At 42.6% G+C, this 72,089-nt stretch overlaps 3 protein-coding genes across 3 annotated transcripts in view; all 3 read left to right on the forward strand.

The window, feature by feature from the left end:
- Nucleotides 1-375, forward strand: part of smyd5 (SMYD family member 5) — an 8,040-nt gene extending 7,665 nt beyond the window's left edge. The window contains exon 13 of the mRNA XM_084459470.1: nucleotides 1-375. This exon is cut by the window's left edge and continues 629 nt beyond it. The gene's annotated coding sequence lies outside the window, so the exon portion shown is untranslated.
- A 17,862-nt stretch (nucleotides 376-18,237) lies between these two features.
- gfra4b (GDNF family receptor alpha 4b) lies at nucleotides 18,238-53,095 on the forward strand (the record flags this gene model as incomplete). Its single annotated transcript, XM_084459582.1, has 9 exons — nucleotides 18,238-18,280; nucleotides 37,562-37,837; nucleotides 38,338-38,418; nucleotides 38,857-39,202; nucleotides 40,218-40,331; nucleotides 41,178-41,308; nucleotides 43,752-43,891; nucleotides 51,653-51,964; nucleotides 53,015-53,095. 9 exons carry the CDS (start codon nucleotides 18,238-18,240, stop codon nucleotides 53,093-53,095), a joined length of 1,524 nt encoding a protein of 507 aa, XP_084315708.1.
- Nucleotides 53,096-69,767: 16,672 nt separating this feature from the next.
- LOC311326647 (solute carrier family 4 member 11-like) overlaps nucleotides 69,768-72,089 on the forward strand; it is a gene marked incomplete at both ends in the record, with an annotated part of 15,434 nt that continues 13,112 nt past the window's right edge. Inside the window, one exon of the mRNA XM_084459583.1 lies at nucleotides 69,768-69,804. Within this exon, the coding sequence (XP_084315709.1) occupies nucleotides 69,768-69,804 (37 nt within the window). The remainder of the gene's footprint in view (nucleotides 69,805-72,089) is intronic.

Raw genomic sequence — 72,089 nt, forward strand, 5'->3', positions numbered from 1 at the left:
AAAACATTTTTATTTTCATATGATAATGACAATTATGTAAGGTTAAGCCTAGACATCATACAGACTTATAACCTCCTTGAGCAGAGGACCGTTTTTGTCTGTAGCCGTTCAACCTTCATTTAGGAGAGCATTTCTTCTGCCACTTTTCCACACGAGTGAAATTGCTGCTACTGCCCACATATGAATCAATACAGGAGGAATGACTATAATCACCACTGCCGATGTTTTGTTGTTACTCGACAAACATGGTAAACCTCAATTAACTCAGTTGGCGTTCAGAGCACCAGTGAATGAAAGCATTGCTTTTGAAGTCACTCAAAGGCAGTCTGCAGTATTGGAGCAGCAGCAAAATATGAGGATCCCAGCAATTGTATTTTTTACCACTCTGGAATAAACCATTTAAAATGGAAAAGTTGGTTATTTTTTTGTCTCATTCCCTGAATCTTGGTTCCAAGTAAGTTGTATATATTTCATTTCGCTTTGGCTGTGGGCTATTTGTACAAAATGTGGATAAGAACAACCAATGGACAACAAGCAATAAAACAGCCTAGCCTATGTAGACTACATCTTGCATGGTGCATCATGTGTCATGTTGATGTGCGATCCAAAGAGAGTATTTGACACCCCCCCCCCCCCCACACACACACAGTTTCAGTGGCCACCAATGTGCCAAGACAGAAAGAAATCGATGTGTGACAGGTTGATGATGATTACTTTTTTTTAAATCTTTTTTTTTTTTTTTTACTATTATTGTGCACAATATGCTCTGCAAGAGACAGTTCCTCTTGTAACGCCATGAAGGCTGCCCATCGTTCATTAAAAATATGCCTTTCCTCTTATTTTCCCTTTGGAATTGGTTTAATTACTCTTAAGTCAAATGCAAATTTTCTCTGGATGCCCAAGTGAGATGAAACGGTACACATTATTACCATGTGAGGATGCACAGCTGGGACGCTGCATCGTGGGAGGCTAGACCTCTGGACTCATCCTTCTGTGAAATCCGTCTAAAGCGGCCATCATCTGAGCTTGAGCCAGCACCGCCGCAGAACCTCGGAAGCTCTGGAATGTAGGCTTTGGCGGAATAGTCCACTGGTCCACTGTAGGGGTCGAGCATAGGCACTCACCCATACAACACAACACTGTTCCCTCAAGTGGAGAAAGTGTGGAGGTCAAGGAACCCGCCCCAGGAGAGAGGGGCCATATTCAGAGCCTCATTCGGGAGGAAGGAGCATGGAAGGGGCAGGATGTGGGGTGATGGAGAGAGGAGAAGGCTGGAGAGTGGAAGGGGAGGGGTGTGTAAATGAAGGACAATTGTAACTGCAGAGAAAGAGTCATTTATTCTGTCTGAGCAAGGCCAACACACAATCTATATATTTCAATAATGGGAGGTGAGAAGAAAATAGTGCACATAGTCATAGTTGCCAAGCTGTACAGATGGAGGGGAAATAGTAAAATTAGCATCTCATGCTTTAAAACATGCAATCAGATAAAAGCTTGTCAGACTTAAATATATAGGCTTGGTGTTCACACTGTGATTCATAATATGACCCCTGCTTATCTGATAAAATATTCATCAGCTAACTCTGGACCTGTAGCCTGTAACAATAGGACACATTTACAAATTAGATGGATGTGCACTGCTGATATTGAGAATGTTACTGGTAGGCTATGCTGATTATCTCTATAAAGAGAGAAATGGTGTCTGTCTGATGGCGTATGCCTGTATCCCGATTACCTCCACAACCTGGCCACTGAATGAAGTTGATATGAGGCTGTATTGCTCAGGACCCAAGGATGTGCATGTGTTGTGTGAAGCTGGGAAAATGTAAGCTTTGGCAAACTTAAACATAATGATGTCGTCATACCTGTAGTATATACTGTAAGTTAGTGCCGTGCACTAGCAGGGATCAACACTGCGACCACATTGGTCGCATTTGCAACCTTTGTGGGGGTAATGGCATATAAAATGTGAATGGGTCGCATTGATGCTAGTAAAGAATTGTCTATAATTCAATTATAAAAATAGATGGCAAAAACACTTTTTAATTATTATTATTTTTTTTAAATTAATTTAATTTTAACAGGCAAAGGCCTTTTTAAAAAGGTAGGTTTTTAGGCCTACTTTAAAAGTGTCCAGGCTCTGAGCTGCCCTTAGCTGGGTGGGGAGGCAGAAGGCTCGATCCCCCATGGTGCACAGCCTGGTGCTGGGGGCCCAGAGGAGCGGATCTGAGGATACGGGTGGAGGATTGTGGAGTCATCGGTTCTTGTAGATAGGGAGGTGCGTGTCCGTTGATGCATTTGTGGGTGTGCAGCAGGATTTTGTAGTTGATCCGGGATGAGACAGGGAGCCAGTGCAGTGAATGTAGAATAGGGGTTATGTGCTCAGATTTACGGACTCTCATCAGGACCCTGGAAGTAATGTATTGCAGCTTCAGGATGCTCTTGCCAGGAATCCCGATGAAGAGCCTGTTGCAGTAGTCCAGTCTTGAGGATATAAAGGCATGGACGAGCTTCTCTGCATTTGGCAGGGTTAGGGACGGAGTTTGGAGATGTTTCGAAAGTGATAGAACAAGGTCTTGCACAGGTGTTTTCCATGGTCATTGAAGGTCAGGTGTGGGTCAAAACGAATGCCCAAGTTTGTGACTGAGGGGGAGAGGGGGATGGCCTGGCCATCAAAGGTGATTTGGGATATGGGTGAGGACTGAGTCTGGTGCGGGGTGCTGACGAGAAGTGCCTCGGTTTTGCTGCTGTTCAACTGGAGGAATTTGCTGTTCATCCATGCCTTTATCTCCTCACCCTGAGCAAAGCTGTTTCGGTGCTGTGAGCTGAGCGAAAGCCAGACGGAAATGTTTCAAACAGGTTGTTACGTTTCAGGTGATCCTGGAGTTGAGATGACCTGGGTCAACTTCCAAGGACCCGCCAACTGGAGACACCTGATGAAGGCGGTGGCATTGAGGCAGCTATAATTGAAAACTACACTCAGTATCACTGCACATGCAAGCTCAAGTACAACAGCACACAATTACAAAGGGCAGAAAAGCAGACATGCAAGACAGAAGAGGAGAGTCATGATAATCCAGCTACAGGCAAATGTACAAGGTTACACTACCGCCCACAGAGCACTCCGTTCTCCGTTCCCTATGCTGCATAATGCTGCATGTGCAGCCTCTCTTAAAGGTACAGGCACCCTTTTATAACTAATGTGGTAGCACAGAACTCAGCCAAAGTGGAATAGAGACACATGATCTTCACTGGTGGGGGCCGGTGGGTAGCCTGGAGAGGAGTACACCGTCCCTGACTGGCTATGACCAAAATATGACCATTTGACAGCAGCGATCATAGGCACGTCGTTGCAGAATGTGTAGTGCAGCTGCAATTACTTGGTGCGCCCTCCTTGTTCTACTTACATGGCTAGCTTTTAAGAAAGAATGGACTGTTCCGGATGTTGCGATATCCACCTGTACCAGTGCTTGAACCTAGCCACTTCCACGGAGCCAATCAGGTTCTCTCCATGAACAGTGGAAGCAGTGCTGTTGGGCATATGGTGCGACCAGAATTTAATGGCTGTTGGCTGGCATGGAATGCAGCCCAAGATGTGTTTTCGAAACTCTCTGTCCCAGCTGTGTCTTTCACAAATCTAAGACATTTAAACCACTCATATACACAACAACAACAACAACAAACCAGCTCAAGAATTACTTGCAGCAAACAAGTGGGTTTTAAATTTGGCCTTGAAAGTCTCTAGAGTGGTTGCAGACTTGATGTTAAGAGGGAGATTACTCCACAGTTTCGGCCCCATCATTTCAAATGCACAGTATTGACTGCCAATACTAGAGATTTCTATCTGTAACCCATATTGTAATAATATACAGTCACTGTAGGTGATTGAAGCAGACACAACATGATTGACAATAGTGTGGAAAATGGAAGCCAATTCGTGACCAAAAAGAATCAGTGGTCTTGAAATGCAGTACCATATAGAAACCATCCACAATCTATACTAGCGCCATCCAAATCGGTTACTGCAATGGATACCATGACTGCCTTGAGAGGCTGAGGCTGAGTGATAGGCGTGTACTTCAGCTGAGAGCAGCCAACCTGAAGAAGGGCGGTTGCACTGTGGCTCACCCTGCAGGAAAACAAACATGATGGAACGAAATATCACTTAAGGAACAGATCTACCGCAGCATGAAAGAGCTGTTCTTTACAACACATACTGTAAGATTGAACGCTCTAAAATTTCTGTGGTATAGGTTTCTCCAAAAGCATTTCCCTGGACAAGTCAAAATGGTTGAAATTTGTCAAGAGGACTTGTGCTATGAAGTTGAAAGGAATATTTTTTGTCCTGTGGAAACATTGGGGGCTGCCCAATTGCCTCACATTAATTTTCATGGAAAAACACTTTGACATGAAATAGCTTCATATGTAAATGCCATTGAGCCCTCTGAGCCAGTGGAACAGAAATTGAGGGATTGAGTTGTGAATCATCCAAATTGACGTGGCATGCCACAATTAATGTGATTTTTGAAAGGCTTGAAGTTACAGTATGTTGAATATACACGTAATACATACAGCAATGCATGAATGGCAAAATCAATGTGAAAAGTATGAAGAAACTAGAGCAAAGAGTGCACTCATGTATGATGTATGGCTTATTGCTAGAAGATGGAGACAATGACTACTGGACTGGTAAACTAACATGCTGACAGAGGACATCTCTACCTCCGCCCCAGCGACAGTGCAGGGCGAGAGGTAATGCTATGTTTTTGGTGGTGTCTGTACTGTACGTCCATTCATACGTCTGTACATCTGTTAGTAGAATTACGCAAAAACTACTGTACCGGTTTTCATGAAATTTGGTGAAAGGGTGTAGCATGAGTCAACCTAGAACCCATTTTGGAGCGTATCCAAATTTTGGGGCGGGTCAAGGCGCCCAAACGCGGCCGGCCATTTAGCAACATTCATTTTTTGGACCAGGATTACGCAAAAACTCCCAGACCAATTTTCATGAAACTTGCTGGAGGGATGTAGCATGGGCCAATTTAGAACCCATTACATTTTGGAGTGGATCCGAATCACAGGGAAGGTCCATGAGCCATTTCCTGGTTTGTTTATTTGTTAGCAGGATTACGCATAAACTACCAGACCTATTTTCCTTAAACTTGGTGGAGGGGTGTAGCATGGGCCAACTTAGAGCTCATTATAGTTTGGAGCGGATTCCAATCACAGGGCTGGTCAACGAGCTGCCCAAACACAGACGGCCATTCACCCCCATTCATTTATTAGAGCAGGTTTACACTAAAACTACCAGACTGATTTTCATGAAACTCATTGGAGAGGTGTAGCATAGCCCGATTTAGAACCCATCCAATTTTGGTACGCACAGAGTCATGAAATGCATTCATGGGTGGATGTCTGTGCTCTCTTAGTACAATTACTAGTTTTCTGTTTAATTCAAGCCTCTGAGCGAGTCAAGGATATTATAGAAAATGAAAACTAGGTGTGAAAAAACATTTTTAGTTAACTGAAATAAAAATAAAAACTAGATTTTACAAATAAACGATAACTAACTAAAACTGCATTGTGTGTTTACAAAACTAACTAAAATAAACTAAAATTATAGAGAAAATGTCTTTAGTTTTTCATTTCATACATAAGCCTAGTATTTTGGGTGTTTCTGAAATCTATCCTCCATGTTCTTTAGCTGTGCCCCTGCGCAGGAGTAACCTGACGTGGTCCAGATGGTTTGTTTCACACGGAGTGAAACAACATGAGCTCACAAGATCAGGATGGTCTCACGAGGCTAGCACAGAAGAATAAAAAAAATTAAACTAATACTGAAACTAATAAAAACTAAACTAAAACTAAGCATTTTCAAAAAATAAAAAATAAACTAAACTAGCAAACCTGCTTTAAAACTAATCAAAACTAAACTGAAATTGATAACAAAAAGTTAAAACGATATAAAAATAAAAACTAATGAAAAAAGCTAAACTATTATAACCTTGGAGCAAGTACACTTAAAACTGAACTAATACCAGGCATGATATTGTTGCAAAATAACGAGGATTTCTTTTTTGTGGGTACTGCTCAAATGCTGGATGTCCTTGATTCTTACACTGGCAGTCAAGTGTATGTTTCTTACTGGGTTATTTGGGACCTTCGGAACATTTTCTTCATCCAATCCAACTAAAACCATCATACTTTTTGTGAAAGAAGCGAAACACTGGTGATTTTTGTCTCTAAGGCCAGGCCAGGCAGTTGGAAGTCCCATTGAGACCTAATGTGGTCTGACATGGAGTGCAAATGAGGCTTTGAAACACTCAGGCTATTCAGCTTTATCTCTTGCTATCTAGATTTTAAATTCTCTTCTGTGGGACATTCAGACTGTCTTTGTCAGAGGAGGTCAATGCTTTCTTTTGGGTTGTGGCATTTTAAAGTCTTGGAGGGACAGTATGCAATTATGTCCAGCTAATGCTAGTAGTCAGAATATTTAGCACACTTGCAAGATAGTGCAGCCAGACAAGACATTTTTCAATAGCAAGAGCTTTTCTCACATCCTGGGGTGAGATGGACTGTTCATCATAAAAAAGGTCAGATTCCTGAAGCAATTACATCAACATTATTTTTGGATTCAAACAAAACAGGCTACTTTAACTGTGCAGGCCAATGCTGTTAATTGCGGCAGGATTCAGAAATTTGTAGTTGGAATGATCATCTTTGATAGAGATGAACACCATTGTACCCCTAGTTGGATGGATCAGTGAAACCTCTGGGATTTGAATATTGTTTTGTTTTCCTGATAACGCATTATTATCAGAATATGTTTTAATCAAGAAACATTTGGTTGATAAAAAATGATTTTAATGAGTCACTCTCAGCACAGGGTCTAAAATCATATTTCAGGGCTTGATTACATTGTCTCAATGGACACAAATACTGGTCAAACAATGAGGCATATTGCCTGGTAAGAAAACAAAAACAACAACAACTACAGTACTTATTTCAATACCCATTTATGAACTCATTACAGAGAGACTTCAGAAAAACAATAGCCACTTGATTAAAAGTACCACTGTCATACAACATTATGTGAACTTTTGCTTTTTAATTGATTTTTTACCTCCGCCAAGGGCAAAGCCCCGCAGGGCGGAAGGTAATGTTTTCGCCCCTGTCTGTCTGTCTGTGTGTGTGTCTGTGTGTGTGTGTGTGTGTCTGTCTGCATGCGGACAGGATTAAACAAAAACTACCAGCCCGATATGCATGAAACTCGGTGGAGGGGTGCAGCATGGGCTAAGGAACTCACCATTAAATTTTGACCATGATTCATGCATAGGTGGCTCTACAGTACGCATATTACTGTAACTTCAGTGTAGTGGGGGATTTAGGTTTCAGTTTCCTCATAGGTTTCAGGTTCTTGGCGCCACTTGCAATACCGAGCCTGGCCACTACACCAAAAACTGGCTGTTCCTGGCAATGGGGGCTTGCTTCATGCGCTACTGAGCAACTTTCATTGGATTGAATGGGCCGCCTTCTTTTCATGCCTTATCCACTTCTTATAATACATCCATGGTCCAGCCATGTTCAGTTATGCTCGCGTCAACAGGCTGGTGTCTATTTACTTTTTCAGCTCGATCCAGAAGGTAGAACGCTAGAGCCCGCCTACCATAATTTTTCCGTTCGGCAGATGGAAGATGATGCTGCCGCAGTGTTATTATTTAAATCAGAAATATTTAAATTTCGCCGGGCGCCTGACGAGAACTGGCTGCAGTGTAGAGAGCGACAAACATGCTGCTAAAGCTATTGCTGATTATGGTGTTTTATGCACACAATACCACTTAGTGTGTTGTTATCAACTTGTTTGCTAACAAAGGCTAGAGCTAATAGTTAGCTGTTGATAATGAGATCAGCTGTTGCAACTGGAACGCTCACCTCGGGAGTGACCATTGCCAGTTCCCACTCGCACCCGAGACAAATGGAATGCACCATAATGTTATATTTCTCATTCGTGTGGATAGTTGAAGTGATGCATTCTTTAGGCTACCTCAATAGAGTCCGCTAAATTACCATGTTTAATGCTTTATGTATACTATCTGGTAGTGTGATGATTTCTGTATAGCCAAGATCCAACCCAGCATGGGCAAGTTAGCGTAAAGGCAATACTGCCAAGCAACACAGAGTCACCTGTTATGAGACTAGTGTCTCAACTTGCATTTAAACGATAATGTAAACTTCAAGCATTCAAAGTAAACTGCAGACACTTTCAGGTGGATGAAAATAAAGTGTCTGCACATTAAAATGATTGACTTCATAGAAAACTATATCTCGCCTATAGATTTTACATGTCATTGGCTGTATAACTCCCATCTCAAATGTACATCTTGTAAACTACGGTCTGCAGACTGAACCAGCCCACTCCTCCCTCCACTACTGCTCTGCTTGGCTGTTAATTAATGTGAATGGGAAGTCTTCACAAAACTTTTGAGAGGAAAGATATCAAGCAGAAAGAGGAAACTACAGGTGGTGCTAAAGTAACCAATTAAAAAAGCCAGTAGGAGAGCACAGCACATGAGAGGTGGTGGTGTGAGGTGGGAGGAAAGGTAGGGGAAAGGTAGGAGGGGGGGGGGGGACGGGGGGGGTGGACGGGGGGGGGGAAATGGAAGGGGGAGAGAGCAGTTGGGGGGGGGGGCGGAGATCTGCACTCTGAGTGCAAGCCCCTCTAGTGTTGCATTTGCTCTGAGTATGTCACTGATTAATTGCACACAATACCAACTGAATGTTCTGACTATGGTAAGTCACCTTAATTAGTGTAGCTCTTTGTGCTGTGAATACAGTAGGTCCTAGTTACAAGAAGTAATAAATGTAAAATATTTCTTTCATTGTCTCCATGGCACTGAAAGATTACAGATGACCTTTTATTGATGCCATAACTTCTTCCTTTCAATAAATTAGAACTAGTATACAGTACACAAGGTTGTTGACTTCAGATGACTTCTTGATTAATTCATGAATGACGGTATTCAGAAAATCGGACAATTTCCAGTGACCAACAAGAAAATAACCAGTATGCATTACAGTTAAACCTGTAAAAAACAGTCTGCCTGTGTTTGTGTGTCGTATTCACTTTTCAAATCTTCTCGTTCTGCCCAGCCACCATTTTGGAGGTCCCATGAGAGTTCTGTTTTCCTGTCATTCTCTAATGGACTCATATGCCCTTAAGAGGCTTTCACACCCCTGGGAAGATGTATGCCGTCCTTTTTTGTATTTAAAAGAAACGGATCCTTCATCTGTAAATATTCACCGTCGGGTCCCAGATGAAATGGCCTGTTTGTGAAACTGAGCAGCACCCGCCCTCATCAGTATATAGCCTCCAGGCAGGCTCTGACCACCACAAGGGAGGGGGGAGCACATACTATTAAAACTAATGCTTTGTGCTGTGTGTGTTATTTGAGGACCTCACAATTTCCATTTATTACACTTAAAAGGAGCACACATGTAGCCCCTGGTTTCACAAGGACCCCCTGATTTGCTTTTGCTGTCAAAGCAACACAAGGACAGTATTATTCAACTATTGGGTTACATTACAGTATGTTACAGATGCACTCTGTTCACAAATCATCTCGTTCCAATTAGCATTACATTTCAGTGAACCGATTTAATAATAAAGAGCTATGTTCATTCACAAACTGTCATATTGTTGATGGAAACTTTGACCTAATATGAAAAATAGACATTGAATTAATTAAAAATAAAAAAGTGCACTGTGGCTCTGTCATACAGGTAGGTAACATAATACATTTGCACAGAGAAGCATGTAATTTATTGGATAAGATAGTTATCTCTCAGCTCAGGAAATTGCTACTACTCAGCAGCATGGTGATTACCACAACCAAACAAGCATAGGATAAAGCGCCCCTTAGTGACAGATGCTTGTCTTTAATGCACCAGGAGTGTTTTAGACACATTGTGGGTTTGTGTGAGAGATTATTTGGTTGCTCTGTGCTGTGTGAAATCCAGAGCTGAGCCAGGCACTCTTTCCAAACCACAGAAAGCATATGGGTTCTGGTGAAATACACCTTCTCCCTTTCCTCAGAGAGAGAGAGAGAGTGTGTGTGTGTGTGTGTGTGTGTGTGTGTGTGTGTAAAACACTGCCATCCCTCCTCCTGCCTCTCAGCTGTAGTTCATCAACGATGGCATGGTCCACTGGTTAAGGAAATGATGACCAGAGGGTTGCTGTTTCAAATCCCAGGAGAGTGGAGTGGTCATTGTGTCCTCAAGCAAGGCACTTTACTGGAATTAAATCCCTTAGCTCTATGAATAGCACTCTCTACTATTTCCCAAAGGTGAATTCTACTGAACCATATGGTGTTTGGAATAAGCTTCGGTTTTATAGAGGCAGGCCCCAGGTGAACCATAATTTGTGAGGATTGTGTAAATTCCAAAATAGATGTGAAATTGCTTGAAACTAAATGTCCTTTAACGGATATGTCTTATCCTAGCTCAATCATTTACGGGGGGGGGGTGTTTCAGAGTTTTTGCCACATTTGCTCCATTACAATGTGACAGCTTTAACTACTCCAGAGAAAACGGACACAAAGACCTCTCTCATGGAGAAGGCGGAATGTTTGTGCGACCGGACCGGAGTCTTGGGACAAGTGGAGGGAAATCCACCAGACCTTCAAAGAAACGGAACAGCAGGGGGCTTTGGCAGGCTGGTAGTTTGGACAGCTTGCAATCCCCATAAAACACACCGACATGCATACATATACCCACCCGCATATCGAAGGTACAGACACTGATTTTTAAACCCGCATCACACACACACACACACACATGCACACACACACACACACACACACACACACACACACACACACACACACACACACACACACACACACACACACACACACACACACACACACACACAGGAAGCAACTGAATTATAGATGCAGAAACAGGAAATTCCTCCCCTTTACCCTCTGTCACTCAGACTGTGACCTGGTACATAATCAATTAGCTGAGCTGAAGGCAATCAGCAGGCAGCCCTGACAGCTAGATGAATGTATTCCTAATTCATGAGGGGATCTCCAACCACTCCCTGCATAGTGGGTGGTCAGAGGTGCAAACCGCCCGAACCATTTAATGCTTTGCAAAATCAAATAGCATTATTGTGAATTCAGTTTCCATCCGAGCAGATTATTACAGTTGCTCAACTATGTGAATGAACCAAATGTTGTTGAGTGGAAATGGCTCTGAAAATCATACATGTATCTGCAAATCCTCCACATGCTGTCCAAACCCCCCCCCCCCCACTCCCCCCCGCCCCCCACCACCACCATGTCTAAACTGTGCACACTTCCTGTTGGGCGAACCTGACACCCATTTGTGGATCCAGCCATTCAGTTTGTATCAGTCCCATCAATGCTGCGTCTGTGTGCGTGTCCCCCGGAGGATCTGTGGGAAGGAATCCTTCCGCCGCAGAGCCAGTGGATCTAGAGTCCTCCCATTCACTCTCTCCCAAGAGTAGCCTAAGAGGGAGACATTTCCCATGGATGTGAATGAGAAAGAAGTGTCCCTACAGTACAGTACTGTATGTACAGGGCCATAGTACCCACCGTGAACAATGTTCAAAAACCCTGGTGGCTCTGCACTCTAATACACTTGAATAAGCACTCTGACACTCAACTTTGACACACAACTTCTAAGGGGGAAGCCACGCCCTGATGACCCCTTTCCCTTTTCAAACAATATGTTGTGGTTTTTTCTCCATTTCACTAGGAGCGCTTATTTACTCCGAAGTCTACTGGTTTCCTTTGATCATATTTCACTGACTGACTAGTACAGTAAATCACAATGAGGCAATGTGTATTTTAGACAGGGCCACTGTAGGACTCTCAACACTGTACAGAAATATATGGTAAAAACAGATGACAAAGCAAATCAACACACATTATGAAATTACAACTGAAAACCTTTTCTTGATTATTCAATTATTAATCAAGCAAGCTAATGAGTTTGTTTATTAAGAGGGAAACACACAGACGCCTAAGTATGATGCTCAATTTGCTACAGCACTAATGAATCATAATACATTTGTGGTAAGATTTGGCATTAAATATGTATGTGGGACAAGGCTAAGAAGCATGTTTGAGTGTGCAAAAGGGGAAGCACATTTCTTTGCCACTGGCAGAACTGTGAGAACAACTCAGTTGAAACCGATCTGCCACATAAAACAGTGCAAACCTTCCATGTTCTCAACAACATAATGAGAAAAATGTTCTCCTACGCTAATGGGTATTTCAGAATTTAACAATCATTTTTGATTGTGCCACTATTCTCTAAGCCTTTCCTTTACTGATTGAGGCGAAGGTGCATGGAACCCAGACAGGTTGAATTCAGTCATTAATGCCATAATCATAATCTTTACTTTCGACAAGACTAACAATTGGACTTTACTTTCAACCCTTTGAGCACTTGCACAGTAGGGTACTGAAGTATTGTGTTACTGTACATTAATAGAAGAACCCGTTTCCAAGCAAAGTATCTCTGTGTCTATGGTTTTATGTCTCGCTGATACTGCACAGGTGCATGAGGTGAATCCCAACACTGTAGTTTCACTTCAGATAAGAACACGTGATGCCTTATGTCTGTACTAAATAATGTGAAGAATAAGCCAATGGGATATTTTGTTTGTGGCAGTAATGGCTCATGAATTAACAAACCACACAAACAATTGGACCCTTGGGAAATATGCAAACAAGAATTAGCTTTGAAACAAGTTGAGCAGATACATAGTAAAATCTTTCCTTCTTTGCACAAAACAAACCAATCTTATATTACAGTGATGCTGTGCTTTACTAGATGCTTTGAGAGATGGGGACCAGTAGCTGCAGCAGTTCTTTATTAAACGAGAGGGGGTGACACCTCCAGCAAATTGGCTTATTATTTATGCCTTATTATTTATAATGTTCTTTGTGTGAGAAGTTTTACAATGACGGCTCTTCGGAGGGCTGCTGCAGAGTTGAGACCGCACCCAAACTCTTAACACCATTGTTATACTCTCAGCTCTCTCTGCTGTCTCTGCAGAAGAGAATTCTGTGTCCCTGCAAATTGTCTTGGATACCTTACTTACCACACGTATATGACCAATATTCTACTGATGGACACTGTGGTGGTTGGTAGGCCAATGAGGGGTTGGTGGTGAGGGGGGAGAAAAGCTCCAACAAATTCCATTAAATCTTTATCACTCTTTCTATTTGTGTTTGGGAGTTAATACTTTAGCCTACTGTTTACCATTTTAGCTTTAGAAAGGGAGAGGGAGAGAGAGAGGGAGGGAGAGAGAGGGAGAGAGAAAGGGAGAGAGAGAGAGGGAGGGGGGGGGGGGAGGGGGTAGCAGGGGCGTCATGCAACCCAAAAAACGCGGGGGCACGAGATACTGAAGCAAGGCGTTATGAGCGCGCGTGCAAAATCTTAAGTGTTTTTTTGTGCATTTTTGCAGTTTAAAATCAGGACACAGCACACTACCAGTTGCCACTCAAGCGATGTGAAATTAAATATAGATATAGACTGAAGTATGAAGTATATTGAATCTGATATAGCCTACTGAATAGCCTACTATTTGGAAGACCTGTTCATCAGTTAAAGAAGTAGTAAAGAGAAATTGCATGTTTAGCCCTGTGTTAAGGTTACTTATGATCATATACAATGGTTCAGATCAAAACGTTGACAAAGCTAGCATTTTCAAGAAAGTTGATAATTGCTCTACCACCGTTTTGGTCATAGAATGGATGTGGATGGGCATCTTGAAAAATCATTCAAAAACATGTTAAACTCTCGATTTCAAAGACAAGAAACTCACCTACACTGTGGGTGTTAGTTGGCGTTCTGCCATATAATTCGCCATAAAGTAAGATTCTAGTTCATCTGGAAAGGCTTTTTTAAAATATTAAGCATCAAACTATTTAGTCGCAGCACATACGTGTGTAAACTTCCGCTTTAACGGATTCCGATCTCGTGCAATGCCTTGATCTCGCGGTAGGCGACGTCCGTGGATTCCGGCTCAGCTTCCTTCCTTGAAAAGCTAGCCGCAACAACAAGATAGGCTCGTGTCTGCATAACGAGTTGATAGCCACCGTCCTAGTACCGTTTATCCGTGATTGTGGTTGTCCGGTTTACTCAAGCGTGCTAGCTAAAAGTTATCCTGGATATGTTGAACGAGCTTCGTTGTACAGGGCCCCGTACTACAAAGCTCGTTCAACATATCCAGGATAACTTTTCGCTAAAAGTTGTTTGCGCACAGCAGATTATTGTTTAATTCGCACACTGAAGTTCCATATAGAATCTTAACGTCCATATGCCTTTTTCCAAGTGAATTGATCGGTCAGCGGGCAGTGCTTCATACGTTTTGATCGTCCCGGAGCAGGTTTGCTCGGCAGCATAAGTTACCACGGCGATATAGCACGGTGAAAAGTGAACCACCTTCGTAGTACGGATAAACCAAGCTTGAACCTGAAGTTATCGCGCTAACCCTGTAATCCTGTTTCGTAGTACAGGGCCCAGGTCAATCTACCCATGTCGACCAAGACCAAGGTGCAATTTGCTGAAAACATACAAGTATACATTTCAGTTTTCATGATGCAATGCAATGTCCATTACATGCATACATTCATATGAGGGAATAATTGGCGCATGCACAGACGCACGCACGCACACACACACACACACACACACACACACACACACACACACACACACACACACACACACACCGCCCCTGCAGTGTGCACTCACAACCACTGACCCCAGTAGATGAGTTATGGATCTGAAAACACAGAGCTGTTGATCCAGGTGCCATCTGATTATTTTTGGCCACCAGAGGTGTCTGGGAGTCTGTAATAGATGTTCCCAGCAAACCTTTCCACGGCCCCGTAAAGAAACCTGAAGAGACTGAATTCTCCTGCTTAAAAATATTTTATGAATCTAACACTTTACTGGCACAGGGAACCTGATCTTTTTTTTCCACTTCTTATGGATCTCATCTCTAATCTCTCATTAAACAGGGCATAGAGGCTGAAATCTGAGGTGCCATTCGAAGAGAGAGCAGCTTTATCAGAGGGCACGCTAGGGAAGCATGAGTGTGCTGTATGTATGTGTGTACAGTATATGTGTGTGTGTGTGTGTGTGCAGTGTGTGTGTGGCCAAAATTAGGTTTAAAGACTAAACTAGGCATCCATGGCGCTGTAACCTAAGCTTCCAACACAGTAGGAAGCATGAGATACACCATCTGTTGTGCTGAGTGGATACCGAGTCGGCAAGTGTGTGACTGCTCACCATGCAGACTCACTGCAGCTGTGAAGCATCCCACTCTGATCTAAAGTTTCACCCCAAAAACTCCTAAACAAACACAAACAAAATAGTAAGTAAGTAAGTAACTTACTAACTAAAGTTTTCTTTGCTAAATAGCTGGCCTACGCAACTATACACTTCCCGGAGTTGTGTTTGGCAGACACAAAAAAGCACACAAAAAGTCTTAAACTAGACACACAATACCTATAATAGTTTATTTCACTATTTTAAGAAAAAGTTAGTGATTTTTTTAGACAAGTATGTAGTATATACTGTAGTTTATTGTTAGTATAATATAGTTAGTATATTGTTTCAAGCATCGGCCATCAGTTCAGCCCTCACTCAGACCCCAAAGAAAAAGACAAAACTATCCCACAGCTCACATACTGTAGAACAAGCACCACCCTGTGTGCAGTAGAGCCCAGCCATGACATCACTGTCTTGGGACTAACACATATGGCAGTGTTGTTCAACTGTTAATTAATATTTTGGTGTAGAATGAGGCGCTGAAACCTATTTCCCCCAGGCTATAATAATCACTGACTGCAAACACAACTTAAAGAAAGTGCCTACCAACACCTAAACAGTGGAAGTACTGAGTGAAGAGAAATAGGCCTAATCTATAGGTGCGATATCCTTTCAATACATCGAACCAAATGGGAACTCTCCACTGAGAGATGTAGGAGGAAAAGGGCCAAGGCTTTTATTTCTTATGCAAACATCAACATTGAATGTGGGTCTACATTTAGCTGTAAAAAAGTAATGTACAACAAATATTTACAGTGCACCACCACCGACCTCATTACCTGCATTGACATAGCAATGTTTATGGCACAGTAAGTTCTCCCTCGTTATGAGATGGCCTTGGCACTGAATGAAAGCCATGGTGGCTACAAAGGGAAACCTGTCCATCTACCGCCTTCAAACCTGCCCCACCATCAATACTGAGTGCTAAGCAGGGCGTGATCCTGGATTAAGTGACGCTTTGGTAGAGTGGAGTTCTTCAGTTTGAGGGGGTTTCATGAAGGAATTTTGGCTTGACCATTCCTTTGGACTATCCTCAGCGTAGGTGATGCAAGTATTTGCACCTCCAACCCTCTAAGATGGTTCGGTAGACTTCACGGTTTAGGAATAAATAAACACCCCTCTTTTACAAATAAACACTCCCCTTTAAGCTCCCTTACCTGTTGAGAGGGCTTTCCACTTTCCTGCAACATTTAGTGCTGATTTGAATAGCAAATTCAAATTCACACTGCAAAATAGAATATGTGCTTAAGGGCAATATGTCCCCAAAGGTCTTTTGACTCTTCTTAAAGATTAATAAAATATGCTCATCATCCCTTAGTCTTTGAGTACTAATATGCATCTCCCTTAGTCTTTGAGTACTAATATGCTCATCTCCCTTAGTCTTTGAGTACTCATTATGTGCTTCACAGCCTTCTTCAACTGCTCAGTAAATTGGTGATAGTTTTGCTAATAATTCTTTTTTGTGTGTGCTTAAGTGAACCATTCAAACTGCAGCCTATTTGGGGTTGAAAAAAGCTGCAAAATGCTGAAATGCCGCTTCCCCTCAGTCATTAGTAAACAGCTGGATCATCCTTCTGGACCTGTGGGCCGTCTTACACATGTGGATCACCAGCATGTCTGATCCAACATGGCCGGTTATCTACCTCCTGCCAGCTATGTTTGGGATCATCTGGAAACTCTGCTGGCTGTCACCATTTTGGAGATGGGCCAAAGCGTGGATCAACAAACCCCAAATGCACATCCCGGACAATTGCTGTCATTCCACTCAAAATCATGGCCTGGATCATCAAAAAACAATGTCATTGAAGTATAACTTCCTAATAAAATGTATTCATTAACAGGTAGAAGAACAGTTGTAGTCATCACTAGGCCTACAGGTTGCCACTGTTTTTGGTTCTAAAAAGGGATACACATTACAACACATGCTTTGAAGGAAATAATATATTCCTGGAAATAATACAAAATCCCCATAAGATAATAATTAGGTAAGTGCCAAAAGTGATCACTCCTGGGCTGTATTGCACATTTGGATTAAACAAAAATGTACTTATGATAAATCCTTTTTTTTATTCCCTTACATTTTTTGTTACTTGTACTGTTATCTTGAACCCTGACTATATCTCTCGGTGTTGGTCTTCTAAATAGATTTATTCAAACTGTCAAAATGACAGTTTTTTTTCATTGAAGCTAAATCATAGCCTATTCAATTACCTGATCAATTTAATCACGCCAGATACATTTGCCTGTGTTGTCATCTCATTCATATTAACCTATTATACCTATAGGCCTACAGACCCATATACAATAGCAGAAAGGAGAAAGGCTATACCTACCAATCCAGACAACGCGTGAATATGTCATCCTATATGCAAATTATTCTCATGTTGACAGTTTGAATAAATCTATTTAGAAGAATAGCATGTTTTAGTCAGCACCCCCTACTCATCGACCCCCCCCATCGCCCCCTCCCCCCTCACCTACCTCTCGGCAGTGTCTGTCTATCCCAGTCTATCCCCACACTCGGCCACACTCGGCCACTCACCACCGGGAAATACATCGGACAGACTTGAGAAACAACCGCGGCAGACGATCAGACAATGATGGGCCCTATGATGATAACTTTTTCAAAGAAATCATAAGCAATCGCGCTCTTCTTCCGTAGACTCCTCTAACAATTTGTTTCAGGTAATTTCTGAAACTTCTGAAAAATGAAAAAAGGATTTCCCGTGGCCATCGATTCTTTTGGTGACAGCAGCCTTACGATGAAGTCAGAATATTCAAGAGGATTTTTCGCAGCTTAATCTAATTTGTTGGTATACTACCTGGAATTTAGTGACTATAATTTCATCTCGAAAATAAAATATGGATCTTCGGGGAGTCTATCTGTTTCAGATCGTCATTTTTGGTGAGTAACTATTCCGTTCATTCATTTGTAGCCTGCAACTGTAATGAATGTTGATATCAATTTGATTCAGCCTGCTCGAAGCATTAAATAGCAATTTCGAAATCAAGAAATGTCCAGTTCTGCAACCTGTTCAGCTGCAGCCCATCGGCACCACTTGCTTCTCATGAGTGCTGCATCAAAATGTATCTCGAATGAAACTAATGAAAGTAACATTAATCTATAAAAACGAATAGGCTTATATTAGCTCAAGTATCAATGGTGGTGGTCACGATTATTATGTTGTGCAGCATGTAACATTTGTCGTATCATAATTGAATACAGCACCACTGATCCATCAAACTAACGCATTCAGGCTTATTTCTTCATTGCATCCACGTTCCGTTCAGTGCGCGGACATGTGAGTGTGCGTTCATGCGCGTGGCCGAGGAGCGTGTGCGCGGGCGTGTTGGAGATTTCATTGAATGTCTTTTTTTCTTTTCTTTTCTACAAATTGGAACTCATTAACACTTCTGTTAAGTATTATGATCCAAAATGAATTGGGGTTTTGTACTGTATGTCCCCAAGGGGTAGGAGGCCTACGGGTTCATCTGATTCAGATCTGAATGTGTTTGGCTTGGAGACCAACTGTGCTCCTAATCCCACCACTACATTGAACTGTTGCTTTCTATGGTTCTTTTAACAGTAGAGGCGAGCTCATTGAGTGATCTACAATCACCCCCCCCCCCTCCCCACTATAACGACTGACTCATGTCAGTCAATAGCCTATCACTGACCCAGTACCTGGGTGGCTTTAAGCCATTGCTGCTGAATGACTAGAGGCTCACTCCGTGTGATTGGATGAAGTTGCTATTGATTTTGTGCCACTGAGGCATGTGTATGAGAAAAGAGAGTTGGAAGATGTACGCTAGCTGTGTCTATTAGTCTGGACAAGTCTGACACGTGTTAATCCCGACCTTGTTACAGACACCTGTTGTCATTATGGTTATTGACATGACCAGGACACTGGAGTTCAGCATTCCAATTCCAATTGGCCCCAGAGTTCGAGCTCATCATCGACACAACAGCTGGCATTTACTCTAACCTGACTCAGTAATGATATTCTCTCTACTTCAATCATGTCTTTGTTAGCGAAATGAGGGATTGTACTGTAGGTGAAATGAATGAGAATTTAAGTCAATTAGAAAGGAATGCAGTCTGTATTTTGGATCTCTATCTGGTCTGTGTCCTATTGTGTTCACAGTTCAAGCCACTACTACATACTGTGGTTGAAATTACAAGATTGTGCACTGTTGGATATTACTTACACAGGTAGTGTGCAGAGTAGTAATATTGCTTTTTATTGCGGTGTCATTGTATCTCAAGCATCACTTCAACAGCAGTATGGTTCAGACTTATAATATGAAAATATTAAAATATATTTTGCTATTGAATGAACTTGACATATTTCAGGTGTTATGTTTCTCAAGCGTGAATTGTTGACGTGTTTATCCACCTCTATTACCCAATTACATTAGGTGCCTTTACCTAGAGAGAGGCATACTGTAAGCACTGCTTGTGTTATGAATTGCATTGATATTGCCTAGCGAAGAGGTTACAGTCTGGTCACTGTGTGGACCATCACACTTAACTACCACTGGGACTTCCAAATGACTACATAGATTGCACATGGGTGCAAAACAAATGACACATTAGAAACAATGGCTCCTCGCTTGAAACAGTGACGACAAAATACTGTACAGGGAGTTGTAGCTTTCTAGTTCCATGCAGAAAATTATGAGCATGAATGCTTGATGTGAAAAGATGGAAACGTGTGCCAAAACTGTTAAACTGACCTCTAGTTACAGTGTATTAATGGCTTACTGGTTAAGCAACTTTATCTATCTTGTTGGAATGAGCTGATAGATGTAGACCACGGGGGAAGATTATCTTCCATCTAGGGCATGGGGTCCTGAGGAAGACATTCATCTACAGCATAGCTATGTAGCACATTCAGATGAGCTGGCGCTCAGGAGGATATCCACTGCACTTCCTCTTACGAGCTGGGAGGAGAATTCGAAGGCAAAAGAGACCAAGCATTGATCTTGTCTGTATGATGAATGTGCTCAAGGGTTCACTTTGACAGATCCACACAGCGCTCAAAATGACATGGAATTAAATGCATTTGTGCAAAGTTGGTTCTTTTTTGGTTTGATAATTATTTGCCTGCTGTGTTAACTTGAGATGGCAGAGGGGCATCACAAGTCGGGTCACGGCCGCTTATCTCAAGGAGCAAGTCCAACTGTAGCGCAAGGTGATTGCATTGCATATTAATAGTTAATATTGAATGACTGGCCACCGTTTCCGTATGGAACTTGGGTATAATAAAAGCTCAGATATAGGTTTCTCAGTTGGATGGCATTCGTTTAACGGTTGAAAATTAGCTTTACATCAAGCCTACCACATATATTTCAGTGTTTGAGCACAATTTTAGTATGACTAAAATAAAAAAGTAGTATGACTCAAAAGCATATATAATACAGGATGGCAAATTCAGGTTACAGCATGTGAATTAAATACTTTAAGAACTATAAATAACTGCTTTACTATACATATCTATAAAGAGTACACAAAGAAACAGTTGTCTCAAATCGAGTATGGTTTCTTGCAATACACTGATAGTAGGCTGGTTGAATACTAGAATGTTTGATTTAAGAGTTTCAGTATTGTGGAACTTGACCTGTGTCTTCAATGGAGACATACAGTATAAGCAACAGCCAAGTACACTATCATAGCACATAAGATAGCATATTGGCTGTGTCTTGTAAGGGATTTGTCATGAATCTCATTTGAAGCAGGTATTACTCACACTTAGCAGATATCTGATGCTTCAGCTTTCTTGGTGTGGGCAAAATGTCTCATTACAATTCTGTTGCACATGAGACTATTATCTTGATAATGGGAATTTTCCTCAGGAGTAAGTGACTCTTTGACATGCAGTGATTGGGTTTTGTTTAGTATCTAATATGGCACTACAGAAGCTTAATCACGACTCGAGGACATGCACATTCACAAATAGAAAAATAGTGTACAGAAGGCATTCCATTATTTGATGTTCATTCTGGAATTATGATAGTTTGTTATAGGATACACTTGTTAATAAAGCATTATGGAACGAGAAGTCGAGTACCATAATGCTTTTATTCAACGGTTGCCACATTTATCCGTCCATATTTCAAAAAGAAAGACAATACGAACTTTAAAATGTATTTTTAATGGAACTATTTGTTAATCATTTGCGGATACTTCCGCTGAAAAAGGGAACGTTGCCAGGCAACGACAATGCTACAGCACATCTTTGTAAACATTGATCTGGACGTTGCCACGGCTACTAATAAGAGATGGATTGATATTAAAAGATGTGCGAACATTCCATTTTAGCGTGGGGATATCGTGGTTATCGCCACGGCTGGAATGCAAACTGACCAATAGAGACAATGGACAGGATCTATAACGCTACAGCTATTAGTGTAAAATAAACACACAGCAATGTAAAATATTAACATTTATTCAAAACGAAGCATCATTCCCTCAATTCCGCCGAGCAAAATAGTTCCCCTAACAAAAGGGTTGCCAAGCAACAACAACAACTACAACAACAACAACTGGGAGGCGCATTAATACTGAAAATGGAATGATATGCGGTCCCAGGTGTGTGTTACAAAGTATTTTAACATGGCTTCCAGCCAATCAGAATCAAGAACCAGAACTAACCGTTGTATAATTTTCTTTATACAACAGCTAGTTCCGACCGCGCATTGTGATTGGCTAAGACACATTCCAAGTGCTATAACCACAATATACCAATGGGCAAATCACCGGTAAATGTATCACTACGCTTTGATACAGTGTATCATGACGTGATTGTATATTGTGAGTAATAAACTTGAAAGGTTGTTTTTCTTAGTTGAAAGCGAGTAGACACTTTGGGACACACTTTTATAAAGTTCATATTAGCCGCTAGCTTGCTTGCTCTGTTTACGTTGTGGACCAGTCCAGCTGTAAGTTGCCTATAGCAATGGTAAACAATTGGGAACTATTTCGGATTGCGCAGGGCCGAAAGCAACACAATTTAGAGAAATTGATTGATTGATTGATTTAAAAAAAAAAAGATATTTAATGACAGTGCAGTGCTGTTGTATAAAAGCAATAAGACACTCGAGGTCGTGCTTTATTGTGGTTATTGGCACAGCTGTGGTGCACACGGCACTCCGCTTCGCATCGTGCCTGCGGCCGCACCACAGCCGTGCCAATAAACACAGTAAAGCACTCCCTCTCGTGTCTTATTGCTTAATTGTTGCACTCCTGTATATTTGGATTTCTTGTATATTTTGTATCAATTGTAAATGTGTATTAAGTCTTGATTGTGCTTTGTTGTCCTTTGTATCAAGAAAATACCGACTTACATAGTTGAAATGTACAGTAGGCCGTTGTTGCAACCCAGTCTACAATCGGAACATAATAACCCTTTAATTTTTAACCAAAATGTCATTCTTAAGCAAATTGGAATGGGTCCTTTTCCAATGAGTTATTATTTATCTATCAAACTGTGCCATATGTTGTAGGGACCTAAACTCCAAGTAGTGAATTCAGGTTGGCCCTTTAAATGTGTCTTTGTATTTAATTATGTATGTATATATATATTTTATTATGTATGTTATATATGTTTTAAACCTTGCTGTTGAGCAAGTACAGCTTGATGGCATTGGCCTTGTTTCTGACATTATTCAATACCTCACATAAACACCCTCTTACAATATTAAACCATGATAGCTCCAAGCAGTAGGCTACATAATGTTATGAGGTATGGAGTTAGTCACAGCGGAAAACTGCCAAGGTTCTTCCTTTCAAAAGTGGTAGAAGGACCAGCACTCACAAATTCCAAAAAATTGATGCTTTATTGCTTCACAGCAACATACTAGACAGGCAGGATTCCTTTGCCAGGATTAATCTTTCTGGCAGGTCTATTGAAAGGTCTTTTGCGGAACTGAAAATGAGAAGTTAGACTAAAATTACACTTGTAAAAGTACAGCTCTGGCTGCAGGTAAAAGCTATGTCCCCCTCCTCGCTAGGCCTGTTGAGAGATTCAGGAGATAACTCTGATATCCTCGACATACAGTGGCCTCTGAGGGCCAAACTGAGGCTCATTAGCTCAGAGTCTGTCGGTGGTTATCCAGAGAGTAAGCCCGTTCCAGACAGGTAGGCATAGCCCCTTTGTCACAGAACTTCAGATGAAGGGCTTATGTTCTGCCTCTAAACTGCTAACCCTCTCTCACACACACAAAGCTAAATATAATGGAACAACATGAGGTTTCATGGAGATAGATCGCTTTTGTTCGAGCACAGCTGACAAAGGTCCAAGGACATATTTTTCCAAAAATCTTTAAGCTACTCTATATACCTTAGCTGGCTGTGAAATATCCATTCAGAGCATATACATGTACACTAGTGCTCAATATCTCATAATGAGAAGTAAGAAGACTTCTCTCCCACAAGTATGCCTCAGAGACTGCACTCAATCAATAAAAAGCACAGGAGTCCGCGCTAGTTTAAAATCCTCAGAGAAATCATTCTGCTCTCTTTCTAGCCTGTTAAGTGATTAGAATTAGGTGTAAGTCACACATGGCCACCTTATTCTCTTGGGATTGTTTTGATTGTGAATGTCTTTGTGTGTTTGTGGAGTTATTTTTATTTCAGGTTCCTTTGTGACTTATCTGGCATTAATAAACATGAGTAAGACAGTAATGTACATAGGTGATGTAGTAATGAAATAATGAGATATCCCTCTCATCTCTATTTTCAGCAAACTCTGACAAAAGCTGACAAGATTCATCTAATTTCATCCCACTGTTTCAGTCCCCAAAGCTTAAAAAATGTGATCGGGAAATAAACAAGGTAAAACTGCAGGAAGATACACAAAATACATCATTGAAAACTGGGAGCTGAGAGTAAGCTCTAAGAGGAAGTCTCTGGCAAAGCTATAATGGATGCAGCTGTCTAATATCATTGTGGTCACAACACAGGTTTTATGACAGACAGGATGAATGAGCTCTACTAACTGAAAAAGTTTTTATATCCACCAATATATGCATGTATTTGCTTTATTATTATTATTTTATTAAAATTAAATATGGCCTCAATTTCCATGACATTTAATTACTACAGTATACTGTAGGTTACACTACACCACTGTTTGCTTACATGCACAGGAAAGTGAGTTACACGTCTTATCGGCAGCCACAGGCCAAACTATATACAAGTCAAGACACAGTACCAAATTGTTTTTCGCCAAAATTAATTCCACAACTTTTATTGTCATGAGGGATTCTTCAGTTAATCAAATCAATAAAAAAACAGTCTGGTGGCCTCATTGTCGTTGATATAAAGGACTGACTGGAAATGTTTGTCTACAAATAATAAATCTGATCAGCACAGTCTGTACCAAGAAATCTGAGATCTCTGACGGATGGAGATGCTGCTTGTCTACCAGAGCCAGGCATATTGGTCAGTCTTTGATCTTTGACCAAGTGTTCTCCCTCCAAACACTGATCTTAGCCATTGCAAAAGGAGAGTCACTGGCCACCTGATACTGGAAATGTTGTCTAACCTTGTTATGTTGGGAAGATAGAGCTTGGGTGTGGTTTCTGCCTGATTTCTCCACCGTTCCTGGAAAGGAAACAAACCATTACCAAGGCAGCAGACAGGAACCGTCTGGAGGGTACCTACTGGATCTCTGGGAGCTGCACGGGATTTACAACATCGGCTCCATGCAGGAGAGGCTGCCACCTCCTCCCGCTATCACTTGATTCAATATTTCCAGGGTAAGAGGCAGCTAACAGTAATTGAAAATCACATGGATAAAACCAGTCCCTCTCCTGGCATGTAGTCTTGTGATATGTCGACAGGTAAATACATTTCCATGGTGTTCAGGATAGTTTGGCGAGGGCCTCTTCTTGGATTTATAACCAAATCTCCAAGGCATTGTCAATGCACTGAACACTTCCAAAGTGTTAGAGGGGGCATGTGCAGGAGTCCCTTCAGTCACCAGAAGTGCTTGTACCTTCTAGGTCAGCAAAAGCACATGACAATGATCCCCCTGTGTTGCGTTGGCGACCTCATTACTGGTCAGTGCTGTCGGCCTGGTCTTAGAAGGCTTCCACTTCTGTCATCACTCCAGAACCCAAGCACAGCCCTTCCCTGGGCTTGTTAGCTCCTAGTTAATTGGATTGAGAGAACGTCACTTAACATTTGGCAGGTCTGTGTTGAGTGGCGACTGAGAGTGGTGGTGGCCCATTGGAACTGCCCCCTGGAGAAGAATCACTCCATATTAGGCCCCCCGGACACCCAGAGTGAAGAGGATGAAACACTGATTTTGTGTTCAGCAGCCGGAGGAGGTAGCCCTTGCTGGACCAAGCTTGTCAATTAAAATAGGCAATCAGCTTTTCTGTGGAAATTGTCAATCAAGATATTCTAAATGACAACGACGATGATAATAATATTCCATTGGATAATATTCAATTTTGAAGCCATTACGATGTTGTACAGGCAATACGAAAGTTAGTTCATGGGATTTAAAGGCTGGTTGAGTGTCTTTAAAATCAAGTGGCTCTAGTTTCTCTGACCTGCTCTAGATGAGGAAGGGGGACAGAGACATCTCAGAGATAAAGGAAGTCTTCAGTTTAAATGAGACAACTCAGAGATAACGGAAGCCCTCGGTTCATAGGTAGTGCACGGCATCCATAAGAGGCAGTGGCGGTGGATATCTGTGAGCCCCTAGTGCCGAGGTCATCCGCTGAGTCAGATCCGATAACATCGCGGGCCTGAGCTGTGACCTCATGTGGGGAAAGTTCTCTGGCAAACGATCCTTTCTTCAACCGCACAAAAACGGACTGTGGAAACTATAAGAGCCCGGTCTCAGCCTCGAGTTCTGGGGAGCTTTGTTATTTATTTTTTCCAGAGGTTGATCCATTGCCCTGCAGAAACCATGGCCTGCATCATGATGAGCCATGGCTTGATATTTCTTGCAGCATCACACTCTCAGCTTGGGGAAAGGAGGTGCAGAGCATGACCTACGTTGGAGGGAGGCAGTATGGCGGATGCTTAAAACAAGCTGCTGTTCGAGATTAGCTGCCTCAGTAGTCTATGAGTCCCTTTGAACCTCAGAGGAACACCTGTTTGAGGTTACAGATATGGCATACGGTGGCGCTGTCCAAAACTAGATGTTAAAGCTCATGACGTGCTTGCTGTTGCTGTGGGTTCACAGCGGCGAGTCATATACTGTAGAGACTAGTGCTCCTTATACAAGTGAGGCAGAGAACAGCTTGCAGTGTACTGTAGCTACTAGTATATTACAGTATACAGTAGTATATGATAGCCAACATCAAATATATAAATTATATACATATAAAACAGTTTTTTCACACATAGGATACTGTCTATATAATGTGTGTGTGTGTGTGTGTGTGTACGTGCTAGCATGCATGCATGTTTTTTCAAGTAGTACCATACATATTTCTGTGTTACAGTATTGCTTGTGAGGTGCTCACTACAGAGCGGTTCGTCCTTGGGTGAAACAATGACACATGATGCACATATACATTCATCTTAGATGAACATAGGAAGAACTTCAATGTATAGAGTTGGCCTTGACACATGTTGTTTTCATGGAGAAAGAAGATGTGCGAAAAGCCATCTATTCTATGTGATTGACATGCACACCATTTTAGATGATTTCCCTGTACTGTGTTGCTTCCAGCATCTTGACTCTGTTTAAGGACAGATTGTACAGTACTGCATGGAGATGTATGTAAATAGGAAAGATTCAAGATTAAAGAAAGATCCAAATGGGACTCTGGAGCAATGGATCTCAAAGGGAAATGTGAGAGAGAATAGTGCATCTTGTTGGGCTATGCGACCTCCCTGCTCTCTTTCTCAAACAATTGTACACACACACACATACACACACACACACACACACACACACACACACACACACACACACACACACACACACACACACAGCAAAACCGAAAAGTTGATCTGTACAATTAATCAGGCAATTCACTGGGATCACAAAGGGGCAGTAAGGAAGGGAGCTTGTCACCAAAGTGTTTTCCAGACGCCTCCATGTTGGCTCAGCACCATTCATTTAACTGTCAAGTTATGGGCCGTCAACGAGCTGGCCTATTTCATTTAGTCGTTCTGGAATACACGGTATAATTACTCTGCCACTGAATGTTTTCAGATGTCGTACTATGACCTTTACCAAAACACAGTGAAAGTGTTTACAATCACTTATCGCAAGACATAAGTTATGTTTAGCTATATAATCAACTGTCAGCTGTGCTCTTTAGTTTGAAAAATTATTATTCTGAGACAGAAAAATGAATTAAGAGGCTGTTAGGTTTTGTTGCATTCTGAGGTGAAGTGCAGTGAAGTTGCAAAACTTTTTTATTTACTGTAGTGGCACAAGAACCTTTTCAAGGGAAATCTAATTGGCCTGAGTCATAAGAATGCATGGTGGCTTAGTTAAATCAATGCTAATGTTTACAACAGACAATAAAGAAACTGGAATGGAAGTGAAAATCAATCCAGCGCCTGAAAATTACAAAACCCCTATTCCTCTTTGCTTTGTGTTTATTTATTTCAAGAGTACCATTTGAAAGATTCAATACATCACATAAACAATGAGAACATGCAGATTTCCTATTCCATGTTACCAAAGTATAAATAATGACACCACAGGAAATGATGCAGAAACTCCTCATTAGCCTTTCATCTCAATGAAACGTGCTGAAGTAATATAATTGTCTTTCACTACAGAGATTAGCCATAACTCAGGGCTTGTCTATAAAATGGAAGGTGGCCAGGTGGCCTTTGTCAGACCTCCATGTTATAAATCACTTCTATGCTAATGAGAACAGAGGAAAGTTCCGGGTCTACTCCCCTGTCATACCTTAGGTTCAAAAGCCATGGGCTCAGTGTCCAACTGTTCATTCCATGCATCACTCTGTGCTAAAAAAAAGTCATTATTGCTCCTCAATGTTTCTACAGTTTAAAAATGTTTAAATGCCTTTTTAAAAGGTTTAAAAAGGTAAAGTCTGATTAAAACAACTTGATTGATTGACCTAATTCCTGGAAGGACTTCAAAGAAGAGATAAAAAACTGTGCAGTACAGTATCTCTCCTGACTCAACAGAAGTCAGCCTCCCAATGTCTTTTGTGACCTTATTTTCTGCCGTGCCTCAACTCAGAATGGCACTTCCCTTTTGATCTCAGGATTGAGGTTCTGCTGGTTCCTCTGTTCCTCGGAGAGAGTTCTAATGCAACGAATCCTGAGAGGGGCTGAATAAGCTGTGTAATTGAGCCACAGCAGATCAGTATGGGATCCCAGGGGCCCCCGATGATGGACAGTCTCCTTCTAGCCATGCCCTCAGCTGGATGACCTCACTTCACGGAGGGAGCCACTTTCCCTCCAACAAATGGGCAGGTTTCTGCTCATATTATTGACCCACCTCCCCCTCCATGTTTTCTTATTGTGCTAATCTCCACCACTTGGAAATAGTGTCAAATTAATTTGGACACAAAATCAAAATACAGCAGTATTGAAGCAATGGTGCCTTGAGCCGCCTTTACACTATTGCGGAAAATGACTGCGGTACGGTTCTGAAAAGACTGGAAGTCATTTGTTTCCTATGAGAATATAGAAAAATATTTTTTCCACAGACACATTTTGCTACAAAGTCTGTAACTTTTAATATAGTTTGGCAAATTTGTACCGCTTCGATGTCCGTCATGATAGACAGATTTACTGACTGCTCGGCGACGTATCGTCCGGCAGTTTCAGTTCCCCGCATCCAAAAGTTTTTGGGATGGTATACGGTGGTACAGGGTGTCCACCAGGGTGAGGATGGTATACGGTGGTACAGGGTGTCCACCAGGGTGAGGATGGTGTACGGTGGTACGGGGTGGTACGGTGGTACAGGGTGTCCACCAGGGTGCAGATTGCGGAAACCGGAGTCATTTTTCCGCAATAGTGTAAAGGCGGCTTTGAGCCAAGAGGGCTCTGAGAGACATTCAAATACCCTCCACCTAAAAGCTCTCTCAGCACAGATAAAGCCAGATTGTTCCCTATTTGTCTCAGCTCAATTAAACACCCTTAAGCCACATAAAGGAGGACCGTTTCCATTGTCTTGGTTTTTTTTTTTTCTAATCAAAATGGACACAAGTCAAACCAATCAACTGAAAAGGCCCTGTCTCCGAATTCATGTGTGTGGTCCTCAATTCTCCATGTAACATAATACCTAGTGCCACTTCCGAAGCCTGCTGCCTTTACCCAGCATGCAGAGTGGCTGGATGGAACCACAGTGGGCCACGGTGGCAGTTTTGGGACGCAGTACAAATAAACCTCCCCATCGGGTTACCTTTCCATCCCATAGGTTTTGGCGGGGGGGGGGGGGGGGGGGGGGGCATGCTGGCGGGCACATCTGTGTTTGAAGTACACCCCTATCCTTCAGTCATTTCCCTCTCTGTGATATCATATTGTAGCTCAGTCAGCACGAAGTGAGCAACCTACCGGTTAAGCTTTAACAATGTTAGACTTCACAACTACTACTCATTTGCATACTGATTGTGAATAAGTGAATAATAAGCAGTGGAAACCTGCTGCCAGCATGCATTCCAGGGCCAATCAGAGAATTACTGAGCTCTGAAGCGAGTAAGCTCCTTATAATACGGTGATTAATGATGTATCTAGCATGGCTTCTGGTGTATTCAGTGCAAAAAGCATGGTGGCCTCATTAGAGTTGTGCATGTTAATTGTCTCCCACCTATGGCAAATTCTAATATTGTATTGATGAAGTCAATGGTGTACGTCACGCTCCTTCACGTCTTAGCAGACAAACTAACCGAGCCCTGGAGTGCTTGTGTACGGCCAGAAGTGTGGAGTTGAACGCCGGCCACTCTCGCAGGAAGGCGTGGGGATGAGTCACGCTCTCACCCTCACGGACTGAAGGACGGATATGCTGATAAGTTAATTACAACCATTACGAAGCAATAGGCTCCGCTGTTATAATGTCACCCATTCCAGTCCAGAGATAAAGCGCCATTGTGGTGTGACATTGAGACTGAACTTGACAAGGGCTTCACAGTGCCTATGAATCGGCCACACACACAACCTGATTCCATCACACCCACCCTAAAATAATCACAGACCATTTCCTAAGTCAGAGGAAATGAATCAAAAGTCAACCTTTTTTGCTTCAGAGGCAATCGGAAGAAAATATGAGTTGTTTTGCATACTAATAAGCAGCCACGTGTTCCCATTCTTAATAGTGACAAGTGGCGTCTTCTTCAATAAAAATGTCAGGAGCTATTTCCTCATAAGAAGGCTGTCAGTGCTAGAGTGGCTTTTAGGTACCAATTACAGTTGTAGCAGACAGACAGACAGACAGACAGACAGACAGACAGACAGACAGACAGACAGACAGACAGACAGACAGACAGAGACACTTTAATGATCCCCCTGGAGGGACATTTTGTGTTTCAGCAGTGGAATTACAGCAAGATTGGAAAAGAAAAACGGAGGGAAATGTTGTGTTTCTGCAGTGGAATTACAGCAAGATTGGAAAAGAAAAACGCTAGATACAGAAAAGTAAGCATAAAAAAGAGGAATAACAGTAAAAAACAATATTCTCCCATTTTTGGGATTACAGTATACTGACAGTAGAATAACTGGGGGTTACAGTCATTTAACAGTATTACGTATATTTGATTACAGTATATGACAGTAGGATAACTGTTTTTACAGTATCTTTATAGCATGTTACTGTTTATATTCAAAGGGTAATAAAATCTGCTACTTTTGTACTTAATTCCTTAACCCTTAACTCTATAAATACCCACAAATAAACCAATCAAAATAAAAATTGAAAACACAAGAGAAGACACAGTCTTGAATATTTGATTTGGATTTGGAAGGAAGTGTTTCCAGTAAAACCCTAGGCTAGCATTACTGGAACACTGAATTAAAACAACATTAAAAACGGTGTAACACTGAATTAAAATGCCTCAAGATCCATGTTAATGCTGAATTAAAATAGCAAAACCTCGCCTGAGCAGGCTAGAGACACACGGTTTTCACCAGTGGGTGTATGGAGATTGCCCGGAAGTAACTGCACTACACTCGAACCGCTCTCGGAGTCTCGCCACCACGCCACGGACCCCACGGCCAATGGGCCTAGGATATAGACAATTAAAGGAGAATGCTTGTTTTTGACAACCTGGACCTTATTTACCATATTATAAGACGTTTGACTCACCGAGATAACTTTGGTGTAGTTCGGAGGCCTGTAGAAGAAATTTAAAATCCAGTGCGAGCCAAGTATATCCATGTAATGGCGGCGGACGGGGCACTGAGAATGCAGCTTCTAAAAAATCTATTTTCTGCCGCGAAACGGTTGTTTTCATCAATCTGTCTTTATTAATCACTAGTTGTGCTTACATAGAGCGAGGGCTTGTTGTGGTTTTTCACATGCCTCTGTAATATGATCTTTAGAAACGTCTTTAGAAACGAAATAGCTTCCCCACTTGCTCCAGCACGCATGCGCACAGCGCGCAGACTGGCCTGTGTATGGATACCATTGGCATTGCTGATCAGTCACCTCATCGGCATTGACAGTCTTCTCCACTGCCTCTTTGAGCTCCTGTATATAAACCATGGCGCCGTCTATGCATCATGTTGTTGGTATGTCTTCTTATCTTCTCACTCGTCCCTCAGATGCTGGAGATGAATGTTTGCTGTCACTGTGGAACCTCCTACAGAACCAATAAGCCTCAGTAAAATGTCTCTGCCTGTCGGCCTTCCAAGTAGTAGCAAATTGTGACTAATTGTGATGCTCTTATTCCATAGCTCCACTTAAAGCTTAGTGTCAACAAACATGCTGTGGGTTTCTAGAGTTATCACCTTTGAAGGCTGTCTTTGTGGGGAGATTTGTGTGTGTGCGTGTGTGTGTGTGTGTGTGTGTGTGTGTTTGTGTGTCTGGCATAAAGTTGAGGTCGTTCAGACCACCTGGCTTGGCAGTGAAGCTTCCGGCTGTTCAGATAGCCTTTGCAAAACACCTGAAAGGAAACGGAGGGTTAAGGCTCTTGCACACAAAGGTTATGTCTTTCTGGTGCACTCACATTGATTTACGTACAGTAACTCTCCTCCACAAGCAGCAAGACCACTAGTGATACAGTACAATTCAATCAGGCAGTATCTAGTCCTGGGATGATGGTCAAGCCAACAGACACGTTTAGAGCATCATTTGAAGCACCCCCTTCAAGAGTGAATAATAACCACCATCTTAGGAGAGTCATGATATAATCTTTTGTTTACCATTCGCTCACCACCATTCCAAAGCAACCCTACGTTACAGCACAATTTATAGGCATTTGTAAAGGTGCACTGGATCTTGGGAAAATTGCACATACTTTATGTGGGGAAAACGTATCTGGGAAACAGTTGTGTGAGGAAATCGGTAGTGGTAGATCATGGCAACGACTAGTATGACAAGTATGTTAGTCACTGACAGCCGGCCATGTGAGAACGGCCCCATGGGGATATTCTGTACTCGCAGTGGGACTGTGCTTGTTTGCTGTCGCATGAAGTGTCTCTCTACAGATGACTGGGTAATGTTGTTTGGTGAGGAGCAAACCAGCGTGTATTTCAGCCCTGTCTCTTGCAGACAAAAGCACCCTGCTTTGAAATCAAAGCACCTCTCAGCATCGATCATTGACGGAGGGGAGAGAGATTTCTGTCAAAAACCTATTTTGTAACCTGATCTTTTCACGGAAGATGTCAATCAGAGAGGAATCAAGATTCATAAAGAATTACAGTATGTTTTCTTTGGGGGTGTTTATCACTTTCCTCAGTTAGGGGGCTGTAGGCAGAATGTGTGTGTGCACGTGTGTGCGTGTGTTTCTGTGTGCATACAGTAGACAGTTACTGTAACTAGTTCAACTACTGTAGTTGTGTAAAATGGGTGAGTTATGTACATGCTATAGCTATAATAAATTATTCCGGTGCGGGCGGAGGGGTGAGGTGTATTGACATTTGCGTTGTAAGTGGTTATGGTACAGTATATACACTAGATATCCTGATCCTCTGAGTATAGTGTAATGTATAACGTATAATATAATATAATAATGTATAACCAGTTGGTCTATGTCAGGTGCAACAACATTGAAACCAGTTGAACTCCTATACAAAAAAGCTTTAAAGATTCTGGACAGAAAACCTTTTACTTATCACCACTGCAACATTTTAGCAAAATACAACATGCTAAGCTTTGAAAATTTCAGTTACTTCTCCTCTGTGTGCTTGATCTACAAAGTGCTTCACGGTCTAGCGCCACCACCAACCTACTGTAACTCGGCTCACAAGAGCCGTTGCAAATAGGGACTGTGTGATTACCTTTAGCAAAACCTCTTTCAGTTAAAATGTTTTATCTTACAAGGGAGCCGCAATCTGGAACAGCCTCCCCTTAATCATAAGGGATTGCCCCACTCTTGCCACCTTTAAGGGGCATCTAAATGTGTGGCTTAGAGCCAACCAAAAATGTGAACACTTCTAACCGCATGCCATTTTTCTATGTTTTATATATTGTACTGTGTCTGTGTTTTATATATGTTTAACTGCCTCTGTACCTCTTGTAACATCAACCTGCCTAATGGACTCCAGATGGAAACTAGCCTCTGGGCGACAATCTCATATATTTACATGTATTGTACACGTTCATCAATATGCACTGTCCTGATTTAAATAAAACCCTTTCCTGCAGAGGCAGTTGTAGTTGGCAGTTGTAGTAATCCCCACGGGATCTCCAAGTACGAATTGCTTATCAATGATATCTAATTGAAGTTGTGCGATATGCCATTATAGGCGGAGGTATGCACTCTCCGAGTGACCTTTTCTTGTTTATCAATCTAATCATACACAGCGTACTGTATATTTTACTCTAGTTCTGAGCTCTGCAACATTATTTGAATGCACTGCTAACCGTTTGTGCTATTGATAACTAATACTGAATCCAATGGCAAGCAATTTAGGGTTTTATAGCCCTTAAACCAGTGTATTACCTTTCCCATAGACTGGAGTGAGGATAACATTCTTTGCGAGTTCATTTAGTGTCATTTTCCATTTTATCTCATCTGAAGTGGGTCATTAAGTCCGAGTCATCAGGGTAACTGATCAGCTAATCTGTGTGTGATTTATGTGGAAGGGAAACGGAGGACTTAACCAACGCTTGGCAGGCATTGATTACTGACATGGTTAATTGGCTAAACCCACTGGTACATTGAGACAGGCTTATTGGAAATGTCAAATCAAGTGCCTCATTTGCATTCATGATGTATGGTGTCCATTCTGGCTTCTGTTCAGGCAGCACAAACTGACACACATTAGAGGAAGGGTAGGGGGCTCCTCCTCGAAATTGCAACTGTCCTTTCGAAGGTGTTGACTCTGTTCGATCTTCAACATTTATTTGTGTTTTTAAATAAAATTAAAAAAAAAAAAATTTTTGGGAGGGGGGGTGCACTTGGACAAGTGCTTGGATAGACTAATGCCGTGAGAGTCAAATACACCTAGGGTTTAAACAGTGTTGACCAAACTGTATAGAAAGGTATCTGACCGTTTGCAGCCCTTCATTGAACACTGTGTTGTTTGGAAATCAATAGGACTGTCAGAGTTCAGCTGCACAGTTACCTTCTGTTGATGGGATAAAGCCAGCATGTTCAAGTAGGTCATAATTTTGTCACACCATGGCAAAAATGACTATGGTCTGGTTCCTCCAGGCATAGTTTATATTAGACACAATGACTCAAATAGCTAGTTAGAGCTCTCCAATTTCACGCCGTAGTTAGAGTACACTTTAAAATCATCCTCATTTGAGTTTATCTAGTGCTGTATGTGAAATGAAACACAATCATAATCTTGTGGGCCTCGTCATGTTTGGTAAACTCTTGATAAGAATGAGAAGACAAAAGCGTTAGCTAAATGACTTCAGTCAAGATCACTTTACTCAAAATTGACCCATTTATTTTGCATGCAGCAAATACAGCATATGGAATTTTGGCGGTGCGCTCTGTTCCGGGGCCCCCTGCCTTCCACTGCGTAGTGGAAAGCGCGATCGTAGGGGGGGGGGGGGCGATAATTTAGATGTTCCCCCCCTCTGGGCCAGCTTGGCCCAGAGTGCCGGAAAAGGGAACGGCATCGATTTAGCCCCCTGCTTCCATGACGATCAGAGTGGGCTGCGATCGGGTAGTCGCTCTGAGGTAACTCAGCCCACTAAGACCGCCAAAGAGAGCCACAGGGGGACTGCTGTACATTATAGTCCCTGGCCTCCACGGGACAGCGCTTCGTGGAGTTCCGAAGGAGAACAGCATAAAGCCTCTGCCTCCATGGCGACCGGAGGGGCCGCTAGGATGGCCCTTCGGAGATGTTTCGGCAAAGTCGGGTTCCCCGGTTTCCACTAGCTGACGCATAATGGAATACCAGAAGAACGCAGTAAATACCCCCCAAAATGAACACACTGGCAGCTCCGAGGCCCTCATGTCCAGAAGATATTGTCTGTCTGCCTGATTCCATGTGAACACAACATAAGACCATCATCCAGGCTCGACCTGGTCTTTGTTACCTACTATTCTATTGAAATGCATCTCCATTAGTTTAGAGAGCAGTAACCTATGTCTGTGTTGACCTTAGAACAAGAAACACTGTTTTGTGAGAACTAATCCTATTTGTTTTGGTCTTTATATCGAAGTACACTCGGGCTTAGGAACAGTATCACTCCCAATGAATTCCACCATCAAGCTTCATAATTGATCATTATCTCATGCTCTAGTTTATTTACGTTTTTAAAAGCCTCGGCAAATGAGAGCTGCTTCAAATCAGCTTTGTTCAATCAAACCATGGAAAACTTCTGCACTAAAATCAAAGGGTGTTTTTAAGTTGACAAGAAAGACAAATAAAAAGAACTGGTGTAATGAATTTAATTTAAATCCCTCATTAATATGCCTCAGAGCTCTGTGGCAGAGAGAGATTTGAATATTGCATTGTGTTTGTGTCTGTTTGTGTGACTGTTTTGTTGTTGGATGAGCGCATCGGTGGCCAGCCTTGCATCGAACGCAGTTATCTCTCCTTAATCCGACACACACACAAATCCAAAACACTTGAATGAAACAGAAAACGTCTCATCTCGCCAGCTGTCATGTCGGCGTATTGAGATAGATAGGGAGCTATAAAAGAACATGGTGCAGACTCCTGACACTGCAGATACATATCTACATCACTATTGCTGTATAATGTTCTCTGAAAACATGAGAACACTATACATGAAATGTCATTGAAGTGTTCAGGTACATTGAATCATCCACAGACACCCAATGTCAGGAATGAGGTCCGTTAGAAAGCCTTTTAAAGCAGGGACTCGTACTCGTAATCGTACTGTTGAAAGTAGCCATTAGAATAACTCTCAAATTGTATAGGTACATGTTCAGGGTTCATTGTTAGAGTAATTCATTTATACAACTTGTATTTTTTTTAGAGATGAGGAAAGATAAATGGATATTCTTGTCCGGAGTGTGGATATAATGTCTGGAGTCCAGAGTGCACCGAAACCCGTTTCTCTGACTTGTGAGAGAAACAGAATGTGAGCTCGCAAGATCAGGATGGTCTCATGAGGGAAGGTCAACAGCTGAAATAATCATTTTTTCTTGTACTGACAGTTTTCTCTTTTTTTTTTTTTTTACAATTTTAAAAAATGATGTATACATTTTAATAAACATGTCAATATGTAGCTAGGGAGAAAGAGAGGGAGAGAACGACCTTGCTCGGCTTGTTGCTTTCCTATTTCTCAATCACTGTCTGTTGATTTTGTCCACTTACACATTTTTGTCCACTTACACATTCAACAACTGCACGTACTGACAAAATACATTCATGGGGGGCGGTCAGTTCCCTCCGAGAACCCTTTCAAATGATGCACATACTCAATAATTATGTTGAAATGACACCGTGTCCGTGTTCTTTCCCCTTCTTCTCCCATCCTCTGACCCCTCTCATGTGTCACCTCTGTCACATGTGCTCTCATCTTTCCTGTGTCATGCCTCTCCTCTTCAACCACCCCCCCTCTCTCCTCTACTCTTCAATTGTTCCTCTCTGTTCCTCTCCTCTTCTCCTCTGCTCCCCTCTCCTCCTATCCCACAGTCCTGCAGGAGGTGGTGTCTGCAGGCAGGGACTGTCTGGTGGCTGGAGACTCCTGCTCCAGCGATGAGACCTGCAGCCCGCGTCTGCGGACCCTGCGCCAGTGTGTGGCGGGCAACGGCAGCATGAAGCTGGGCCCCGGGGCTCGCAGCCAGTGTGCCAGCGCCGTGTCCGCCCTGCTCTCCAGCCCCTTACGTGGCTGCCAGTGCAAACGGGGCATGAAGAAGGAGAAGAACTGCCTGAGCATCTACTGGAGCCTGCAGCAGTCTGTCATACACGGTTAGACAGCATCTGGTTTCAGTTTGGTCCATCTTAAACGGGGTCTGGTCCAACTTGAACAGGGTCTGGTCCATCTTAAATGGGGTCTGGTCCAACTTGAACAGGGTCTGGTCCAGCTTGAACAGGGTCTGGTCCAACCTGAACAGCGTCTGGTCCAGCTTGAACAGGGTCTGGTCCAACTTGAACAGGGTCTGGTCCAACCTGAACAGGGTCTGGTCCAGCTTGAAGTAACGTAGCGCAGAGATTAAAATGTGCAACACTAATCAGGCAATCAGATGTGGTTCATTTCCAGCAATCAGCCACTGTGTTCATGATGAACCGGCTTAAAGGGATACATACTGTATGTATCAGGACTTGGATATGTGTTGAATTAACCCACTATATAGCATAGACATAGGGAGATAAACTGAGTTTGAGTATGAAACCCATTTATCAGTTAGAAAATGCATTGTCATCGCTTCCTGTGTCATTACAAAGTGCCATGTGCTGTATCCCCTTAGGCCTCAACCTGGTGGAGAGGTATCCCTACGAGGTTGTGGAGAGAGACTACGACTATGTCCGTCTGGCATCCATCACAGGCGGTACGTCCACTGTGGCCTATAAGGACTTTAATGTTTTACCTCTGTGTCCGATTTTACCGTCGAACCCCTGTTTTGTACCAAAGTGAAACCACTCTGTCTTCCTAGCCAGTGGCAGAGAGATGAGTCCACGATGTGTCCTCTAGGATTTAGAGTTTATATGGTTTGTTTTCAATTCATATCAGGTTTAACATTTAACTATATTTTTTACAGTAAAACTTTAAAAGTCAAAGTAGATTGTACTACACTTTTGCATTCCCTTTGAGAATGCTCTCTGTCTAGACTCGAGTCATGTTCTGTTTTCTATTACTCTACAGTAATTTCCAGGAGGAAATTGTTTTGAGTTTCGAAAGTTCATGTTCAGAGAGTTTATTTAGACCTATAAAACCGTGTAATTTACCGTGACACGAGTGAACTCACTCTACTGCCTCTCTGCAACAGACTTTGAGGCTGGCATGACGACGGTAAACCGCTGCCTGGACGCGGCCAAGGCGTGTAACGTGGACGACTTGTGCCAGAAGCTGCGCACGGACTACGTCTCGGCCTGCATCAAGCCCACGGCCAAGTCCGGCCTGTGTAACCGCGCCAAGTGCAACAAGGCTCTTCGTCGCTTCTTTGACCGCGTGCCGCCGGACTACACGCACGAGCTGCTCTTCTGCCCGTGCACCGACACGGCGTGCGCCGAGCGACGCAGACAGACCGTCGTGCCCAGCTGCTCCTACGAAGTCTCGGAGAAACCTAGTTGCCTTACACAGATGCGCAGCTGCAAGGCCGACTATGTGTGCAGGTCAGCTGCGGCTTATTGAGATGCTGTTGGTCTAACCCTGCATAATGATATTTGTTTATACTGTACTTTCTCTGTCATCTCTGTAGTGCTTTCATGCACCCGCCAACTCAACGAAAGCACAATGTTAAAAAGCCACAATTCCCATGATGCATCAGCCCCAGTCCATCCTTTTTTTATCTAACCTTTTTTTTTACCCAGGCAAGCAATTGAGAACAAAAGCAGCCTGAGGAAGGGGGAAATGGGAGGCTGAAAATAAACATGTTATGTGCACATCATTTACAACAACAATAACAAAATACAGTAATATACAAAATTAATGATAGAAATATAATAATATGAGAGGTTAAGTATAAATAGCATCATAATAGGTGAGAGAGAGAGTGAGAGAGAGAGAAAGGGGAGAGACAGAGCGAGAGAGACAGAGAGCAGGGGGGCGGGGTGGGGGGGGGGGGGGGGGTAGAAGAGTGGTGGGAACGGGGCGGGGGGGGGGGCGAGCAAGGAACTGAGGGAGGGGGGCATGGAAGATCAACAGGTGCAACAGTCGACTCAGCGGGTCCTGTCCCACCATTGTGGAACCACTACTGCATTTCCATGATATCCCCATGAAACCAAACTAGGCCATTAAATTATTAGAATGGCCCCAGTACTCTACCCTGGAGCTTCACTATCAACCCTGGTCAGAACACCCCAGAGAGTCTCTTGGAATAACACATTAAATATTTAGCGCTGATAAAACAGAAGATGGATCAGAGTTATCGTTCATTGTGATTTCTGGTCGTAACCATTATTTTCGCTGGACCATTATGCTCAGGGGCTTTTACTAATGATTGCAGATCAGGGGATGAAATATAACACTACCCCAGTCTCTCACTACCACAAACTAGCTGTACCACAGTCCATGACACAGTTCTCCAGTAAGAAAAAAATATTAGGTAAAACATTCCATCAGCAGCATTGATGTAATTGGTGCCCTTGCCGGCCGTGCTAAACGGTACCGGTCAAATCGCCTCCGCAGGTCCCGCCTGGCCCAGTTCCAGTATGACTGCCAACCAGACGAGTCGTCTGCCAACGACTGCAAGCAGGGGAACCATGGAGCATGCCTGCTCGCCTACACAGGCTTGATAGGTGAGTACATAGTATACCTGGACAGTATGGACGAGGAGAGCAGGCGCGTATGGAAGAAAGAGGAAGACGAAGAGGAGGAGTGGGGGAAAGATAAATAAGGAACAGGAGAGGTAGTATTTAATCCAGTGAGATTAGAAGTGAGAGGTAGTATTTAATCCATGAGTTGAGGAAAGAAAGTAAGAATGGAAGCTGATTGGGGGAGGCTGAGAAGAGAAAATGAGGAATGGAAAGAGAGAGAGAGAGAGAGAGAGAGAGAGAGAGGCACCTTGCGAGCTGATTTTCGTTTTGTTTTGAAGTCTGCTAAAACCAACCAAAAATTGATGTGGGTTTAAGATGGGATAAGGACATTGCTTCAGAGGAAGAGAGTGCATTATTACTTCCCACGTAGTGTCTTTGATGAAATATACAGGCTTTGTTTTATGGACTCTCTCAAAGACTCGTTTTTTCATGCTCTCCAAAGGAGGGCAAGCTGACCTAATGCATCTCAACAGACTGCAGTGGTGCCCCTCAGCACAAACACTTGGCATTTTCATTCCTGCGTTGTATTTATTAAGCACTTGAAAGCACCGCATTCCACCTCGAACCTAGGAGAAAGAGAGGAGCTTAGGTTTTCAGAGAAAGAGCAAACTGCAGTGTCTGCGTCTAAAGCTAACAACAGCAGACTCAGGTCAGCGTGTTTCAAACTTCTCCTTGAAGATCGGAGAATGGCAAGTCTAAAATGCTCAGAAATGTTTCAGATCATCATTTTTAAAACAGTCTCATAATAACAACAACAACAACAACAGGTCGCTAGAGGGGATTCATGATTTCTATGGAACTAAGCACATGTACATGTTGTTTCTGCAGGCAGTTCTATAACCCCCAACTATGTGGACAACTCCACATCCAGTGTGGCCCCCTGGTGCTACTGCCCGGCCATCGCAACCCAGCGGGAAGAGTGCTCCGAGTTCCTGGGATACTTCACCGATAACGTCTGTCTCAGTGAGTCGCGACCCATCCATGAAGCCGTCTAGATGTTCGGTCTACTGTGGTGTGGGTTGTGGCTGTGAGGGAACGTAGTGGAGCTGGCGGTTGGCTGAGCTCCAAGGGACAGTGGGCCTCATTCACCAATATCTTCCTTAGTTCCTTTGTTAAATTTCTTCCTGCGGACGTTTTTAAAGAAAGCTTTCATCTGATTCACGACGTAAACAGATGGATGAGTTTGAAATTGAGAGTTAAACATATTTTTGGAATGATTTTTCACAGTGCCCACCCACATCCATTGTATGACCCAAACGGTGGTAGAGCAATTATCAGACTTTCTCAAAAGTGCTAGTTTTGTCAACTTTTTGATCTGAACCATTGTATATGATCATAAGTAACCTTAAAACAGGGCTAAACATGATTTTCCCCTTTACTACTCCTTTAAGACTGCTCTTTCATGTTCTTACTGTAGATTTTGTTCTTAGTTCCCACATGTGAGAACATTGGTGAATGCCAGGATCGTCTTGGGTGTAAGGGTGTAAGTGGAGTTACATGCTACAATGCTAACTAAGAAATTCTTAGCTTTGTTCGTGAATGAGGCCCAATATTCTGGATGTAACCTGGTCATAGAGATGCACCTTCAGTGAAGGGTCATTGGTTAGTTTATGACTACACTTGATTTGTGTCTAGGAAACTATACCTAACTTCAATTAAATTAAATTGACATTCATTTTGATATAGTGTATAGTATTGTAATGTATTGTATTGTATGACCTGTTTTGTTGCTTGTTTGGGTTGCCTAAGCAGGGCTCTGTTGTAAAAGAAAAGATACAAGTTACAAAGAAATGAAATGATAACATTTGTTTATTGTGTAGTACTGGTAATACTGCTGTTTTCATATGGATGTCATATGAATGAATGAGGATGTGGATATGGATTTCATATGCCCATGTCTTGTAGAGAAAGAGAGAAAGACACAAAAACACACTTGCTTTGCTCATTATGGTCTACTGGTCTACAAAATGTACTGTCACTCATTATAGAATATCCATGAAGACATCCTTTGAATTCCACAGACTGAAATGACATCAGCTGATTCATTTAATGATGTGTTTGCTTGGAACAGACATTTTCCTCCCTTATTATTTCAAAATGGTCACAATAAACAACTGTCTTAAATAGGGATGACGAGACAATGATATTCCATGTTCAATCTGGCTCATTTGCATTGATGAATATCTGCAGCAAGCTTCTGTGGCAAATTAAGCAGCCTCAGAGCAACAGCAGGTTCTAAAGAGAGAGTTTGACAGGGGGGCAAATGGTATCCAATGAGACAGATGTGTCTCTACAGTCACCCGCAGTCTCAAACTGCAGCTGAGGGAGAGTCTGTCTCCTTCTCTCTCTCTCCCTATCTCTCTCTCTCTCTCTGTCCCTTGTTCTCTCTTTCTCATTAATCATCCCTTCATGCTGTATCCTAGGTAATTTCACCTGTGCATTCACAGGTTGAGCTCTGAGTGAAAGGAAATAGGTTACCTTGTGATTCTAAAGTAATTGCATATTTATTAAATCACCCATTCCCCATCTTAATTGTTTGTGCATTTGCCTGTTGAAACAGTTGATGCGAAATGTAACTCGACTTATTTCAATGAAACGTGCCTCAGGAGACTTGTTTCATTGATCGATTATGCTTGGTGGACCATGATACAATAATGTCATCTAGCTCGCATGCAGGGAGGCGACTGAGCTTAACAAAATGGTGGATGGAGAAGGTAAAGGATGACAGACAAGCATACTTTCCTTTCTGACATGTTGAAGATAATTTCTAGGAGATGAACAGCCTCATACAGCAGCATGACCCCAACATTAATTTTCAGCTTCATTTCAGGCATCACGTGTCATCTATGTGACTCACGACACCTATACACCCTATTATCACCTTTTTTTTTTTTTTTTTTTTTTTAATCTCTCTTTCCCATCGTGAGGATCCTCCATCTTCTTTCCATTTTTTCCTCATGCCCTTTCTATGTAGTGAATAATTAATCATTCTTATTATTGACTTTGCTATAGTGCTTTCATCTGAGCTGTTTAAACAGGAGACACCCCCCCCCCCCCCCCCCCCATGAGGCCTGCGAGGTACAGCCATCTGATAGCTGGCCACCTCTCCACAGACTTGGCCTGTGACAAAAAAGGGACAGAGAGAGGTCTCAGAGTGGTTTGGCTAATGCAACTCTTCTGGGAGTTCATGAAGGGATGTGGGGAGGCAGGTGCAGTTTGAGCAACCTGAAGAGAATACTGAGTATTTGTCGTTTACCGCTCAGAAGATCTGAACAAGCTGCTCAGGCAGAATGCAGAAGGGCTACTGTGTGGTAAACTGAATGATGCATGATTGGAAATGGATTAAAAGACGTATCCATCTTTGGCTAATGTCACTCAAACTGTACTGCACTGTCTTGTGAAACAGAGAATGCCCTCCTGGCGTTTGGAAGTGGATTGGATCAGGCACCCACCACAGCCCAATCAGGACTGCTCGGCTCCGCCTCTACTCTGCCAGCTACCATGGAGACCTCACACAAGGTTCTAGAACCAGTGATACCCACACAGGTGTGACAAATTTCTGGTTACATAGTCTAAAACAGGCACACTCATTCTGCCAGCAGTTTAACATTTTTGTTTTCAATTTTGTTTTGTAAGTGTATAAAGGTTATTGAGGCACATTAAGAATTCTCCCACACATTTACTTTTGGCTCATTGTTTTAAGACTTTAAAGGAGAATGTTGCTGTCATAGCAAGTTTAGCTCAAATGTCGCTTTGTCCTCAATGAAACCGATCCGTACACACCAACATTTAATCAATCTATGCAGTAGTAAGCTAGCTCTTTTTTCCTCTGTGCGCGCACCCCCTTTATAATGGAGGTCTATGGGCCTCTGCTAAAAACTATGATAAACATTCATTTTCAAGGCAGGAAGCGCAGGGTGTGATCTTACCGGTGTCATTATGCTGTCATGTGAAATATATCGCATTCTCAAACCGAATATTGAAACAAAAGCTCCATTTGAGCCAGAACTATTTCGCAGAACGCACTACACCATACCTTTCACACTGTAAACTTCCGCCGCACGTTGAGAGCGCGAGCATGCGCGGTAAAGCTAGACGAGTGTTTACATCCTCCTAGCCATGCCTAACCCATCAACACATAGGGATGGCGATTCATTTCACAAGACAACATTGTACCGAAACCGGTAAGGTGCTTCCTGCCTTGAAAATGCATGCATGCAATGCATGAAGACAAAGCGACCTTTGAGCTTAACTTGCTATGACCGCGGCGTTCCCCTTTAAAATCGGATGTTTATCCATGCAGTGCTGTCTTTTAGCCCTCAGCAATCTGTAGCCTAAGTTTTTGTGTTTGTTTTCTTTTCAAGTAGGCTACCCCTGAGGACCAAAATTAGCATGTTTTGAGGTGGCTAAAATCTCACTCTTTCTCATCCTCAGGCAACAGGAAATGAACGACTTTGGAGCGATTCTACCCTCCCATCCAACGGACTCCCAAGCATTGCCCCTAGTCTTATTCCCCTGCCTCCAGCTACCTTCACTGGCCTTCTGCTCCTCTCAATGCTCTGCTATGGAAATTAAATATGGAGGCGCTACTCAGGATATTGCTGCTGTAATGAGCAGATGGGAAGGCTTGTACAGTCTGAGGAAAATGGGACTCTTCTGGGTGCTCCTTCCACATAATATGTACAGCATATCTTTTATCTATTTTTGTGTCTTAACGGTCCAATTCCACTTACCAATTCCTAATGAAGGACTGACTCAGACTGAGGCAGATTGCAGCCAATCAGTAAATGTGTATGTTGCTAATGCGTCAAAAGTCTAGTCAAGATGAGAGTACTTTTTATGTGGACTAACCAATAGTGTAGTTGAGGATACTGTATATGGAGGTACTGTATATGGAGGTATACGGAGTATACCCACTTCTTTATCCACAGACACAGTACAGTATACCTACTTCTTATCCACCCTGTTGTGACAATTTCAGAATATTTGCTGTTATACTGTAGTATACTCGTCACATTCACCACTGAGACTAACCTCCAGTACCATCCAGCTTTCCAAGCATATCCATATTTTTCCCCCCCGAGAGTGTCTTGAGAAAACCCTATTAGACACTACAAGGTTATCCATTAAAAACATAGAGCTCTTATCTGGAATTGTTGTCTGGAGAAACAGACTCTAGTGAAGTGGTGAAATTTGTCTTAGTTTCACTCTCTGAGCACAAACTGATTGGAAAATGCCCTTGAGGACAGGGGCTTTAATGCTACTCCCCTCAACATGACTGAAGGAGGGTGCTATTTCTGATCGATACTGGAACGGTGGAGATAGACAATGGAGATACAGCCAACTCAGCCTTCCTGGACAAAGACCCCGACTTCAAACATGTCTCGTGCTGTATGCATAGGTGTGGATACTAAGAACACATGGGACAACCGAACATTAACTCTTGCGCCTTCGACTGGGTTTGTAGGTCAACATTTCATGTCGGATTTGTTTTGTGTATCCCTAATACTAGGTGTTCATTACCCCGAAACCTCTCCTTGGACTTTGTTGGAGTAAAATTATTAGAAAACAGTATCTTTGTATGTGTAGTCCCATTTCAGTGTGTTTTGAGAACAGACTACCCTCTATTTCTCATTGTGTAAATGGACATAGCTACAAGGGCATCAAACTTCTTGTGCCATTTTAAGGCTGGTGCTTATGAGAGGCCAGGTATTACAGAATATGACCTGGTCATGGTCAGGCAGTGATTATGATACAGTGTTTTTAGTTCAAAGAAGGCTATGGATTTTTAACTGGATGGGATTCATTGCAAATAAAAGCTGTGGGATCATTCAATGCCTTTACTGTAGCTTGTCCTCTCAAATTCTGTTCTACACAATGAAGTGTTTACTCTATATCCTGTAATATTATTTTGAATAGAGTATTACACTTTGTTCAGAGTATCACAATTGTTTGTAGAATTGTGTTTGTCTATATTTACTTTAATCTTAATTAGACCACAGACATCGGGACGGAATTACCTGCTTGTCAAAGTTCAAGAAGTTCAAGAAGAAACGCACCCTCCGACCGTCAGCAGTCTAGATTTCGGAATAGCGGCCCCCTTTTTTTTCCGGAGTAGCTGGCCCTTTTATTTTTGTTGTATCGGACCTTTTGCCAAAAGGCTTGGGGGCCGCTATTCCGATGAACGGAAATCAATCTTCGGAATAGCGGTCGGTTACCAGCTACTTCAGCATGAGCTTGTTTAACCGAACCATTGTGTTTAACCGAGCTTGCTAGCTGACTAGCCGAAAGTTACAATGTCAGGTCTGGTGTGGGAGTGAAAGCTAATATTGTGAATTGAGAGACTTGCTGGATTTAGGCCAGATATAAAGGTCGCTAGCTGTATTGGTGTTGTTAGTTGTTTTGTTTTTTTATTTCCTTTATAGTAGTCAATAGGCTACTAACCTATAGAAAGTATTTTAAGTATAAGTCCTAGCCTTCAAAATCACATTCTAGGGTGCTTTGGCTCCTGTAAAGCTGTTCGTTGAATTTCAATAGCATCATACTATATGTTGGGCATTGGTAAGGAAAAATGTTGCCAAACCAGTACAGTCTATTAACCTAAGTGTATTGCTCTCCTTAATGTGGAATGATGAAGTGACAGTCACAGAACAGTCTGAGAGGGGAGGCAGAGGGACCCAAGAGTTACAGGTAAGGGAACTGACAGTCAGCTGAAAGGATAACTTAAGAAATAACACCACAAGTTTATATCAAATGTCCCCCTCTTATTTACAGAGTAGCATAAATATGGTGTATTCCAAGATAGCCTAAATATCTTTATGTGAGCTTTGCTTTGGTAAATGGATAGAGGTAGTTTAATGGCTATACTGGGGTGACTAGATGCCCCTCTCTTCCTTACAGAGTAGCATGATTGTGTATTCAAACCAGTATAGTGTATTCATTCAGTGTATTGCTCTCTTTATTGTAGAATGATGAAGTGACCTTACATGAGAGAGGCAGACAGACCCAAGAGTTACCGCTAAGGGAAATATCAGTCAGATGAAAGTGTAGGATAACATAAATTACGACAGTCTTGGATCATATGCTCTCCCTCACACACTCCTTCTAAACTGATTTCTCTCTTCACATCCATTAATAGGGCTATGCCAATAATTGTCAGTTTGTATTTCAATATCAGTGTGGCAATATCAGTGTTTGAATTTTAAAAAAAATTAAAGATGTTTGTAAATTAATAGCCTAATAAACAGTAGGTGTATGTGGGCAAAACTCCACCACTGCTAAACCACTCAAAATAATCAGCTAGTTTATATAGCTGTAAGTAAAAATTACTTTGAGAAAGTAGATTTCAGACCCACTTTCCCAAACTTAATGTTGACCCCTGGTCCTGGTGCCTGAATTTTGTTTTCCTTTGCATAAATAAAGACATTGACAGCATACATTAGTGAATATACACTCACCAAAATGCAGGAAATCAAGTGTCTGAAGCTGGAAATATTCGGGGGGAGGCACCCTTTTGGGTTCCACTCTGACTAAAACATATTTATGGTGAAAATGTAATAACAACCTCACATCACAAACCATTCAGAGGGAATAGGTCATTTATAATTTAAAGATGAGTCGTTGAGATGTTTTTACTGAGCAGAAAATTGCAGAAAATTGAAATTTAAAGACTGCAAAAGATAAAAGCAATCCTCTGCAAACGTCAAATGACTGTTTCCCATTTATTTTTGCGTGGTTTTTTTACTTTGCAGACATAAGCAGGACAGAAGACGAGACCAAAAGAGCTGAGCTATATCTTAGAACTTCACAGACATCAAATTATGAGAGAGACGGTGAACTGTACACTGGCCCACTCTAGATCAGCTTGATCTGTAACACTATTGAAATCCTGGATAAGGAATGATCACAGAGATTAGGCTAGTATTGGATTCATTTAGTTTGACTTGACTACTTAATATTTCAGGAGGATTTGTTGGTGTTCAACTGGGACTCTGGGTGTTCAACTCACTCAGGACTTCAATCCAAAGAATGTTGTTTTGAACACTCCTTTACCACACAAGAGCTTGTCGACATTACAATTCATCATAAAATATGTAACTATCTTCCAGATAGTTTGTCAAAAAAGGACAAATGTTGAAAATACCTTCATAACAGTGTCCCAGGTATGAGTATAGTGTTTCATCGATTAGATGAATCCAAAACCCCAATTAAAATGTAATCCAGGGGTCAAACATAGTACGAATCCACTGTCTCCCTTGTAAATCTCTCCAGTAATGCACACCTAATGGGCATTTCATGGTATGACACTGCTATGGATTGATGTTGCAGAGCACAGAATCCCTTAAATATTTATTGGCAGTCACTGCGGGGACATTGCTGTGATTGCCCTCCCATATGGGTCCCATATCTCATGATTTAGATACTCCAAGGTGAGTTCATGACCCAATTCAAGAACAAACTATACACATTAAGGATGGGTGAGGATAGCCCCTCTTGATGGTGGAGGGATGAATATGATAAGGAATTCTGCAATTGTCCCTTTGTCACTTGGATTACTAAAAGGCTGCATTGCAACCTTGTCTTTTTCTTTCAATTTTTATCGCCCTGCGAAGCATTCAGCCTCAAGGACTATAAATTGGGTTCTTTCTGCCAATCCCCCATTCACCTCAATTTCTATTCATGTCAGTTCTGAATCCAGCCATGATCAATGGAAACAATTGAGTGTTCGTCTGGGGGTGTTGAAACCTCTTGCTGTTTACTGCAGGATCGAGAGTTCACCTGTGAATACCCACCCAGGGTTTCCAGCAGTCATATTTCTGTATTCTAAGGTTCCTCCCTTTTCCCATTACCCCCAACACCTACATTTGCAACGGAGAATTGTGATCGATTTAGTCCACTCATTGTTATAAACACTTCGTCCAAGTATAGCCCCAGTTCATGGAACATGTCAACTTAATTTTCCCAGTGCCTTCCCTCCTTCTGTGTAATGACTTGTTTGTGACCACGGCAGGATTTCAAACCCGACAATGAAAGAGATATACTGGACTCATAGCCTCACCTTCACCACCTGACAAATGCTTACATCAAGTGCATACTTACTCTCAGTGGAACAGCAATAATACTGTACTGACCTTGTGAATGAAAATCGGATTAGGTACGCATGCCTTTGTTTAAATTCTGGAGGGAAGAGGGATATTTTTGAAGTGGGTTTGAATTGGTCTATTAGAGCCAAGTACATAAACAGCTACCTACAATTACTGGTATTACACATTTAGTGATGTTTTCTCATGTTGTTGGATGACAGCTAGTAAGGCTGTTCTGCATTTACATTTTAAATTTACATTTTAGTTATTTAGCACATGCTTCTATCCAGAGTGACAATAGGTTACAATAAGTACATTGTCCAGAGTAAGTGAACCGACTGTTCTATTGTTCTATGTTCTATGTTCTACTGTACATGTATGTGTATGTACAGTGTATGTGTAGCTTATGTGTATGAGTAGGTGTACTGTATGTATATGTGTACATGTATGTGTTTATGTACTGTAGAGTATACTGTGTGTGTGTGTGTGTGTATGTGTTGTGGCTGTCTCCTGTCTCCCGGCCTGCTAGCTGGGAGGAGGATAAATAGTCTGGTATCAGTGTGTACTCTCCAGATACAGTACAGTAAGTGGGTCAAAGAGACTTACAGTAGCACAAGCATATGTCTGTGTGTGTGTGCATGTGTACAGTATGCGAGCATGCGTGCATGCATGTGCGTATGTTAGACATATGCATGGAGGAGAAGTGAAAATGATTCAGGGGGCCCAGAAAAGTGCAGTATGGATGGATAGGGCTTTCATGGCCCAAGTCACTATTTGTCATTTTAATAGCTCATTACAGTACTGTATGTTCTCATTGCACTTTGGCTTTGGCACTATATTATGCTCTCAGTCACTTGTTTAGAAAGGAGATGTGCTTGTGAGTTCTGGCGAGTAGTACACTGACTAGGCTACCTACGTTAAATGCAATTAGCTTATTGTTAGTCACTTTAGATAAAACCGTCAGCTAAATGACTAATGCAATATAATAGAATATAATTTAGAACACTGAAATCAATAGAATCTGTGATGAGAAGTACAATTTATATTAATTGTATTTCTGGGACATTTACATCACACCCAGACACCCCCTGCTCTTTTGGTTTAGTCCTCATTGCAGTACTGTACAGTATGTTCTCATTAAATAATATATATTTTAAAAAAAAAATCTGACCTAGACACTAGCCCTGGGAATAAAAAGGAATATCTGTGAGTGGAGCTAGCTAGCAGTAGTAGACCAGTACCAACCTTACAGGTAGCAGAGCAGTAATTAACAATAGCAGCTTACATTGCTTGCACTACAAGGAGTTTAGACGATGGCCAGAGCCAGCTCATGATTCATCATGCCATTACATTTCCCACAAAATCAAATGAATGTGACTCCCTTTTCATCTGGCTGCATGAGCTGAGACCTCGTGTAGCAATATGGGAATCAGTTTAGCCTGGATATCATGTTTTCATTCCAGGGAAATCAAGCTTGCAAAATTGCTGCCAAACCTAGTAACAAAATGTCTGACAGAAAGGAAAGCAAGCTAACTTCACAATCAAAACTGGCTGAAGTGTTAGTCAGGCCGCTGGAGTGTGAATTACAACTTTTTGTCAATATAATGTCAATATTAGCACTCAAAACTCTAGACCACCTCTTTGTTGCCTCCAATCCGCTATTGGGCAGTATATTTTAAGGGTTCCCGGGGCCAAGTAAAATAGCTTTTCATGGGACTCAAAACTCCTGGCGACGCCCGTGTGTGGGTGTGTGTGTGTGTACTGTATGTGTGTGCACATGCATGCATTTCTGTGTTAGTGTGTGTGCGTGCACCCGGTTCTCTCATCACAGCTGCCAGCTGGAGTGTGGCAGATGCACATATGTCCCGGGGGGGATCATCTGGATTCTACTGGTTGCCCACTCTCTCTCCCCCACTCTCTCGCTCCTGTGGGGCCCCACTTACTCTAGCCCCCGCCCCCGAGACCTCAGTCTCCCCGGGGGTGACCAGACTCCCTTTACCTTGAAACTCTGACTGCAGGGGCCATTTCCTCCTCAACCGCCTATCCGACCACCTTGGCATCACTGGCTCTGCACTCTCCTGGTTTGTCCTACCTCACCAATCGGAAACAGTTCATCACCATTGGTGATTCCAGTTCCACCCCGGCCCCAGTCAACCAAGGCGTTCCCCAAGGTTCTGTACTTGGCCCAATCCTATTCACCATTTACATGCTCTCCCTCGGTCAGATCATCCGCCGCTACGGCCTCAGTTTCCACTGCTACGCCGACGACACACAACTTTACCTCTCCACCAAACCATCCACCCAGCTCCCCCCACGCTCCCTTGTCAACTGCCTCCGCGACATAAAAACCGGGATGTCATCTAACCTCCTCAAACTAAACAGCAATAAAACTGAGCTCATGGTTGTGGCACCCAAGGCCCTGCTCCAGAAGGTTGGAGATCTCACTCTGGACATTGACGGCTGCTCCATCTGCCCTTCCCCAAAGGTCCGCAACCTGGGCGTCATCCTGGACTCCACCCTTCCCTACCAAGCCCACGTCAGTTCTGTCACCAAATCCACCTTCTATCACCTCAGAAATATCTCTGCCTATATATATGCCTTCGTATATATGCGAATATATATGCCTTCGTCACCTCCCGTCTGGATTACTGTAATGGGGTCCAGGCTCCAGTATGTGCAAAACTCAGCTGCCAGGGTTCTCACCCGCACCAAACGCTGGCAGCACATCACCCCCACCCTCATCCAGCTTCACTGGCTCCCCATCAAATCCTGCATCACCTACAAAACCCTCCTCATCACATACAAAACCTAGGAATTCGATGGCGCAGGTGGGCGATATCTACAGTATACTGAGGAGTGAGTTTAGCCAATTCAACTTGGTTACATAGAGGCAAACGTGTTACTGCAAGCTGCCTTCCAAGTTAAGCCAGGACAAGGTGCTGTAACACAGCAGCCCACACAGTTATAACAAGAGACGACAAATCAATTGGTAGTCTGAATAATGACACACACACAGTCATCAGCTTACATAAAACCGATTGCCAACATATACTTCATAGGCAGTGAAGTATTGATCCCACTGTGGACCATTTTATTCTCGTCCAATTTAATTAGGGAGCACCGTGGTATCATCTTCACCATAAGAATAGAGACACAGAATCTAAAGCACATATGACAGCTAGGAAAGCCTCAGGTGCCATTACTTGGATCAATTGGCCTTTCGAAACTGACTTTGCAAAAAAATGACTCTCTAGTGGCAAGTCAAGATTTCCACATACCCGCAAAGAGGTAGTTCTTGGAAAGGACTTCTCTGAAGTCTTCTCGTGTAGCCTAATGAATCACTTAATCTATGTCTGCTGTCCCTGAGCAGCGAAGGAGGATTTGAGCTATTCTTGTTGAAATCCAAACCCCCCGAATGTGAGCTTCTTATTTGTACATCTTGACTGGAGCTGATCTGATGATTCTAATCGCACCGAGCGGCTTGGGTGCTTCTGCTCGGCTGGTAAAAGAGACATTCTGAATGCAACAGGCTGGTGGGTCAAGTGTGTGTGGGGATGTCAGCTCACATCCTCTCCTGCTCCTGAAGATGCCGTGCTTAGCCACTATTAGGTCGAGCCGTGCCGACTGGAGCAAGCAGGGCCGTGCCCCCAAGGAGAAGTCTGGTTGATTGGCCAATATATGGGGGAGCTGGGGGTTGGCATGTTTACTCTGTGTCTCCCTCTTTTCGCCGTTCTGACATCCACCAATGGCTACAGAGTATCACCCAACCTAGCACCACCAGCCCAGAGCCAAGAGTAGTGAAGCTTAACGGTGTGTGTGTGTGTGTGTGTGTGTGTGCTACCTATCTCTATCTATGGCCAGAACCACTTAAGACAATAAGAACCACTGACTGGATATCAACTCATACTAGCTTAAAGGTATAATATGTTATATGTGGATTAAAATAAACATTTAAAAAAAAAAAAATACATCATAATACTGCAGAGTAAAAGTATTGCTTTTCCATAAAAAAGGATATTTTGTCTGAAATTATTACATTATGAAATTTTGACGGCCCGACAATGACACTGTTGATATCATACCAGCCAATAATATTACAGCGTTGGTACTGCGCGCTGGGTTGCCAGGTACTATTCTAGCTACACCACTATGAGATTAGCAGTAGCCAGCTAACGTTATACTTCCATGAATTAGCAGCATTATAGATGTTGGTTAGCATCAAGTGTTTGTGTGCGACTATAAAACGGCAGCTTTTTTAATGACAAAAATAACACCTAGACTTGTAACCGTAGGTTTAATCCAGGATGTCTGTTTCCCCACAGCATTTTTAGGGGCCGGGGAGCCTCAGCTGCCAGTCTCTCTTGTATTTCCCAATATTCTTCTTCTTCTTCTTCTTCTTTCTAGGAAGTCTGACTTCCCATGCATGACAAATCACCAAACTTTGCACATAGGTCCAGTCCTATGCCAAACGTCCTCTACTGGTATTGTGAGCCAATAAACCTGATGGTGGCTCTGATGATTTTTAATAATATTTTTTAATTTGTAGCTGTTATTGTTTCTTCTTGTTTGCATCCCTTTATCTGACCAGTCCTTTGTCTGCTTGCATCTCAGTCAGTCCCACCTGTATTCAAGTCAATCAAATCAGTCAATCAGTGAATCCATGCTCAGTCCAGAGTCCCACAACTCACTCCCATCACAGTATGTAGGCTTGTCCATGCAAGATTCCTACGGTATAAATATCTAACTGTGATATTTATACTTTTTTTTTTTAGGTCAAACTGCCAGCTTCTCACTTGGCTCAGACAAGAACATGACCTTCCCTTGGTGTCTGGTTGTGAGTTCAAGCCTTGGGTGATGCAGAATAAACATGCTAATTATTTTTAGGATGTTTTAATTTTAGAAGTTTTAAAGAGGCCCTCATGTATTTGTCATTTGTCTCCTTCCTCCTCAAAACGCCCAGACCCGATCCAGTGATGCGCAGCAGCTGCCATTTCTGTTTTAGGGCCGATCAGTAGGATTTCAGTTTTGTCCTTGTTTAGCTTTAAGAAGTTATTGCTCATCCATTTATTGCGAGAACACAGGTAGTAATGGAGTTTATAGTTGCAGCATCATTTGGTTCAGCAGCGATGTACAGTTCTGTGTCATTATTGGACAAAAGTATTGAGCTGCCTACACATTACACCTACAGGAGCTTTTATGATATCCCATTCTAAATTCATAGGCATTAATATAGAGTTGGTCCCCCCTTTGCAGCTATAACAGCTGCCACTTTTCTGGGAAGACTTTCTACAAGATTGTGGAGTGTGTCTGTGGGAATGTTTGCCCATTCATCCAGAAGAGCATTTGTGAGGTCAGACACAGATGCTGGATGAGAGGGCCTAGCTTGCATTCTCTGTTCTAGTTCATCCCAAAGGTGTTGGATGGGGTTGAGGTCAGGGCTCTGTGCGGGCCTGTCAAGTTCTTCCACACCAGCCTCACCCAACCGTGTCTTTATGGACCTGGCTTTGTGCACCAATCAGACGCTTGGCATTGCGCCTAGTGATGTAAGGCTTGCATGCAGCTGCTCGGCCATGGCAACCCATGTCATTAAGCTCCTGGCCCTAGTTTTTGTGCTGATGTTAATGCCAGAGGAGATTTGGAAGATTTTCAGTTATTGAGTCAGTGCGTAAAAATCGGCAACACTGCTATGTGCCTCAGCACTCGGCAACCCCGCTCTGTAACTTGACATGGTCTGCCTCTTCGTGACTGAGTTGCTATGGTTCCTAAACGCTTCCACTTTGCCATAATATCGCTTACATTTCGTGGAATATCTAGGAGGGAAGAAATTTCACAGACTGACCTGTTGCAATGGTGGCATTCTATTAAAGTACAATACGGGAGTTCAGTGAGCTCTTTAGAACGACCCACTCTTTCACAAATGTTTGTAGAGGCATAGTGAATGGTTAGGTGCTTGACTTTATACACCTGTGGCAATGGGACTGAATGAAACACCTGAATTCAATGATTAAGAGGTGTGTCACAATACATCTGTCCATATAGTGTATGTTCTGAACCAATTTAACACACAGTCAGACAGACCAACCAGCCTTTCAAGACGATTGATTAGGACATCATGATCGATCGTATTGTGCAAGCACCATGTACCTTGTGGTGAAGTAGTAGCATACAGCAGGAGCACTGATAAACAGTGTCCAACCTCAGGGTGCATTCAGGAAATAACAAAAAACTGAAAGGTAATCAATGGGGTATCATTAACAATCAGGACTACATTCAATAGGCTTTTAAAAACAATACCTGCTTTGACCATGTGGTTAGCATGGAAACCACTCTGTTCTCAAGCAGTTATTCATATGCAAAACCTAGCACAATTTGAAAAGATGAAAAGCAAAAAGAAGGCTCTGGTCTTTGAGACTCCTGTCCTATTCATTACTAATAGGCTATATGCACAACTCCAGTACTTCCTGAAATTAGATATGCTTCTCTATTTCCTGTCCTACACTATTGGATTAAGTGATTAATCAGGTGTGCCTGACTGCAGCACAATGATCAGGCACACCTGAATAATCATTTCATCCAATAGTGTAAGACAGGAAATAGAGAAGCATGTCTAATTTCAGGAAGTACTGGAGTTGTGCATATAGCCCATTGGTCTGGTACACAGTGAAGGTTGTAACTAGACTGCTCCCTACTGCGTAGGAAGTGCACTGCAGTCCTGTTATGACACTTGCAGTGTCAGAGGTTCTACTAATGAAAAATTCCCATTGCTCTGGAGCAGCCAAAGCAGGGTTCTGGGTCTGGTAGGAGAATACTTAGTTATTAATAAGTCCTCTGCGGTGCTTCTATACCCGATTTTAATGGCTGTTTTCAGAACAGCAGGAAGTCACTCAGTCTCGCTGCCGCCATGGCAACCCTGAGGGACACTGATTGGAGATCCTTTACAGGCACTCAGACATTCATAACAAGAAATGTCAGGTTTGATTCCGACCAAAGGTTGCCATCAGCAAATGGAAAATATGACTGGAGCTTATTAAAAAACAGATTAAAATCAGTCTAGTTGTTGTTGCACATCTAATTCAAAATTGACTGCAGAATAACATGAAAATGTACAGACTGTAGGTTGGTACTGTAGACTGTAGACCGTGTTGTACTGAACTGTCCCGATTGCGTATAGGTGTCGGCACTGTTGTGTGTGAGAGGTGACGTCACGAATGTCACACACATTACCATTGTGAGAGTGTTGCCCGTGCCAGGCCAGGCCTTAGCTCTCACCCCTGGTCAAGTGGCTGCAGATAGGCAGAGGGCACTGAACACTACCCAGCACAGCCGTAGGAGAGCCACACGCTACAGTACATGGGAGCTATTATACAACCCTTAACCATGTGTAGGAGCAGCACCATGTATGTAGCTTTCACTATATTTCGGAATTTCTCACGGACCTCTTGGTACTTTGGTACAATGATGATAATTGTGGGTAGATAGCAGGGAAATGGACCAGAAATGATCTTGAGTTTTGAAAATATCCCCACTATCCCTTCTTCTTCGGCCTAGTTTCTATATTTGTGAATTCCGTGTCAGGCGTGGGGTTCAAATGCGCTGGTGCAAGTTCTCCTTGCCATCTTATTAGTGCTACTTCGCTGCTCCAGGCTTACTGGGCCAAAAAATATGTCACCTATTTTTGTCATTGTGTCTCTGAAAGCTCACAGTCCACTTTCCAGTCCCACTCAGCCTGATAGTCCTGTTCAAACTAGCAGCGCCCGACGAGGGAACATCTTCGGAGGTGGTGACCAGGGTCACTGATTGTCCTATTGTTGCTCATTAATCTTAAAGAGTCTGTGACCTCCTCATCGCACTTACAGGGCCAGACCCGCTCGTGCACGGCAAATTACCCCAGTCTGAGTTTTGGTAGCATTTTGGTAGCATTTACACTATAGAATAATTAGTAATAATAGAAAGAAAATAATGCATATCTTTTGAGACATTATAAATTACACATACTGATCTGTTAAAGACGGTTAGGGGTAGAAAGAAAAACAGGGCTAACAATGGCTGTGTGTGCCTGATACCTCTGTAATTGTAATTGTAATCCATGCTGCTGAAACAGGACATGCATGCATGCCAGATATATGAGGTGGGTTCTGGACAGCTTGAGGTGTGTCAAGTCAAACCAGGCACAGAGTAACTCGAGGTGTGATAGTGGCTCAGGGCAGCGCGAGGATGGGCAGGCTGTTGACCCGATGATAGCCTGCTAACTGCTCATGACCGGTGGTTAAATAACACTAGGCTCATCCAAACACACACATCTCTGGTATTTACTGCTTTCTGATCACTCAAACACACAACCAGCTATTGAAGTCACTGCGTGTGTTAGATTCCCCCTACCAACCTCCTGGAGATGTTTGCAGATGTGCTAATAAATACAGTATACAATTGGTCACATTCAGGTTTCAATGTCAAAAACAAAAAAATAAATCAACACATGCAAAAGAGAGTCTGTTATGCTCTTTGTGATAATGCTAATACATTCTAACACATTTCTGTACAATACACCAACATAAAACTTGTTAAAGTTTTAATTAGTTAGGCATATGGCATATGCTATACATATAATTAGTTAGGCATATTGAATATGCTGTACATATGAGAAACAAGCCAACAGCATGTGATTGTCTTGAACGTAGGCCCTGCTCTTTCCCACACACAAAAATGAGCTTGATATTAATTATATTAGATTAGGTTACATTTTATTTTCCTAATTTGTACACTTGTTACCCCTGTTTACCTGAAACTCTGGCACCCTGGTTAACGTAGTTGCGTGGACGTTTGCAGTTCTTGAAGGTGTTGTAACCTGTAAGAGTGTGTGGGCATGTCTCAATGGAGTGAACCAGTAACTGATATTATGCAACAATAAACACTTCTCAGGTTGCCCAGTAATCTCTGTCTCCAGTATGGCTATTTATACTGCACTGACCTTTTCCACAATGTCTGTTTCTCTTCAAGAGGCAATGCCAAGTGACATAGCCAAGCATGACCAAGCAGGAGGGGATTTTCAAATGCTCTTATTTCTCAGACAGACCGCATGCGCATACATACAGTGTGCTACAAACCTTTTGGAGATCTCTGTTCTGTCTTGTTTTGTTTTGGACCTGGATTTGGTCTGCCTAGGTATCAAAGGCTCAAATGAGACTATTGTTCAGAAAGACATCTGGAAGGAATACATAGAGAAATTGTCACAAAGTGACACAAAGTAGCCTTGTGAGACCATCCTGAGCGAGCTCACGTTACTTGCAAATTAGTCTGGATACTCTCAATAGAGAACATTTTAAGCCCGATTGGAAAACGATCTCACCAATCAGCGTTGGTTCTGAGGAATTTGAAATACAAATAGCGATGCTGAGCGAGTTTATGACAGCGAGGAGCGTTTGAAGTTAGCATGTGATGGAACTTTTCAGATTTTTCAGAGATGGTTCAACCTGCCAAGTAGTTTTGAAAGTGCCTGCCCTTTTCCAAACGTCTCCAACAGAGAGTTCCCATTTCATGGTTATGTGAAGCAAACCATCTGGCACGTCAGGTTACAGACAAAGAGCTTCTTGAGATATGTTTGAATACGGGGTCTTTAATTAATTTGGCAATAATCTCAGTATGTAACGATGACAAGCCCATTGTTATGTTGATAAAAAAAAACAGGTGAGTCTTTGAGCTACATTTTTCCCACAGGACAGTATATTCTTCCTTCTTCATTCATTTCTGTTTAACAAAAAATATTCAACCTTTAGTCTTTTTATTTTCACCGTCTTGACAGGACTGTGACGCTTTTTAAAAACACCAGAAAAAATTGCCTTTCGGGTAAATGTGTTATGTAGCTATTTTGTACAAACTATCTAACAATAAACCATACCTTACAGTCCTGAGTTGGACTCTATGATATATTTGTCCAACATCTCTCTTGGCACTTGCTTGTGTATTTATGTGCAGTCAAAGTAAGCAAGTTGAGTTGGAACCCAGAAGAGCAGCACATCGATGACCATACCATCCTTTACAAGCAGTCATAAGCCTGGAGAATACACTATATACTGTATCAACACATAATCCCATAAACCCTATCACCCTGTCATTTAACAGGTTCATATGTCAGCACGTACCTCTTTATAGTTCACACTATTTCACTATAGTTATAGTTTTTAGCTTTTTAGTTCACATATTTCACACTAAATCACACGCAATTTAAATAATCCATTAGGGATGCACTGATGCATCGGCCGAACATCGGCATCGGCCAATGTTGGCCTTGTTGACTGCCATTGGCAAATAAAATGACATTCACCGATGGTAGTAGCCGATGTTATGTCGCAACAATTATGGCTTTTTTTTGTTGCAAAACATAGCCTACCCAGCTGCAGATTCTGAGAAGATCTGTGACGTTTGCTTTCAAATTAAAGTGAAATAAAAATGTCGGCCATGTGGGAATATTTCACCATCTCAGACAAAGATATGCGCTATGCAACTTGTAAAACTAGTTCAAGTGACATTTCAAGAGGAGGTACTACAGCCAAGGATTTGAACACATCAAATCTAACTGGCCATCTGAAAAGCAGGCATCATTTCTTTGTTTCCCTGGCACAAAAGGGGGAATAAAAATAAAATAAAATAAACATCGGCCGGATTGTTATTTTAAACATCGGCATCGGCCCAGAATTTTGCAATCGGTGCATCCCTATAATCCGTCATCACATAACCTGTTAAAACAGTCATTCCATGGGTAGTTTTTCAGATAGTAATGGGTGAGAATACTCCTCCATATCTCAGTGTAAAATGATTATGCCCCAGACTCAAGCATATCCACATTGAGATGACCAATTAAATCTACAGAAAAATAATTGCTTTCAAACTTTTAGCTTGGATTGCACAAACATTTGAGCCATTGTGTGCTGCTGTGTGGGGTGACATCATAGGCAAGGTGGTGTCCCCCAGAGGAATGGTGATAATCAGCCAGTACAGAGGAAGATTGTCAGTCAGACCAGCGCTCCTAAATGGCCTCGGCAGATGTTGCTCAGGGTCATCAGCCTGGTCACCTCTCAGCTGCCATTTCATCAGGTTTTAATAGAAGTCCCAGAGAGCACTCATTGAGAGGTAGATTGAAGTCATGGTTCACATAGTGAATTAAAACATAATTTAAATCGGTGAACATAATATTCTTTAAATGGGGTGCACCTGTCTTGGCTATATATTTTCTCTTTTTTTGCACAGTGAGGATACGGTGTATCTGTAGTGTATTCAGTGGTTTTAGATTTCACTTCCTTTACATTTGTACCGTACCAAGATAGGAACACCAATTCTCCTTGGTGTTATTGTGAAATAATGTTAATTTATGTGTTGATACAGTGACAGTCAAAGCCTGTTTTAACCTGAATTAGCAAATTAAGGTGTTATTGTGAGACATGGTTAATTAAAGCTATAGTTTAATTGACAGTAAAAATCCTGAATTAATGAGTCCTATGACACTAGCTAAAAACCTCAGCTTTGGGCTTTCACATCACATCAGTGGGTCAGTTCTACAAATGCGTGCCGTTCTGTTATATATATATCTGGAGTGTGAAAGAGGTTGGGACATAATGGGGGTCTTTTCCTTGCTTGAGCAAGCAGGTACAGGGAATGAACGGCGAGTGATGAACACGACATGTGAGCTGTGTCTAAGAGACTATGTTCTGACTGGCCTGGCCTTGAGACAGTCTGACTGGTAGGCTAGAGAGAGTATGTTCTGACTGGCCTGGCCTTGAGACAGTCTGACTGGTACGCTAGAGAGAGTATGTTCTGACTGGCCTGGCCTTGAGACAGTCTGGTAGGCTAGAGAGAGTATGCTGGGCTCACTGGTTGAAAATCTGCTGACACAGTACGAATAGGAAAGGGTGGGTTGTCTAACCACAGTAGAAAAATAAGACACAAAACAGCAATAACTGGATGGTTTGAGGGAAGAAGACTGATGTTTTTTGAAAGCAACAAATGTGGAACTCTCCCGGATCGTGATTGGGAGACCGTTCCAACTCGTACTACCTTTGACAGAGAAAAGGTTCTGACCTGTGGTTGTTCGTCTGAACGGGACCTCAGTTTCCTCTGGAGGCTGATCTAGTGCTGAGCACTTCGTCTCTGGAGGCTGATCTAGTGCTGAGCACTTCGTCTCTGGAGGCTGATCTAGTGCTGAGCACTTCGTCTCTGGAGGCTGATCTAGTGCTGAGCACTACGTCTCTGGAGGCTGATCTAGTGCTGAGCACTTTGTCTCTGGAGGCTGATCTAGTGTTGAGCACTTTGTCTCTGCATCTGATGAATTCCCTCAGGGGAGGGGGGGCTCGTTACATAGCAGGATTACACAAAAAGTACAAGAGCGATTTTCACAAAACTCGGTGGAAGGATGTAGCATGGGCCAAATTAGAACCTTTACATTTTGGAGTGGATCAGAATCACTGGGCGGATCCACAAATAATAGAAAAATAAAAGAAAACAAAATGTGGCCATATTTGGGCCATCTCCTTTCACTTCATCCTGACTTCTTCTGCCAGGTTTACCATACTGCTCAGTGATACCTCAATTTGATACCTGCTTCGCTGCAACAGCACAAAACCAAACATGGAATGGGAGTTGAAATGGGAGAATTGAGCAAAATTTTTTTTTGCACTCTTTTGGTCTAAACCAAGTGGTCTTACTGGCACATCTGCAGGCAAACGCTGGCGTATCCACAGCACACCCCTCCGCCTTCCTCGATGACCTTCTCTGGGTCACACACCTTTCGGTCAGGCCCTGGTAACCACTCACGTCATACTCTGCAAAATGATACCGCAGACACAAAAGCTATCAAGAAATTAAACCATTAAAAAAAAGGTTCAAGGATCAATATAATTACAGAAACGTTCCGCAACACGATTCATCCTGCATCCAACAGCTTTGGAAAGACTGCACGGCTAAATACTGAGACAACATAACATAATTATGAATGTAGATTGAACTATAATTTATAATTATCTAATCCTACTCTATGAACACTGGGACTGCTTGTCTATTTAGCGAGATAACAAGAGGTCCCATCACATGACCGACCAAACTGCCTCAACCCAGAGTATTCCATTTCCAACCCGACCCCAAAGTTAGGATTTAATGACCGTCTATCTTAATGAACTGCTGTCCCAGTATGCTGCCACTGCAAGATCCTATCCACTAACCGCTAATCCTCTTTGGCAAATCCACCATGGGGTAAACATGGGGAAAGTCCTTTTTAAGAATATTGTAAAAGACTAAATAATAAGACTAGCCCATGCATTATTGTATGAGCTTCTAGAGAAATGCCTGCATAGAACTGTTGGTACTAGGGTCCGGTTGCTGCAGTGTCATGAGGAAATGGTGTGTGTGTGTGTGTGTGTGTGTGTGTCAGGGCTACTGACCAATGTTGTGGCACAACCAGATCCAGATGGCTCTTAGTTTGTCCAGGTCACACTGCGCTCCCTCCCTCTGTAATGACTGTGTGATCACAGGAACTGAGAAGACCCTCTGGCTCCGCAGCTGCAACAAACCAACACATGTACTGTAGGACTCACTGTTCATATTACACACACACACACACACACACACACACACACACACACACACACACACACACACACACACACACACACACACACACACACACGCACACACACTCACTGACACATTTTGCAAACCTAACTTCTCACCTCTTTTCCGGCATTGATAGCATGTGTGTCAACCTCATTGAAGACCTCTGTGTTTGAGAAGAGTTATTTTCTCGCTTTCCTCTTTGAGACACCTCCATTCGCCGTTGAAGTTACCCCGGCAACACGGCACCTTTCTCCGAACTTTGTTTGCGGTTTGGAGCTGGTCTCTACCCAGCCCTTCATCCCTCCTCACAGTACTCTTCTTCAATACCCTGTAGGAGTAGGCGCAGCTCTCCGCAGGCGCTTGGCCAAGGGTCTCTGGGCTTCCATCTCCATGACGGCCCACTTCTGAAACACAGAACTCTTGGTTTGCACGACACTGGCGGCAGTTGGCGTGGAGGTCAACGTTGTGTGGCTGTTATTGCCGTCTGCGTTTTTCTCTGACAAGACTCGGAGTTTCCACTCTTTCTGCACTACTGAAAGTCTGTCTTCTGTATCCGATCGAGTTGAGGTGCCGTTCACTAGCATCTCCTTGGGTTTGTTTGCTTGCTCGATCGCCTTGTTGAGAGGGGTCAGGGAAGAATTTTTACAGCTCACTTATCTGGCCCCCGGGTGATTACTGTTTTTTTGCTTCCCTCTGGTATATGTAGAGAGTGGGTCGTATGCCCACCTCCCTTGTTCTCTGTAAAGCGCATTGTGTTGCCTCTGGGTATGAAATGCGCTATACAAATAAAGCTTTGATTGATTGATTGATTGATTGGAAGCCATCTTCTTTGTAGTGAGCAGGAGGTGTTGCGGGAGGGGTGAGAGACCTCTGCTGACGGTGGTCTAAAGAATGTTACCCATCTTCCCCTGCGTTGCTGGACATGACATGCGATTCTTAATTGAGAGGTGAAGCAAAATATTAATCTTAATAGAGCAAGAGGTGCAAATTGCAGTGTGAAAACATTGGGATTTCATTACACTTGCACAGATGCATGCAATGGTGTGAAATGTAATGGTGTGATTCCCCACTCGTTTGTAGACTTGTAGAGCTTTTCACAGAGAAGACATACTGTACTAGGTGACAGATTACACTTGAGAGTACAGTAGATGATTGCCATAGAAAACAGTAGCAGACAGGTATCTCACCCATACTTCTGTACTCTGCTGCCCTTAAACAGTACTTTACAATCGTTGCCTACCGTTGTGCCTTTGAGCAAGATACTCAACAGTAGCACAAAACATTGTAAGTTGCTTTGGATAAAAGCGTCTATTAAATGACCAAATTGTAGAGCAAATCCCTTGTCATGTTTTCATTCCTTTATGAAACCATGAAACTAATCATACCAATCAATTTGCATACACATTTTTTCCATGCAAGTTTAAACTCTTACATTATGTAAAACATTTGAAAAAAGAAACGGCTCAGTTCATGTTCCAGATGTTATTTTTTGGTTAGAAATAGAGTATTTCCTACCTGAAGCCGATGCTTGGTCAGCAATAATTTGTCTGTCCGTCGGGTAGGTTGTGTCCTACTCTACTACACCCGATGACTTCTTGTCTCTATCTCTCTCATGGAGGTTTTCTAACATCCCAGAGCCCTGTCTGTTTTATAGCCCCAGGTTCTTCCCAGGGCTGGGATGTGTAGGGGCCTCACGGCGAAGGGATGACAGAACTAAAAATACTACAGAAGCAGCTGATAGAGAGGCGCGGTGAGGGGTGAGAGGCGGGTGCAGTGCCGAGGGCAGAGGGGTGTTGGTGGGATCGGGTGGAGAAGGGGTGTTGGTGGAGAAGGGATGGAGAAGGGGTGTTGGTGGAGAAGGGATGGAGAAGGGGTGTTGGTGGAGAAGGGGTGGAGAAGGGGTGTTGGTGGAGAAGGGATGAAGAAGGGGTGTTGGTGGAGAAGGGGTGGAGAAGGGGTGTTGGGATGGGGTGGAGAAGGGGTGTTGGTGGAGAAGGGGTGGAGAAGGGGTGTTGGTGGGATGAGGTGTTGGTGGGATTGGGTGGAGAAGGGGTGTTGATGGGATGGGGTGGAGAAGGGGTGTTGATGGGATGGGGTGGAGAAGGGGTGTTGGTGGGATGAGGTGTTGGTGGGATGGGGTGGAGAAGGGGTGTTGATGGGATGGGGTGGAGAAGGGGTGTTGGTGGGATGAGGTGTTGGTGGGATGGGGTGGAGAAGGGGTGTTGATGGGATGGGGTGGAGAAGGGGTGTTGGTGGGATGAGGTGTTGGTGGGATGGGGTGGAGAAGGGGTGTTGATGGGATGGGGTGGAGAAGGGGTGTTGGTGGGATGAGGTGTTGGTGGGATGGGGTGGAGAAGGGGTGTTGATGGGATGGGGTGGAGAAGGGGTGTTGGTGGGATGAGGTGTTGGTGGGATGGGGTGGAGAAGGGGTGAATGGAGACTGTAGAGAACCATAGTGAAAGGTGAGAAGGGAAATTGTTGTGTTACGGTAGTAAGGAAAACAAAAAAGGCACAGACGGACTAATTACAGTAGGTACACAGAATATATAGAATGTGAAAAATATATGACAATGTCTATCTGCTACAAATGGCATTGTACAATGTTGGCTACAGCTGCACACATCCTATCCTGGTATCAGGTCTTTGCTGGAGTTGTTTCATCACATGCTGGAAATGACACAGGTAACCGAAGTGGGTCCTTCTGCACTTCATTCCTGCAACCATGGGGGTCTAGCGCCGTTAGCATAACACTGAACTAGCCAGCAGCTTTAGTACAGGATCCTACTGCCCTCTATTTCAATACCAAAGGTACACAAGCACGCTAACAGTTTCCTCACACCTTCCCCAGCCTCCCCCCCACTTCCGAATCCTCCCCACCCCCTTACAAATCCTCATTTCTTTATTACCTCGGCGACAAAGGGTCAGCTCCAGCTGTGATTGGCTGAGAGGACATTAAGGTGTTATTCATTAGTGACCCCTGTTCCGTCTACCTGAGGGCCTCCATGCCTGAGTGACCACCCTGCTGCGCCTCTGCCACAACCTGCAATCACACACACACTCAGCACACACCTCAACACCGCTCCTGGTCCCTCTCTTCTATGTCCAGCAACCTTGGATTTTGTTTTTGAATTCTTCTCACAAGGCGACCAGGCTCACTGTGAGATGAAGGCCGAGAAGGAGGCCCGGGAGTTGAGGGAGGTCACAGTGAATCGCTTCGCTGAAGGTAAGAGAGACGGGGATCGAGATTATTATACTGCTCCAGCTTCCTGGATGCCTACAGAAGAATAATCATATATGCACCATTTATATGTAGGCCTACAGTTTTATTAGGCTACTGTTTTGTGATCGTCAATGTTTTCTGACTTTCACATCGAAAGAGGGTTAAATGCACTATCACTACATACATTGTTTACTTGCAAGTGATGCATATCATTCACACAAAATATTATTAGGATGGCCTGTAGCTACTAGACTAGATTTGTTACCTTTTGATAAAGCTCTCCATCAAAGAATCCAAAAGCAGATATATGGTCATGTCCTTACTGCTAAGTTTCATTTACATTTGCAATGAATTGCATACTCATCATAGCCTATTGTATTCATCATAGGGTGAGTGTGGAGTAGACTATAGAACTATGAATGTCTAGATCCATAACTGTCATTTATCAGTTTGGTTGTTAGGTTAGTGTTGCCATGCGGCATGGAGATTGTGTGCCTCTGGGGGCCAGGCTGAAGTCAGTGGTTGTTTGTACCTCTGCATCTCTGTGCGGTTCAGAAACGTTGAATTCATGAAACAGTTCATGTAATACTTTTCTAACTGATGGGGAAAATATGTAAATGCCTTCAATAATTCATTCCTATCACAATGATTGCTTTTGTCTATTTTACCCAGTGTTCTGTGATAGCAGAATAAAAATGTGTTTCCAACTGATTGGTATCATTACCAGATGTGGTAGGGTTGTCTCTCTCCTGGTCTCATAATGTCTGGTAGAGACAATGAAACCAGAGTGTGTGTGTGTTTATATTCAATGGTTTACTGCAGTGTATGAATTGAAATATTAAATGAGTTAAGCCTGTGCTTGGCCACGGGCCACGTTACACATTCATAGTTCGCCTTCAGTCACTTATTTCTGCATTCACTTTCCTGCATTGAAATATTGGTTAGCAATGAGTTTTCTTATTCCTGACATATATTTATATTGTTTCTAATTTACACTATTTTGCATTCATACCCAGTATTGCACATGTCCTGGTATTTTTAGCATTTCCACGATTGTTGATTTGGATTAATATTTGACTAGTGTCAAATATGAATTGCATGCCAAAGGTGAACCCACTGACCACATACAAGGGTCAGGAAAGCAGCATTCGCTTCTCACATAGCATCCATTGCTAGTGTCATGCTGGTATAGTTATAAACCATAAAAAAATGAGTTTTGTTTTCAGGCAGTGTCAAATAAAATACATTTTAATTTAACTTATTCTTGAGCTATTAGAGCAAACCGAGCAGTAACCCATGTTATTGCGGCTGGGTTATCTCACATGACATGCCAGATGACAAGACAAGCCTTTATAATTAGCTTGTTAAGTTCACAAGACAGATCAGTTTCATTGCGCGGTCATTCTCTGTAATAACCTGCAGAGGGCGCTGTTTGAGAGCGAATCCTGCACCTTCTCCGGCTCGAACACAGCTGATTACTGACTAATATGACCCCGGTTTTCCGTTACCCTGCCTGCCCGAGGCCTTGCATAGAAGATCACATCATGTGTTTAAACGATCCTTTGAAAAACATCTTTATTCATAACTTAGCACAACGGTGTGGAGTTTCAATTGTATTCAACTTCAGTCAGAGGAAGTGGTTGTTTAATTTCTAACGTCTCCACATAACTGATTCTTGCCCACAGAGTTGAGTTAGGCTATGTGAACCTTAACCTAGTTCTACAGGGTTAGGGTTATTTGTGTTGAACTCAATATGAACAGCACTACGTCTGCTCCGGGTGTAGACTACTACTTCTTATCTTCTATCTAACCGTTTGCTGGATGAAGACGATATTTAGAGGCAGCTGGCACAAACACATTGTGAGGAGCTTCCCAGCAAACACGCAACGTCAGGGAGACGTTCAGATCATGTCTTAATAACGTCCGTCGGTCCTGAACCCCGTGTTCGTCTGCTGGACCCCTCAATATTCAAACGTCTGGCTTGGACCCCTCTAAGACGTCTGTGGACGTGCAGAACGGGTTCAATATCTGAACGTTAAAAAAACATTCATTCTGGCTCCTAATTGGATGTCTTTGGACGTCCGAAAAAGACAAAAAAGACGTCTAAAAGACGTCTTTTAGACGTGTCTTTGCTCAGTGGGTTATAAATGTCTACTATCTAGGCCTGCTTGTTTGATTTTGTTGGCATAGCGCAGTCTCGAACGGTCTGAAATCAAAATGTAGGCTATACTGAACCCTAAAGGTGTGCTAGAGGTTCCTTTGATGTCAGCAACGAAAGGCAATCAAGTTTTAGGAAGCTTATAACCTCTACGAAAATAACGAGCAGGTAAGACGCGAGTAATTAGGCTACACGGATACACGGTTCATCCGAAGAGAGAGGGCTTCTTTGGGGGATATCCTAATGAGATGAGCTGCTGGCTGGGGATGAACCTCAGCTTCAACAAGCCTTTCCAACAGAAATCCATCAATCTGGCAGCTGTAGCCTATAATTTCCTGGGATGTAAAATGAAAATAATTGAAAACGTGATACAACTCACGGATAGATGTAGTTTGTCCCTGAGCAAAACACATTTCCATCTAAATTGCAGTGTGAACTCTAGGGCACGGTAGGCTATGAAAGGCTCACACATATGGCCGGGTTTCCAGATAAAGAAGGAAACCTTCTTAAGCAACCCTTTGCATGGGAGTTAAGAAATACTTTGGAGTTAAGTGCTTCTTAACTCTTTCGGGAAACCCGGCCATTAACAATTTGCTGTTAAAAATGTTTAAATTGTTATATATATTCTATTAAAATAGAAATAAACATATGTACGTGTGTTTATGTAGGCCTATGTATACGTTAAAAGCTAAAACTAAAAGCTAATATATATATTATATATCCGGAAAGTATCCCTTCACATTTTATGTTACATCCTTATTCCAAAATTGATTAAATTAATTTTCTTCCTCAATGTTCTACACACAATACCCCATAATGACAAAGTAAAAAAAAGTTTTTTTAATTCTTTGCAAATATATTAAAAATAAAAACACAATGTGCACTGTAAGTGTAACATGAGTTCAGGAGGATAAAGAAGCAATCTCATGTTTCACTTCTCACAGAGGATTGCATGAAAAGGAGTGCACTGCTTATAGGCGACATAAATATGAATGAACAAACATAAATATGAATGAACAAACATAAATATGAATGAACAAACGAATGTTCGAAATCAAAGGCTAATGTAAGACACGCTGTAATCTGGTACGATAATTGGAGACACACAGAGAGACATAAACACAGACTCAGCAGTGGCAGCACAGCACCCCCACCCCACCCCCACCCTGCTCCCCTCCCTCCCCCATCCCCATGTGCTGGGAGTTACCGGGAGGAGAGATCATACACGGGCTCACTGACCGGCTGACTGGAACTCCAGAGTACTGGATGTAATAAGGAGCAGAGCCGAGGTGATCCCACAAGGACTTTCACAGGATGATGGGTTGACCTGGGAGGGGTTCACACCTTAAAAGGCTGCAGACCATGGAAGCCAAAAAGGTCCTCCATTTTGTGCCATCTGGTAAGTTCCCCAGGGTAAAGATGCCATGTAACCTGAGATACCTTGAGCTAAACATGTGCGAGTTTCTGTGCCATTATGCTTTCTCGCTTCCTAGCTGTGGAGATAGAGCATGCAGTTTGTTTTGTTTTGGGGATATATTGTTCTTTTAATTATTCAACAACTAGGCTATACTATTGTGAAAAGGGATTTAGTTCGACCATAATACACCCTTATTTCCTCCACAGTAGTTTTGTAGAAGAAAGGGTCAGATATGTCAGACATGTGGGTACTGTGTTGGAGTTTAGAGTATGGCATGGTTTGAGTTTCATATGTTACCCTTTCTGTAGCTGATTATTAAAACCATTAATTCTGAATGAGATGTCTTTATTGCCAGGAAAAGCTGGAAAGTTAAAAAGCAAATGGTGTGGGTCAATATTTGCAGTAGCCTATGGCTGTAAATGGAACCCTTGCCAAGCAGGGGGAAGTCCGGTAGAGGGGGCAGCAGTCGGTAGTCAACCTGGAGAGTTTCGGTTTTGTTTACTTTATGCTCTCTCGCTACAGCCTATGGGCGAAAACCAAGAAGATTTTATAGATTTCAAACCATCTCCAAAATTAATTGTTGATTTGGTGGCAGCCTGTTTGAGCTAGGGTTTCTACAGTATCTGTAGGGCTGATTCAGCTAAATTTATGTCAAGGGCACTGTATTGCAATCGATTAATTACATCTATGCCTGCACATATTGTCACAAGATATTTACCTTGCCAACAACAATCCCCAAAGCAACCTTGTAATAACACACAATAACACACCTACAGAATGTGGGCAGTCCCCTGCTGTTCCCCGCCTCTATTAGACAAATAGTTTGTGGGACAATATAGGGCAGTTATGAATAGTGCATCCTTCTCAACAGGTACTGTATGAGGAGGTATGGCACAGGTGGTTTTGTGTAGTTGTTACTGGAGTGTGCAGCACCTTTCAGAGCCAGTATTCACCATTCAGTGCTGGTAATGGGTTAACATGCCTTGGTTGAATGTTCTCAGGCCAGGGATTATCTACTTAATCCCTGGCCTGAGAACATTCAACTGAACATTTATCCATCATAAAAATGTCACATGTTTTAATTTGCCAATTTTTGAAGATTAACCACCTCAAATGTCACCCCGAATGTATTGTTTGCTCTGACATGGATTCATGTGATAATATACTTATGACATTTGTAATTAAATTTCATAGACATGTATTATACTGTGATTATCATACAGATGGTGTGCTAAAACTTTGTTCAGAATCACTGTGTCAGTAGCCACCGTGTTAAGGCTTAAACTGTCAGAGTTTATCTAATCCATTTAAAATTGCATATAATTAGCAGGGTTCTGTCTTTGAAACACTTCCAATGGGATTATATGTCAATACTGTGTTCTGTTAGTGTAGAGTGAAAAATGAACAAACATTTTCCCATTTCTCTGTGTTGCATGTGTTAGTGGAGTGGCTTACATTACATTCACACCAAACCACAAACATTCAACCAGCAGTCTTTCTGGATGGGAAGGCTGTAAACTCACTTCAGCAGGAGGGAGAATATTTGAGCAAAAGTAATACGAATGATGTATTACCTCAGACACAGAAAAACAAATATGTTCAACGACAGAGACTCATCTTGTGTGGTTGATTTCGTAGATACATCAGATTGTCCACACAGCTTGAAGAGATGAACTATCACTCCCACGTGTAGGGAATGTGATTTGTGCCAACAGCCCACAATAGGGACCTTCAGGTTAGGGACTATTTTATGGACTGGCTTTCATGACTGAGTTGCCGTGCCTCTTGAGAAGGCCCTTGACTTGGAGATGTGTGTCTGTCAACGGCACCAGACAGCCGTGTGAGCAGGAAGGAAGCCAGCACTCCAACAGGAAGCCACAGATGCGAGCAGAGGAGTCACCAGGAGTGGATAGAACAAGGATGCATTCTAGAGGAATACATATAAAGTTGCAGTTAGAAAGTCAGTAGTGTCAGATACAGTATTGAGTTTGAAATATATTCCTTTGTCCCAAGACTTACAACCCCTACGAGTGAAGGTCTGAATGAAATTGTGTCTCTCTCCCTCCTCTCACACACAGCTCAGACACATAGAGCCAGTCACATGAGCTGTGAGGCTTCCCATCCCTGAGGTGAGAGTCTATGATGTGGAGCAGGCCTTGGAATGTTCTTTCTAATCGGCTCCATGATATTGGCCGGCTCATGGAGTCTGACACTCACCTCCCACTATGCCTGGCTCAGATACCTGACTACACAAGCAAACTTAATGC

The sequence above is a fragment of the Borostomias antarcticus genome (genome assembly GCF_949987555.1).
Source record: "Borostomias antarcticus genome assembly, chromosome: 28".
Lineage (NCBI taxonomy): Eukaryota > Metazoa > Chordata > Actinopteri > Stomiiformes > Stomiidae > Borostomias > Borostomias antarcticus.